The sequence below is a fragment of the Mirounga angustirostris genome, unplaced genomic scaffold, assembly GCF_029215605.1.
Source record: "Mirounga angustirostris isolate CCGP_5_RB_7025 unplaced genomic scaffold, mMirAng1.0.hap1 SCAF_2, whole genome shotgun sequence".
Classification (NCBI taxonomy): Eukaryota; Metazoa; Chordata; class Mammalia; order Carnivora; family Phocidae; genus Mirounga; species Mirounga angustirostris.
In genome coordinates this window covers 150,329,775-150,390,722 of record NW_026991710.1, presented here as the reverse complement: position 1 = coordinate 150,390,722, position 60,948 = coordinate 150,329,775, and the positions used below count along the sequence as shown (strand labels likewise).

The 60,948-nt window shown below is 50.6% G+C and overlaps 1 protein-coding gene across 3 annotated transcripts; it reads right to left on the bottom strand.

Moving 5' to 3' along the window:
• Nucleotides 1–691: 691 nt before the first annotated feature.
• FAM167A (family with sequence similarity 167 member A) lies at nucleotides 692–43,667 on the bottom strand. 3 transcript variants are annotated; one of them, XM_045880108.3, is made up of 4 exons: nucleotides 42,874–43,667; nucleotides 36,726–36,827; nucleotides 23,506–24,291; nucleotides 692–3,918 (listed from the first exon to the last, which is right to left on the bottom strand). In XM_045880108.3, exons 3-4 carry the CDS (start codon nucleotides 23,872–23,874, stop codon nucleotides 3,655–3,657), a joined length of 633 nt encoding a protein of 210 aa, XP_045736064.1. In that variant the 5' UTR covers nucleotides 23,875–24,291; nucleotides 36,726–36,827; nucleotides 42,874–43,667; the 3' UTR covers nucleotides 692–3,654. The 3 variants fall into 3 exon arrangements, with proteins under 3 accessions (XP_045736064.1, XP_054364657.1, XP_045736065.1); XM_054508682.2 differs by lacking the exon at nucleotides 36,726–36,827; XM_045880109.3 differs by lacking the exons at nucleotides 36,726–36,827; nucleotides 42,874–43,667 and adding an exon at nucleotides 29,857–30,051.
• Nucleotides 43,668–60,948: the final 17,281 nt, after the last annotated feature.

Genomic DNA, 60,948 nt, shown 5'->3' with positions numbered 1-60,948 from the left:
ATACCCTTGGCTAGGGCCACCGGGCAGCTAGCGTAGCGTCAGCCTGTGTCCCTGAACGGAGAAGCTGCACCAACCTTGAAAGGTCACTTCTGCTCCCCCCAAAGTCTGCTCATCACCTTCCATTCGGTCTCCAGACCTCTAGAAGTCAGAGTCTCAGGACGTGGTACTTAGCGCCTTTCTCTTATGTCCTCTCTCTCTTCCTTGAGGACTTTATATAGGCATGGTGCTTTTACTATAATCCAAATACCCAAATCCAGAATCCCAAATTTATGTCTCCAACACTGGCCTTTTCCTGAAGTCCAGGTCCCTATAGCCAACCACTTACTCATTCCCCTCTGGGATGTCTAATAGACATTTAAACGTATCATGCTGGAGATAGCTACTGGTCTTGCCCCTCTGCCCCAATCATGCTCCCCTCAAAGCATCTTCATCCCAGTAAGTGGCACCCCCTCCATCCAGCTGCCGGCCAGAGGGTGGTTCTTCATTCCTGCATTTCCTTCACACTCCACATCCAAGCTGTTGGTGTATCTTGTTGGCTTTACCTCCAAAGTCTGTCCCAAAGCATGTCCCAAAGTAAATCCCAAACCCATCTTTCCTCCCTTCCTCCCTCTTTTCTCCCTCTGTCTTTCTCTTTCTTTCTCTGTGTGCTATAATAGGAATGAGGTAAAAGAAAACAAATTTCTCCCCCTTATATAGTATCTTCTTTTGAAATATTTTTATTTCACTTCTTCTAACAGCAATATAGAAACAAAGAGTCATAAAAAATAAGATTATAAATTGTCCATCGATTATGTAATAGCACTTGATATTGCTACAGGGAGGAGGCCCCGGGGCCGGCCCAGGTCCTCACAAGCCTCCCCAGGCTCCCCGGGCCTCTGTGATCTCTGCTGAGTCCATGAAGGCACCACACACTGCCGTGCGTGGCGAGTCAACGGCGACCTCGTGGTTTACACCCGCGGTCCTTGGGGGTGACACAGAGATGGGCAGATGATGAGTTAAACTACAAACAGTATTGTGTACAAGTGGTGGGCCAGAAGGTGGCCCCAGGATGCTGGCAACACAGGTTAGGTGGCAGGGGACCCATAGACATCGCTTGAGCCCCCATAGCAGGGACTTTACAACAGGGAGCTGACGTGCGGAGTTATTTGTGTTCCCTGTGGGAATAAGAGAGCTAACAGACACTGGATAATGAGTAAGGAGACGCACCCAGGCTCCTCCACTCTCATCTCTGGTCCCTTCCCCTTCCTCCTCCATCCTCATCCCCAAATTAAATTCTCTTGGGGGTGAACTAAGCAAAAGAGCTGAGATGTCTAACCTGTTCCAAAAAGTGTGCCCCGATCTCGGTTTGCTCTCAGAGAACAAAGAAAGGAAGGGGACATTACGTGAGCTGGACAACTAAATTGCCAAGGTTGACACCAATTCAATTGGATTGACAAAATCAACTAAAGCCACTTCAGTTGAATCCAATTTTTTCAATTCCTGTAATGACTGATTTCTAGAAAGAAAAAAAAAAAGGCAATTTGGCATTATTTTCAGAAGATGGAATGGGCTTTCCCGTGTGGGTGTATGTGTACCTGTGTGCCTCTCCAGAGCAGGTGGCGTGTGGAGGCCACCCTGACCCCTGCCATCTCAAGGACGTATCTCAGAGAAGACTGGCGAGAATACCTCAGTAGGACTTGGCAGTCCTCATACAGAATCCCTGAGGAGAGACAGCTCGGGGTCGAGAAAATCCCCCTCCCTTCCTGCCTCAGGGGGAGCAGGTCTAAAAGGTCTGGCATCCCACCCAGGTCTCTTCTGTGGACCAGTCCGCTGGTCCTCAGTCACTGCTCAGAGTCAGGCAGAAAACACCTCTTATCGACGTTGTTACACCTTTTGCGAAGGAAGCATAAAGCCTCTGGCTCTTTGAAATCACAAGGAAGACACAAAGTTCTTTTCTAACTAGGGACCATTCATTCACGTCCTCGCACTGCCAGCCCATTAAAGAAAAACAACCTTCCCAGTGTAGGTCAGGGTGTGTGTGTGTGTGTGTGTGTGTGAAGTGTGCACGGGCCCCAGCGAGACTATACGAGAGGATGAAACATGAAAGAACATCAGGACACCTTACTCTGACCATGGAAGTGTGATTGGTAATACGTGTTCTGTGGGTCCACTTTCCAGGCATTGCTCTGAGTTGGACCCAAATATTCTGAATTGCAAAGTGAGAGGTACGTGTAGGGGCTGCGTGAGGTGGAGAGTAGAGGGCTTGGCAGTTTGTGGGTTTGGCAAAACATTAGGACCGTCTTTGGGGTTCAAGTTCATTGACACGTGATCTGTCTAGGCATTCTTAATAATGATTTAACCTGTTGATAGTAGCCACTAAGGAGCCGTGTAATCTGAGGGAAGTCATCCTCTTTCCCTGGTTTCACTTTACTCCTTTATGAACAAGAAGGCTTGAACTAGATGACGTCAAAAGGTACCCCCAGCTGGGGGGAGAACCTGCGCCACGTGGCATTCCGCGAGGCTAACTTTCCTTGCTGTTGAGATCTCAGTCCTCATGCTTGCTGGGCCTCATGCTTGTCAGTAGGGAGAACCTTTTCAAATCAAATCCTAAACTACTGAACTTGACCTACCCAACTGGCATCACCATGTGGACAAAAATCAAACAGTTGTGAACAAGTTAGCAACAGAGTAGTAACAGTCTGATTCAATTAAAATTAGTGATTTAAATCAGGCACAGAATGTCAGAGGAGGCTCAGGGTGAGCTTCCGAGCTCCCTCGAGTCTTTCTGGGGGGGCGGGGTGGGGCAAGAAGGGGACAAAGGTGATGCCACCAGGAGAATTCGGTGATGGGAAATCCATGGACAGATTTGCCTAGTCACTCGGGCACTCCCCTGGAGGTGCAGGGTGGCGGCAAAGGGGCTCTTTGGAGACGGGGATTGGGGTGTGCGGCCAGGGCAGGCAACAGAGAGGGTACCTGTGTTTGCCCCGCCCCCGCTGCCCGGGTGTGTCCTGGCACGCGCTGAAAACAATCGACGTAACACCAGTAGTGCCAAGGTCTAAGAGTGACCACAGCCAGCGCCCAGCAGGGGCGCTCCCGGCGGCTGTAGGGCCTGCGGTCCCGAGCTCCACTTTGTCGTTGCTCCTGGTTTTCCTTTCCTGGTGGGTCCCTGACAGGGCTGCTGAGTCACCTGTCTACGAGCCCGTACTTAGAAGACGGCAACAGCAGATGGGCTCACTTGACATACCTAATCATCTGCTCCCTGGATGCTCAGTGCCCTTGGGGAAGCTTTCTGCAAGAATCACAGTGTTTGGGGGCCCCCCTTTGGGATCCCAGATCATAGCACCAGTGATTCCGGGAAACAGGAATGGGGGGGCAGGGAGGGGAGGATGGAGACGTGTCATACTGGGAGCCAGGTCTCATTGAAGATTTGGATGGAGCGGCCCTTCTGCAGAACACTTTGGGTCACGGACAGTCAGAGGGTTGTGGGGCTCCACAGTTGGGGTCCCCTGAGAGAGCACCTGCCGTGGGTCTGAGGGCCCACGGTTCACCAGCCACAGGGAAACCCTGCCTCGGGGGAGACCCACTCAGGGTAACGCAGCCTCAACGCCCTTCCCACGCCCCCTCCCCGCCTCCCAGACACTCTGCTCTGGTCCCTCCGCCCCCTTCTAGGGCTTCTCAGCACAGAGAGAACCTCCGGGAGTTGATGTTCATCTTGGTGACTCCAATGAGCTTGAGTGGGGTGGAGAGACTGAAGGAGGAGGCGAGCGGGGAGTCGCAGAAGAGATCAGACAGCTCGTCCCGTTCCTCCAGCTCGTAGGTGGCATCGTTGAGCATCCTCCTGTGGAGGTCACAGGTCTGCTCGATCTTTAGCTTGTTGATGTCACTGCGCAGGCGCATGAGCTGTCTGGCCAGCTGCTGGTCCTGCAGCCTCATCTCCATCTGGAAGGGAGGAGGGGGAGGCATCAGCAAAGAGCTGGGCTGGGGGTTGTAGTTCCATAGTCTCTGACAAACACAGACCCGCTGATAGGAGACCTAATTAATGGCTTGCATCATCAGTTGGTCCACCTGGAGATATTGGCACATTCCCTGCTCAGGAAGGTGAAAAGACACACACAGCAAGATGATGAATGGGGACAGATGGGTTTCCCAAACAACTTTGTGCTAGGCTAGATACTATGCCTAAATCCTTTTGGAAGAGGCACATGCCAGTCCTGGCTTAAAGATTCAGTCTCATTGTTTACAGATACATACAGGTGGAGTAAGAGTATAAAGGAACGCACGGGAGTGGTAAGTGCCAAATTCAGGAGCATGATTACCGCTGGGTGGGAAGGAAAGAAGGTGGTTGGGGAAGGTTTACGGGGGCTTCAGCTGTATGGGTAATGTTTTATACCTTATGTTGGGTGGTGGGTATACTGTTAGATCATTCTTTAAGCCTTTAAACATTTTAGAATGCCTGCAATATATTTTTTAAAGATTTTATATATTTGAGAGAGAGAGAGCAAGCAGGAGTAGGGGCGGAGGGAGAGGGAGAGAGAGAATCGTCAAGCCGACTCCCTGCTAAGCCCTACTTGGAGCTCATGACCATGAGATCATGACTTGAGCCGAAGCCAAGAGTTGGACCCTGAACACGCTGAGCCACCCAGGCGCCCCTGCCTGTAATATTTCTTAATAAAGTTTCAAAAAAGCCAAATAAATATGTAAATATATGCTAATATTTACTGAATGTTTTACTATGAACCAGGCACTGTTCTAAGCTCTTCAGGTATGTATTAGTCTTCTCAGGCTGCCGTATAAAACCGCAGACTGGGAAGCTTAACCAATAGACATTTATTTTTCATAGTTCTTGTGGTCAAGAAGTTCAAGATCAAGGGGTGGGCTGATTCTATTCTTACTGAGGACCTTCTCCTGGCTTGCAAATGGCCATCTTCTTGCTGTATCCCCACATGCTGGAGAGAGAAAGCTTAGCTTTCTTTTCTTTTCATAGGAACATTAATCTCATGACGGGGGCCCCACTCTTATGACCTCAAAATCTAATTACTTCCTAAAGGCCCACCTCCAAATACCATCACACTGGGGGTAAGGGCTTCAGCATATGAATTTGGAGGGTGGGGCACAAAGATTCGGTCTATAATGGGTATATCAACATGCTACAGTTACTCTTCACTGCAACTCTGTTAAGTAATATCACCATCATCATCCACAAGTTAGAGATGAAGAGGCAGAAGTTTGCGAAATCAGTCACTGTGTCAAATCACAAAGGGTATAAATGGCAGAGTTGAGATGAGAAACCCAGACAATCAGACTCCAGAGCCCAAGCCACCGACAAGGAAGTCCTGCCTCTTCAGGTATTGTTGAGTAGGGGGGATATGGAGTTAGTCCCTGCTCAGTGGACTAACAAAAGGCTCATGATCTTTTCAGTGCCTCAGTGTTTTTTTTCTATTGAGGAAGGGAAGTGATAATAACCCCACACCTGGTCTAACATCTTTACAGTTTCCAAAATTCATCTGTGTGCTAACTTTGTTAGTACTGTACAGCCAGTCCCGAAGGATTAGCAGGGCAGCTTGGCTGAGTAGTTTACAAGCCTGGAAGAGTGTCAGTGCGTTCTCGGTTTCACAGTTGTGCCATGACAGAGATGGGGACTGGAGCTCACAGGATCTCAGTCTCCCAGCACAGAGCCCTTTCCAGTAACAACACTTTGTCACTAAGACAGGTCCTCAGCTCCTCCTACTTGACACGATATTTGATTCCTTCTCACTGTTTACTCTTTCTGTCACTGCAAAGGGTTATTGTTTTCACAGTTTTGTGTCTTCAAGCTCAGCCATGTCTTTCACCTGGTGCTTGGAACCGAACTGACGTGGAGAAATTAACCATGAGATCCCAGAGGGACTCTTTCCATTGTTATGCAACTGAACACAAACGGTCTCGGTCTCACTTTTCCCCTGTTAAGGTTTGGAATTCAGTGCATTGCCTGGTAGAAAAATAAGCGACTTCACAACATAGAGCTTAAAATTAGACCTGGAAGCCACTGCCAGCTATATTTGGTCAATGGGTTTTAATGTAAAATAAGGATAGGTTTTTGCTGACAGGTATTATTTACAAATCTGTAGTGTTCTTCTACCTTTGTTTATAAACCTTATAAGAAAAAGTGACAAAGGGGAGTGTTCACAAGGAGTATATTTACATATACATATGTAGCATATGTAGTACATAAATACACACACACAAAAATAAAATAAAACACCAAAAAAGTGTAAAAAAAAAAAATAAGCGACTTCACCGGTAAGCATTTTATTGTTCTTTTTTTTCTCTTTCATTTTTTAATGTATTTCTACAAGTCCCTTTTCTTTCCATTTTTGCAGATGAGAAAAATCATGATAAAAAATCTTGCATGGAGATCAGCAAAGTATTTAATGGCAAAATTGGGGTTAAAGTTCATAGCCCCCAGTTTTTTAGTTTCTTCTCAATCCTTGGGCATAAAAACCCAAATTTATTGCCAATCAGAAATTCTATTGGGGCGCCTGGGTGGCGTAGTCGGTTAAGCATCTAACTTTGATTTTGGCTACAGTCATGGTCTCGGGGTCCTGGAATCCACGCTCAATGGGGAGTCTGCTTGAGATTCTCTCCCTCTCCCTCTGCCCCCACCCCTGCTCTCTCTCTCTCTCTCAAATAAATAAATAAATCTTTAAGAATATTCTATTGATTTAGAATAGCACCAAATTAATGATGGCAGGCTCATCCCAGGGCAGTTGGTCATTCATTCATTTGTTATGGAGCCCTTGTCATGCCTGGAAGTGAGCTAGGTGTTGTCTAAAACCCTTGTGAAGGAGATGGTGGTCAAATTTGTCTGAAAGACAATGCCAGCTTATACCCATTGCTTTATCTAATAGGGTCTTTGAGGAGTTTTGATTGAACCACTTCTCTGGGGGTATTTTATAATTTGAAGATAGAGCTCTTTGAAAAGATAGGAACTTCATGGTTTAGGTTTGAATTTTGGTCCCAAGAATTGGATCTTAGGTCTGAAAAGATCCTTTAAAGTTGGAGAATTTCAGGTTTGAGCAGGTGTCTGGGAGCATCTGTGAGATATGGCCTGCAGGGGTGCCTGGTGGGGGAAGAGGTCTATTTTTCTATGGCCAACAGATCCAGTCAGAGGTCAGAGAACAATTTAGGGTTGAAATTCCATCAGAGTTAGCTGGAAAGAGGGGTTAGTGTAAGGCACGTGTCCAGTTCTCTTTGACTGGACAAAGGCCACCTTGGTAGGGCCACTTCACACTCATTCAGCTTGGATTCATTCAACTCTGCATGAGGGAAAGAAGAGAAATAAGACCACACTTCCAACGGGGCTGAGGATTCTGGCCATTCTGCTTGTTGGTGCCCCAAAGCACCAGGAGGGAGACTGGGAACCTGCTGTTTTCCCAGCAGACCCTGGTTCTGAGGGTGCCTCAGTGTGAATAGCTGCCCTAGGAGTCACTCAGAGCATATCTTTTGTTATGATCCCTGAATGTAAATCCGCCGCTGCATCTGATGCTCAGAGAAACAGTGTTCCAACACCACAGGGAAAACCTGCCATGTTGGCCCTATTCTCACTCACTAAGGGATTTTCCAAGGGTGATTCTGTGCCTTAAACATTAATTTGAGCCCCCCACCTCTTAAAATGTAACTCTGCTGTAATCAGACCAAATCCATACAGAAATGAGCTCCCACAGCTAAAAAAAAAACCTAAGCAAAATGTGCAGGTGCCCCCCCCCGAATTTTTTTTGTTGTTGTGGTAAAATACACAGAACATAAAATTTTTACCATCTTCATTACTGTTAAGTGTGCAGTTCAGTGACATTAAGCACATTCTCATTGATATGCAACCATCCCCACCATCCACCTGCAGACCTCTTCACCTTGTCAAACTGAAACTCTGTCCCCATTAAACTCCCCCTCCCCCTCCCCCCAAAACCACCACCATTTCACTCTGAATTTTACTGCTCTATGTGCCTTATATAAGTGGAATCATACAGAATCTGTCCTTTTGTGACTGGCTTATTGCACTTAGCATCATGTCCACAAAGTTCATAGAGCTAAGAGGCTTTTTAGATTTTAACCTTTTCAGAAATGTTCCGTGAACTTAAGTCTTTGCTGCTCCTGTTTGCCGTGAGTTGGAAGAATGGCAGCTCCCGAGGAAGGTGGGAGAACTGGGACGGGGCCTGGGCTGGGGATGGAGGCCCTCCTGCCTTTTTCTTTCTTCTCTGCCAAGGAGGCACTCAGGCAGCGATGACCTCACACCCCATCTTCTGCCACCTACCGTCAGGTGCATTTGACACGTATTACTTCACCGCATCTGCTCACAGCTCTAGATGAGAGGTATTTCGATCTGTGTTCCAGATGAGGAAACCAACTTAGAGAAGTTTAAGGGACTGTCCAGGATTGGCCAGCCCGGGTGTGGTGCCCTCGGAACATATCAGAGCCCAGAGCTGGGGGCCTCTCCATGGCTTCCTCTGATCTGGAGGTGGGCTGGGTCCCAGAAGCAGTAAAAGTGGGAAACCCATTGCTCTGGGGTTAGACCCTGGGTTCCAGTGGAGCCCCCTCCTCACTAGCTGTGTGGCTTTGGCTGAGTTACTAACACTGCCTAAACTTGTGTCTTCATCTAGAGAGAAGAGATGCTGTCTACTCCAAGGACTATGAGAAGCATAGTAGATAATAAGTGGTAGCCACATGAGCTGATCGCTGCCAGTCAAACAGAGGTAAGAGGTTCATCCCTCAAGCTCTTTCTCTCTGTGCCAAGGTGCAGACCACAGAAACTGGCCAGAACCTTCCACTTTCAAGACTTTATTAAAGCAACTGAGATGCTGGCCCTAAAGCCTGGTCCTGGTGACTCAACTATCAGTGTGGGTTAATGCTCTCCCTGGCAGACTCCACTGTAGGACGTGCTGATTTCTAGTTCCCCTTCCTAGGGTGGCCTGTTGTTCCTGCAGAATAAAGGCGCCTGCTGGATCCTTGGAAGAGTGCCTACAATTGCACTAATCCTGTAATTAGGGCAGAGTACTTGGTGAAAGGGGGAGAAATGTCAGTGTGTGGTGGTGACAGGGCGTGTTCCTACTGGGTGAGGAAGCACATGAAGGAGAAGGTGGCCGATCGGTGGCCTCGTAGCAACAGGGGTGCTTGGCTGGAGCCAACGCAGGTGGGATAGCCAGCCGAGGAAATTCATGGAAGGACCTCATGGGAGAGCGCTCTGCTGGGAGGTCTCTGCTGTGGCCAAGTCTCAGGGGGAGTTCGAAGACAGGCTGACTCCTACCTCTGGGTGGGGTGGGGTCAAAGCCAACGTTGCAGTAAACTGATGTGGAGGCAGTTCCTCCAAAAATGAAACATAGGAGGGCGCCTGGGTGGCTCAGTTGGTTAAGCGACTGCCTTCGGCTCAGGTCATGATCCTGGAGTCCCGGGATCAAGTCCCGCATCCGGCTCCCTGCTCGGCAGGGAGTCTGCTTCTCCCTCTGACCCTCCCCCCTCTCATGTGCTCTCTGGCTCTCTCATTCTCTCTGTCTCAAATAAATAAATAAAATCTTAAAAAAAAAAATGAAACATAGGATTGCCACATGATCCAGCAATGCCTCTTCTGGGTATATCCCTGCAAGAATTGAAAGCTGGGGCTTGAATATTGACTTGTATACTCGTGTCCATGGCAGCATTAGTCACAAGAGACGAAAGGTGAGAGCAACCCGTGTGTCCATCGATGGAAGTACAGATAGATAAAATATGGTCTGTCCGTACAGTGGCGTATCATTCCGCCATCTTGACATATGGGGGGCCTTGAGGATGATATATTAGTGAGAGAAGCCTTCCACAAAAGGCACAAGGACTTTACAATTCCACTTACATGACGTACCTAAGTAGTCAAACTCACAGAGACAGAAAACCAAATGGGGGTTGCCAGGGGCTGGGGGGATAGGAGAATGGGCAGTGAGTATTTACTGGGGACAAAGTTGCAGTTGGGGAAGAAGAAAGCCCTTCTGAAGATGGACGGTAACGGCTGTGAATGTACCTAATGAATTGTACACTTAAAAATGGTTAAAATGGTAATTTTATATAATATACATATATTTTACCACCATTAAAGAAACAACAAAAGCTACACATTTGGGGTGTTCACTCTGACCTGGTTTGCCCAGGACCTTCCCAGTTTTAGCCCCCCGAGTCCCATGTCCTAGAAGCCTCCCCGGTCGCAGGCAAACCCCCTCCCTGTGGCACGTGTGGACGCTGCAGGCATTGGTGAGAAGGACCCCTCTTGGCCAGAGGCCTGTCTGTCTGTGGGACACATTCTTTAACTCAGGTGGCACTGGGGACCCACCAGACCCTGAAGGAGGCGGAGTGGTCTGGGAGGTTGAGGGCTTCTCTGAGGTAGGTTGGAGGAGGAGGGACCACAGAAGGAGGGGCTCAGACCAACCCGCAAGGGGAAGAGAGTGTTTCGTTCTTTGGCAACGGCCCCTGCGGCATTTGGAGAAGTGGCATTTTTGTGGCAATCTGGATCATTTGCTTCCTTCCCCAGCACCCCTTGCCCACTTGCCCTGTGTTCACTTGCTCAGTCTAAAACCCTGAATGATGTCTTGGTGTTCCAGGGAAGCTCGTATGTCCGTTTCTTGAATAAAGTCTTAAAAGCACGAGGTTCTGGCTAATACCTTTATTCCTAGTTGCCTGTGGGATGTGCTAGAACACTTTCTTGGGTCTGCTCTCTGCAGGTCTAAAATGCCCTGAAGATTTAAGGAGTTTGGAAAAAATACAAAAGACCGGTGACTAGCAGACCTTCAGGAGCACAAGAAGCAATTCTTCTGAACATGCCGCCTTTGCCCGCCCCAAACCTATCTCTAAAGCTCACCCCAGAGAATGCCCTATGCCCAGGGCAAACCAGAGGGGCTATGAATGAACTGGATTGAGGCACATTGGAATTAGCACAGATCTGGGAAGACAGAAAGAATCCCGAGCTGTTCAAGTGCATTTAGTTTAATCCCTATTTCTGAGGCTCGGATCTAAGCCACCCCAGTCCCACAGTCACGATCAGGCTCTGACTGATGTTGAAGGGAGACGGAGTAGAAAAATCCAGGCCATTTTCTCAAGCCGCCCGTGAAAGGGCAGAATGCACTGTATTCTCTACGAGACGTCATTCTTGAACCTTAGAAATAGTTTTTGTAAGCTGTCTGGTGATTTATATAACTTAACCGAAAGGTCCAGCTTATTGTTTTCATCAGTGCTGTGTAGGAACACACTTAGAAGCCCAGAGAAAATATTATTCATTATTTGATCTTGGGTTTGGCTTCTGAGAGAGAGTCAAAATAAGGCTGTTAGGAAAGCAAGCAAGTGGTGTCACTGAAATGTGCTGCTGGAGGCGACTTTAGGGTCTGGGAAAAAATTAAAAACATTTTTTTCAAACACCCCTAGAAACCAAACTGCTTGGGGGCTGATTTTCCAGCAAAACTGTTGACTCGAGGGAAGGCTGGAACATGCTTCTCAAAGGGCTCTCCGCCGGTGGCAGCAGAAAACTCTTCCTGGAGCAGCTCATGGCTGCCACTCTGATGCTGCTGGCCTTGGGCGGGCGCCACGCTGTCCCCGGCCCAGGGCGTGGGTGGGCCGAAGGGCAGCACGGCTCCCATTACCGGGCAGAAGATGACTCGTCTGTCTCCGCTCCTCCGAGGGGCTCTTGCGCTCCCCCTGGAGCCATGGTCCGCTGGGAGGGAAATTTTGAGCAGAGCCCAGAGCCAGGGAAGAGAGCAGGACCCTGCCAGGAACTGTCCGTCCTCTGTGGCAAGAGTCAAGCTCTGCGTGTATGGCCAGGTCTTTGATTTTCAAACTTGGAAGGTCCGAGGCCAAACTGCATCTTCACCCACGAGGCTGGCCTCTCAGAAGGACAGAGCGATGCATCCTGAAGAGCCCCCAGATCCATCCCCAGAGGCTCTGGGTTCCAGTTTGCTTTGGTCTGAATGTTTGTGTGACCCCAAAATTCACAGGTTGAAACCCTAATGCCCCATGTGATGGTATTTGGTGGTGGGGCCTTTGGGATGCGCTTAAGTCATGAATGGGATTAATGCTCTTCTAAGAAACTCCAGAGAGATCCCTCCACCTCTTCTTCCACCATGTGAGGACTCAGCGAGAAGTCTGTGACCTGGAGGTGGGCCCTCTCCTGACCGTGCTGGTCCCCTGATCCTGCCTTGCAGCCTGTGCAAGGCTGTGAGAATTCGATAATCTGTGGTTGAGAAGCTACCCAGGCCGGGGGATTTTGTTGCAGTGCCATCAAGAGACTAAGACACGGTCCTAGATCAGCCCCTAGTGAGATGAGTGGCTCTGGGCTGTCATGTGACCCCTTTATGGAAAGGGGATGCTGATCGTCTTCCCCACCTGATAAGACTGCATTCCGGACATGAGGTGGATCCTGGAGGCTGCACACCCAGGAAAGGAATCCTGTGTCCTCTGAGTGAGAGCAGAAGAGATGGGCGCTGTGGCCGGGCTGGGAAGGACAAGCCCAGACTGGCATGTCCACAGTCACCCCTCACCCCACACTCCACACTGTGGGTTCCTTCCTGCTCCCCCCGCTCACTGTCTGCACTGAGCCCTACGCTCAAGAGGCTGATGGACAGGTCTCCCCCTTCTTCAAACTTTTCAAAGGTACCACCAGCCCTCCTGGCTCTCTTGCTCTCTCCAGCCTCAGCTCTCCCATTCTGAGCCTCTTACCCTTCATGGCAGTGACAATGGGTCCTTATTCCCTCCCCTAGAACCACTCCTTCCCATCCTATCATCCTTCAGGCCCAGCTCTAGCCCCCAAGCTCTGCAGGTTTTTCTGCAGGATGACTTTCTCGCCCAGGCTACCCTCCAGGCCTCCAGAGAGGCAGTGAGTAGAGTGAACAGAGCACTGGCTTGTGGATTCAAAGTCCTCCATTTACCACTCACTGGTGGTGCAACTCTGGACAAGTTGCCAAGCTGTCTGAGCCTCAGTTCCCTTATCTGCGTAATGGGCATAATCATAACATCTGCTCTCGAGAACGACATGAATAACACATATATAAGACATGAGGTTCCATAAGTATTAGTCCCACTTTATCCCCCAGAACTGCAGAGCTAAACATTTAGTTATTTCCTGTATGCCACTTATCTCTCCTACCAAGTTACAGGAGTACTTGAGTGCCGAGGCCTCGTATGATTCTTCTTTGCTCACCAACAGGGCCCGGAGCAGAGCTGGTTGCCAAATCATGCTTCCCACACACTTTGCAGATGATTACTTACACCTGACACCTGTGTCGCTCCTCACACTTAAGCACAGCCCCGTGGGGTTGGCAGGGTGGCGTTAGCATCCCCTTTATCACGTGGCTATCTGGGTTCACGGAGCTGGTAATGCTAAAGCACTTCAGGATTTGAAATGGAGGCAGGGGACCCTCCCAGGCAGGGTGTCCTTCGTTTGGCCGGTGTGGGGCCTTCCCCAACTTCCCGGCCACTGCCCTGGATAGCCAGCGGGGGGTCTCGTGGGACCGACAGCCAGTCTTAGGGCTGTGCCACTCAAGGCAGGCTGCTGGAGCGAGGCTTCCAGCCAGACTGCAGGGGGGACTGGCTCGGGGACTGTGTTCCTGCTCCCCCATGAGCTCCTCGCACTGCCTTCACATTGTACCTACAGGGAGCGCTACCAGTCCCGGGCGGGGATTGCGCTTCCTTAAGACATTGTCTGGAGATCTCCCCTCTTGTGTTCCCTCTCTCATTCTCTCTCTCTCGCTCTCAAATAAATAAATAAAATCTTAAAAAAAAAAAAAAGACATTGTCTGGAGATCAATCAGCTGTGGCCAGGGCAGCTGTCAACTGAATGAAGGATGCTGAGGCGCCCTGACTTCCATAGAGAGCCCCGAGAAGACCTCTTGAGCACCTGCGTTGGGACTTCTAGACTTCTCCTGGGTTCTGGGCTTCCAAGCTTGGACACGGACGGAGTGGGAGTTTCACACTGGATGCTGAGCCAGCCCACGAACCAGCCAGAAACACTGACTGACCACGAGTGAGGATTGCTGCTTGTGGGACGAGAGTTCTCTGGAGCTGGGGCTTGTATGAGTAATCAAGGCTCCCGTGCACCTGTAGTTTCTATATATAGATTCTCACGGTGCCTTCAAGAGGAAGTGAGGCGAATCTATTCTCTGCCCCACCTTCCAGGCATGATGGAGGCCATTTCGCTCTCCAAAGTCATTTCACACTCCATTAACCTGGAGCCTGCCTCCTTGGAAAGAACAGATGGTTTGGGCCTCATCTGCCTGAGGGAACTCGCAGCAACTTAGGGCACCAGGGTGAACACAAAACCCACCTCGGGAGAGTATTTGCTTGCCTGGGAAGCGGCTGTGACCCAGCGCCACCCCCCCCTCCCCCATAGTCCAGAGTTAGGGCATGAGTCAGGGCTGCCCCCTCCCCCACACGCCCCGGGTGCTTAGTAAGGTCACCAACTGGTGAGTGCTGTGGAATGTGGCCAGCAGTGGCCCTGGGGGCTGTTGGCACAGTGTGAGCTGGGGGTGGAGGGGGTGGGGTGGAGGGCAGGGCCCGAGCGTGTGGCAGTTGACTGATGGGCACCCATGGAATCTCTCCGCATATCTCCTGCCCTCATTGGAAAACCAGGGTGATCAGCCCTTTCGCTCCTCCCTGCTCTAGCATGTGGGGGCTCTGTGCCTCCTTCTAGCCAGCACTGTTAGAACTAGCTCTATCAGAGGGGTCCTCCTCAGACGCTGGTGCTGGTGGGCACGCCTGCCCTGCAGGGGTGCCGTATGGGAGGCCAGGACTTCCCACTGGCTTGGGACTCTCCTTCTCCCCGGGTTGCTGTGGCTCCTGAGGGCCAGGCACTCAGGTGCAGACCTGGAAACCGTTTCCCCTGCTGAGGGCTCAGCTGCCTTGAGTAAGCCTCCCTGGCTCTTGCCCACTCACTGACTGTGTCTGGCTCAGGCCTGTGCCCAGGGACATGACCAACAACAGCCTCTGGGCAGTGCTCAGATTTTTTTTGGCGGGGTGGGGCTGGTGGCAGCTTGGGAACAGGGGTGGGTCCTGAAGCTTATAAAATAATACATCCCTCCGAAAGGGGAAGTTCAGCCCAGGGGGATGTCTCAGGCTTGAACAGTCCCTTCTGCACCTCTGTGTGACCAGACCCGGCCTTTGTATTACAATAATGAAGATTTCTCAGAGGGAGAGGGGAATTCTTGGAAAAAGTTCAAAATCAAGCGAATTTTGGAGAATAACAGCCTAGAGTTCCAGGGGTTGAGAGGATGTGTTGAATGAGCCTAAAACGTCATGAAATATAAAGTGGCTTCATGCTCATTCGATTCCAAGAGCAATTGATTGTATAGCAGCCTTTCAAAGCAGGGGTTCTGAGTTCGGGCAGCTCTGGGTTCAAACCCCCACTCTGCTGGTTGATCTTGGCCAAGTTACTTTACCTTAGTTTTCCCATCTGCAAAATGGGGATGGAACCTACCTTAAAAGAGCACTGTATTAAATGATGTGATGAATATAAATGTGCACAGGACATTTAGTACAGAGTCCCTGACTATCTCGGTAGGTATTTATTATATACACTCTGCCAGGTAGGTATTTATTAGATCCATTTTACAATAACAAAACCTGGGGCTAGGTTAATCGGTTTTCCTAAAGTCACACAGCTAGGGTATAGTAAAACCTGACCGGAAGTCTAGTTTAGTTACAAATTCTATGCTTTTCCCACTCCATCTGTGACTGGTTAGTGATCCAGTTGCATTAGAATCACCCACAGGCACTTGTTAAGTTCCAGACACCGCCCCAGATGTATGGAATCTGAATTTCCACAGAGGGTTGAGAGGGATCTGTATTTTTTTTAGAGATTTTATTTATTTGTCAGAGAGAGAGAGAGAGCACAAGCAGGGGGAGCGGCAGGCAGAGGAAGAAGCAGGCTCCCCGCTGAGCAAGGAGCCCGATGGGGACTAGATCCCAGGACACTGGGATCATGACCTGAGCCGAAGGCAGAGGCTTAACCGAATGAGCCACCCAGGTGTCCCTGGATCTGTATTTTTAACAAATGCCCTGGGTACCTCTTCCAGCAGTTACTACACACTAACATATTGTGTAGTAGTTATAACCTAGAGGGTGCCCATCAGAGGAACTGGGCTTTCCTTATTATTGGAAAAATGTGATGGGAAATAAGGAGTAGCCTAATGTCAACCACACTTAAAGACATGGATCTGGTTGCTGAAGAAGGCAGGGATTTGTGTATTTCCCTTTGGTTAATTTCATTGTCTGCTGTGCCTGGCACACAGTGACCACTCGGCGTGCACCTCAGCTCCCCAAAGCAGTTTGGAACTGTACTTATCATACCTCTAGCATGGCTCTTGTCACATCATGTCATTGTGTTTTGTGTCTGTCTCCTCCACAAAAGGGAGAACCCCATAAAGACAGGAACCCTGTCCCATTCACCCTGGCCCCCACCTGCACCCAGCTCCTAAACTCAGGCACTCGGTGAACTCTGGCTATACTGATTGAACGGAGGATTGGATCAAAGGTCTCCCCCGCCTGTCTCTTACAGCTCCAGGGCTGCCTTCTCTAGCTATTCTCGGTGGGTACCCTGTCAGGCCTCTGTCTCCCACCTCCATCTCCTTTCAACTTGAAGACAGTCAAGGGAAGGAAAGAGGCAGGACCAGATTCTTGGAGTCGGCTTCATCTCCCTGGCCAACAGTCCCCACCTCGTCAGCTCTCACTGTGAGGGAGGAATTTCTGGGGATCCAGGCCTCAATTTTCTTACCTTAGTCTAGGAGAGTCTACGCCTTTTTTAAAACCTGTAGATTACAAGGTAAGGAATGTGTACCAATTACACTGGCAAGACAGAGAGGAGCTTGGAACTCTTTTTTTTTGCTTTTCATTTTTAAATCTTTCCCCTTCCTAAGGATATATAATGTATTCCTATTTTAGAAACCTCAGAAGCTACAGAGAAGTCCAAAGAATAACACTGGCACTCAGAAATAAAGGTCACTGATGTTTTGTCCTATTGCCTTTGCTTATAAATACTTTAGTAACGACTGAAGGGTTACTAAAGTGTGTAGCCAGGAGCCTTCCTCCTGCAGGTTGCTCATGCCGGGCAGGCTGAAAGCTCCCAGCTACATGGAGAAGACTCAGAGTCGGGCAAAGGAACAGCTGGACTAGGAACTGGGGACTCGAATCCCAGCTCAGCCAGTACCTCCCTGGATGGCTCTGAGCATATCCTAATCATAAAATGGCCACAGCTGTCCCAGGCCCTGCTACAGGGTGGTTATGAGGCATCGCTCACCCTTTACCCGTGTCCTGATCTGTAATTAGCAGGGTTTTATTTATTTATTTCCTTTAAAGATGTTGTTTATTTATTTGATAGAGAAAGAGAGGGCAAGCGAACACAAGTGGCGGTAGGGGCAGAGGGAGAGGGAGAAGCAATTCTTCCCTCCGCAGGGAGCCCGATGCCGGACCCGATCCCAAGATCCTGGGATCATGACCTGAGCCCAAGGCAGATGCCCAACCAACTGACCACCCAGGAGCCCAGCAGGGTTTTAAATATAGGCTTTTTGACAACTCCTGGCCGCACTGACCAGAACACTGAGTGTAAGGACCTATACCTAGTACAAAAGGTAAGCGATCTGGATCCAGAGCTAGGAGATGTGGGTCTATGTCCTGATTTGGCCATATCCTTGCATATGGCCTTGGGCAAGTCACTTAACCTCTCTGCTCTCAGGCTTAGTGTCTTTCTGAGCCTCAGTCTTCTCTTCTGTAAAATGGGAGTAGCAAGTACCTCTAAGCCTTCTCCCAGGATACTGTATGTGAAAGTGCTTTGGGGACCATACCATGCTCCCCAGATGGGAGCATTGTGGCTGTCATCCGACGATGCTCGGTACGTTTGAACTGCCGCTTGGCTGTATCATTCAGTGGAGATACGGAACATTGGCCTTGTTGGCTGTGCCTGGGACACACCAGTCATGTGCTTGCCACCCAGGCAGCACAGGCAAGAGAGGCTTAATCAGGAGAGGCTGAAATCAAGCTGTGACCACAGAAGGGCCAGCTGAGTTCAGGCCCATGACCTCCTGCCACGGCAGGCCCTAGAATTATTAAAACTTGTCAGGTTCCTCTTCCCTTTTTCTAACAACCATAAACACCTTTTGGGGGGCTTTCTGTGGGTATTAAACACCTGCACGAAACTAAAAGAAACGTATCTGCTCACTCCCGAGGATTCTTGCCCCAAAGACAACCCCTTAGGAAGCTGGACTGTTCTGTTTTTAGTTTTGGCACCATGCAGGCCAAGTGGAAGATTTTCCCCCTTTATCTTCTGGATTGGCAAGGGGAACATTTTAGCAGGGCTGAAGAGAGGAGACAAGGGAGCATCCCTTTCCCCCTTGTGCTGCAAGCTCTGGGACCAAGCACAGAGGTTTGCGAAATGTTCTGAATTCCAGACTCAGCTAGAGAACTGAGTCCCACAGTATCTGGGGTGCGCCCTTTCTAGCTCACTCTTTCCTGAAGGACTGCCCCCGCCCCTTGGCCACCTAGTAAGGCCGCCCCAAACGCAAGTTGCTGGAGGCTGGGACTTTCTGCCACCATAAGCAGTCTGGAACAAGCAGAGATGCACCATGGCCACTGGACTGAGCTCCGGGTCCGTCCCCTGCACACAGAGGCCGTAGCCCCGCCTGCCATAGCCAGATGGAGACAGGGGCCCGGGATACTTGGGGAAGCCAAAGGTCAGGCCTTCCTAGCTTGGAGGAGTAATGCCAACAGGGTTTGAGGATCTCCACCTTCCTCGTATCCTCCAACACATGAGACTGGAGGAAGTGTCTGCCCTACTTATAAGTCCCTGGAGCATGTCAGGAGTGACTTGTCATTTTCCCTGTGGTGAGAGCAGAGAGGGAGAGTGAACCCCCAAGGGAGCTCTTAGGATCCTTTCTTGCCTTGGAAATAAGATTCAGGCAGTCACTCTCTGCCTTTGAGCTGGCCTCGTAGGAGACAGGGGGTGGACTAGCCTGTCTGTCCAGACCCAGCCTGGCCTGCCTCTGAAAGGGTCAACAATGATAACCAAGGCCTCACTGGTTTTATCAACAGCTCCTGGGACAGCCCTGTGGTAATCACAGAGCTGTCCGGGGCCTGCCCTCTACTGGGTACAACCTACTCCGGAGCCAAAACTTCCAACAAACTGAGGGTTTGGCCTCCTGGAGGGAAAGCAGCCACCCCATTGTCTGAATTACAGATTTTTAATCTGCTACCTTAGCCACATGGGGAGAAAAGACAAATTTGCCTATGAGCCTACCCAGCTACAGAGACAACTTAACTCTGGGCTTAAAATAAAACAAAGGTTATCTGAAACTACTTTCACTGGGTTCTTTAAACAGGTTAATTTTTTTTTTTTTAAAGATTTATTTATTTGAGAGAGAGAGAGAGAGGGAGCAGTAGACACCCCGCTGGGCAGGGAGCCCAAAGCAGGGCCCCATCCCAGGACCCCGGGATCATGACCTGAGCCGAAGGCAGACACTTAATGACTGAGCCACCCAGGCCCCCCAAAACAGGTTAATTTTTAATGACACCTGCAGTGAGTTGACAGATGACAAATTAGGAAAACAAATGACATGAAGTTAAGTGTTTTGACTGAAATTCTAAAAATGTGAGAATGCGTTTGCTGTGCAGATGTCGAACTCCGTGTTTTCCATCCAGTCCAAGGATTTTACGAGTTGCCTTTGTTACTGTTTAATCTGGAAGCGAAGTGGGCAGAACTGCATGTTCAAGTTGGCCAGCCTGCCAGTCTGCATTTGAGCTGCTTTGAGCTCAGACATACAATCTCTGATGATCTTGTTCTTGGACAACTCGGTGTGGGATGCTGGGACTTCCTTCCCACAGGCCCATGTACTGACTGAGCCCTGAGCCAAAAGGGCAGCTATGGCAGCAGCTCAGCTCAGGGTGCAGGCGTGGGGATCCCTGGGGCTTCCCTCTGAGGTCCCTTGTTGGTTCCCTGGACCCAGTCCTGCCTGCCTTTCAGTCCTTGCTTCTCAAAGTGTGGTCCGTGGACCAGCAGTATAGCATTACCTTGGAACTTGTTGGAAATTTGGAATCATGGACCCCGTCCCAGACCAACAGGATCAGAATCTTCATTTTACCAGGAGAGCCAGGTGATCTGTATGCACATTAGTTTGGGAGTCACTGCTCTAAGAAGTGCTCCAGAGGGATTTCTGGAGGACAAATCCACCCCTGTCGTTGCTCGTTCAGCATGCCCAACTGGGCCCTTTGTGGGAGGGCCAGCTCTCCTGCTTCTCTCCCCATAGCTCTCCACTCTCAATGGTGAAGGCTGAGTTCAAGCTCTGGCTCTGGCACTTCCTAGTCATACAACCCTACACAGGGCATCTGACTTCTATGAGCCTCACTTTACTCATCTGTAAAATGGAGACAGTGACAGCAATCATATAGGTCTGACGTAAGACAAAGAAATAATGGTGTGAGGACTGGGACTCTCGTTCAGTCTTATTTCTTCCTTGGCCCCCACTCCCATGCATTCTCTTCACTGCTGGCATCTTTGTGAATGTACATTTTTAGGAATCACCCAGCAAGATCCATTGCCTTTGGAAGATACTACATAGCATGGTGGCTAAGAAGAGCATGGGCAACGCAACCAGATGGGCCAGAGTTCAAATTTTGACTCTCTCTCTGAGCCTCGCTTTTCTCCTCTGTAAAATGGGGTTGACAGGAAAGTGATGTGACAATCAAAAGAGGTAAGTAATGCATGTGAAGTGTGTGGCAAACAACACACTCAATTAGTGACAAATCTCGGTATTATTATTATTATTATTATTACTATTATTACCCATCCCCGGTAGCACAGAGAAATGGTGGGAAGGGTGGTAAATACCATGCAAATAAACTGGCACAGCCCCCACTCCGGAAAACAGTATGGAGTTTCCTCAAAAAGTTAAAAATAGAGGGGCTCCTGAGTGGCTCAGTTGGGTAAAGCCTCTGACTCTTGGTTTCAGCTCAGGTCATGATCTCAGGGTCGGGAGATTGAGCCCCACATTGGGCTCCATGCTCAATGAGGAGTCTGCTTGTCCCTCTCCCCCTACTCACCTCCATCCCCTGCTCTCCCTCTCTTACATAAATAAATACAATCTTAAAAAAAAAGTTAAAAATAGAACTACCCTACGATGCAGCAATTGCACTAAGGTATTTGCCCAAAGACTACAAAAACACTAATTTGAAGGGATACATGCACCCCGATGTTTACGGCAGCACTGTGTACAATAGCCACATTATGGAAACAGCCCAAGTGTCCACTGACTGGTGAATGTATGTATACAATGGAATATTATTCAGCCATAAAAAGAATGTAATCTTGCCATTTGTAATGACATGAATGGAACTAGAGAGTATGCTCCTAAGTGAAATAAGTCAGCCAGAGAAAGATAAATACTATATGATTTCACTCATATGTGGAATTTAAGAAACAAAACAAACCAGCTAAGGGAAAAAAGGAGAGAGAGAGGCAAACCAAGAAACAGACTCTCAACTATAGAGAACACACTGATGGTTACCAGACGGGAGGGGTTAGGGGGATGGGCGAAATAGGTGATGGGGATTAAGGAGGGCACTTGTGATGGGCACCAGCTGATGCATGGAAGTACTGAATCACTATATTATACACCTGAAACTAATATTACACTGTATGTTAACTGGAATTTAAATAAAAACTTAGGGGAAAAACCTACTACACCGTATATGAAAAAAAAAAGAAAATATCATGCAAATATAAAGCATTATTAATGCTGACATTCCCTGTACTTACTTCAGACAGCCTTTGGCAGCCGAGTTAAGTCCTGACAATTAGCGCTTCTCTCTCTGCCTACAGAACATTGCTCTCTACATTACCCATGGTTGTCCTTGACCTGGCCCACCTGCTTTCTCTCAGCATGTAGTCCGGCCCGGGCACTCATGCGGCTTAGCTTGCAATGGCTGGTCAAGGCAAAGGGGCACAGCCTGCAGATCTATAGCAATGCTTTTCAACCTAGGCTGTGTTTGGAAGCGCCAGGGGTAGAGAGGGGGTGGGGGGGGGACTTTAAAATCTACTGATGCCTGGGGCCCACCCATTGACATTCATTTGATTGATCTGAGGTGCGTCTAGGTTCTGGGACCCTTTAAGTCTTCCCAGGTGACTCTAATATGCAGCGGGGGTTAAGAGACACCTCCCTCATCTAGAGGATGAGGAGGACAAGCTCTAGAGAACTCCCTCCTGGTTCACACGCAAGGAATACCTTCTCTACGCTCTACCCCAAAAGGGGGCCCATGAGGAATGCTAATTTATTTCGAAAGCAAAGGCCTCCCCTCCCAGAAGCAATAAAACTTCAAATGGACCCAGAGCCTAGTAATTGAATCCTTGGTTGATGGGGATATTTTTGCTCTCTTTGTGAAAACCAACTAAAGCAGTTCAGCCTCAGGAGTTTAAGGAGCAGCTTTAAAGAGCCAGGCCCACCGCGTGTCCCTTTCAACTCACCTCTTAAACCCCCCAAGAGCACCCCGTGGCAGTGGAGTGTCCAGAGACCCAGCCTGAATCCACAGATGCCCCATTTGCTATGCAAGCCAACTGACACTCCAGTTACTAAAGACAGACGTCGTGGAGTGGTGTGTTTTGGGAAGTAGTTTCAACATTAAACCTCAAACATGAAAACCGAAAAAGATTTCCAATGCATCAGAACACCTGAGTCCCTGAGCCTCCCCTTCCCCCTGCCCCAATGATTTATTTCAACCCATGAGGAATTCTAGGCCCCAAATGGGATCTGTTTTTCGGGCTTTTGCAGAACAAACCGGGGAGGCCTCTGCCTAACCTGTTGACACAGGAGTTATGAGTGGCTCTCGAAGGCGGTTGGCCGTTGGTTGCTGGCTCACCTGTGGCTAGAGTGGCCTGGCTGGGCAGGTGTGACCTGGGCCACAGGTGATGAGGAGGGGCAGGAGTTGAGATCACGGGGAGCATTAGCATTGTGCCCAACTTTGCCGAGGAGCCCTATGCCTGGGACCAGTGATTCTCCCCTGGGCTATGGGCACAAAGCTCTGAACACCCATTCCCTTTCCCACATGCTAGAGATGTCCCTGCTGGGAGCCTGCTGGGAGCCTGCTGGGCCCCTGGGCAGAGAAAAGGTCAAGCTGCTGCCCCCCCAGCCCCAAGCGTACCTATTGCTCATGCTCATTCCCTCGGATGCCCCCCCAGCTCCTGACTTCTGGACAGACTACCACTCAGCCTCCGAGACCTAGCCCAAAGCTTTTAGGCCCCATCAACCACACCAACCTATGGGCAGCTCCTTAAACACAGTTCCTCCATAAGTACCTGTGACTAGGGGCTAACTGGCATGTGGATCTCCTGTAACTACATAGTAATGAGGTCCACCCTTGATTTAATAGGACAATGACAGACGTGCAGTTGGGAAGGACAGAGATGGGGGAGAGAGAGAGAGATAAAGAGAGACAAAGACAGAGGAGACAGGGAGAGACAGAGAGATAGAGATAGAGAGAGAGAATGGCATCTTTTCTGGGGGTTCTTACCAGTTCCTTCCTGAGCCAGGCTATAGCTTCGTCGATACTTTCAAAGCCTTCCAACTTGCCGGTGGGCTGGGGCCCAGTGTCCTGGCTGGCACTCCCGTTAGGTGGGGGATGCTGCCTGGGCTCTCTCCCCGGGGATGAGGGCTCCTCCTCCCCATGCTCCCCCTGCTCAGCAGCTGGCCTCGGAAAGGGCCATGTTGGCTCCTCCAGCCTGGCCTGCCATTCCAAGTAGGAGGGCCTTCGGGTCTCCAGCCTCAGTTTCTCAGTGAGAGCCTTCAGGCTCCGGAGGTGGTCGTCGGGAGGCAGGGCTTCTCCTGCAGTCTCTTCTTGCCCACCTGCCACTTCTTCTACTTGGATCTGAGGCATAGACATTCTAGAGTCTGCTGGGGCAGCCGGGCGTGGGAGGTGGTGGGGGGCGGTGTGGGAATCTTGGTAGGTGGCAAGGTTGGGTCCCACTCAGGAATGGTCTCATCCAGCTGGGGTCGGGGCTCCTGAGGGCATTGTTGGGATGTGAGCAGCTCCCGGAGCTGACAGGGACGGTGGATGAGCCACACGGAATGCCCTCCAGAGCCGCTGTGGAGGCTCAGGATTTAAGATTCTTCCCGGAGTCCTGTGGGTGCCATGTTCACAAAAGGGCAGGAACAGACAAGCGTCAGCAGGAATCTTTGGGGGCAGATTTGCCAAGAAGTACTGGAGGTGCGGGCGGATCAGCGGGGGAAACAGGACTCAGCTCCCTTCCTCACGGGCAAGGGCAGGCGGTGAGAGGCTGCCGGCTGGTTGGAGGAGGCCCTGCGGAAGGATGCAAATGATGTCAGTCCTAATCCCTCCCCTGGCAGGAGGCCTGCAACGTTCCTGAGCTCCTCAGGAGGGGAAACTGAGGCTCAGAGAGGTTAGGTGACCCGGCTGCCGATTGCTCACTCAGGACGAGAAGTGAGGCGATTTCAAGCCTTAACTCAACGCAGAGAAGTTAATAATAAATCAATGCTCTGTACAGTGTTTCACCGTCTAATGAAATGATTCCACCTCCATTATCACATTCAGTCCCCAAGGCAAGTCTATAAGTTACTTCTTTCTGTCCCCATTTTACATGCAAGGAACCTGAGGCTCTGTGAGGTTGAATGACTCACCAGAGAGCTCCTGGCGAGGAGCTCCTTAGCGAGGACAAGGCTGGGTTGTCTGATTCTGAAGGGTCAGGTCTCTCCTCTGAGGGACAGCAACCTGTGGGTCCCCAGGCCGACACAGCTGGCCCCGCCCTGCCCCGCCCCCCACAGCCCCTGTCCTCAGGCGCTGGCTCTTCCAGGTCTTACTGCACACTCTAAGCTTCTTCCTCTAAGAACAACACCTTACCTCACTTCTTCCAAGGAGGAAGCAAATAAACCTGTAATGGCTGAGGGAAGAGCCGACCTCCCTCAAGGAGGACTGTTAAACCGAGCGAGGATTGCGACTCACCGTTCTAGAAAGATGGTTCCCACATTTACCTAAAATGCCCGCACTGCAGCGCCTCATGGACAAGGGCATGGCTCTCATTGGATTTGGCCTTCCCATCTCTGGGGAGGTGGTCTGAGCACAGGGTAGAGAAGGAACTCTGAGTCTGAGTGAGAGACCCCAGCCTCCCAGCCTCATCCCTGCGCCCACGGGGTCCAGGACATTTGACTTGAACCAAGGAGAGAAGTCCTTGGTTCTCAGGGTGATCTTTTAAAAACATGTGCTGAGGGCATGCAGAAAAAGAATGAATTCATGTGGAATAATGTCCAAGATAAAGCTAACACGAAAAAAACAAACAAGACATTCATAGTCTGGAGAGTACACTGTTGGTGTGGAAAAGGAGAAGGGACAGATTTTTATTGACTTCTATGAGCCTGAAAAGATCTCTGCAAGGAGAAAAACTAAAACTAAGAGTTCTGATTACTTGTTTGGGTGATGGGAACTGGGCACAGGGTGTTGGTGGATAGACATAGGAAGAGGCAGAGAGTTGGGCAGGGGCAAAGTAAAAACATAGACTCAGCCCCCCAGGGAAGCTCTGGGGCTTTTCTCCCACCCAGCAATGGAGATGTTCAAGAAGAACAGACTGGGTGGCTCAGTCGGTTAAGCGTCTGCCTTCGGTTCAGGTCATGACCCCAGGGTCCTGGGATTGAGTCCTGCATCAGGCTCCCTGCTCAGTGGGGAGTCTACTCCTCTTTTTCTCCCTCTGCCCCTGCTCATGCTCTCTTCCTCTCCTTTCTCTGTCTTTCAAATAAATAAAATTTGGGGGCACCTGGGTGGCTCCGTCATTTAGGTGTCTGCCTTCAGGTCAGGGTGTCCTGGGATCGAGCCCCATGTTGGGCTCCCTACTCAGCAGGGAGTCTGCTTCTCCCTCTGCCCCTCACCCCATTTGTGCTCTCTCTCAAATAAATAAAATCTTAAAAAAGAAGAAGAAGAACAGAGCTTGCTGTTTTTTTGGACTGTTTCTATAATCCCCGCCTGCAACTCAATCTGACCAAAGGAAGTCTGGCTGTCCTCCCCATGCTCTGAGCCTTGCCCATTTGGGGGCATCCCTGAGGAATGAGGAGGAATATTCTATCCCAACTAATGGCAGAGAAACCTAGTTCTCACCTCTAGCCACCCAGATGGGAATCCTCAGAGGAACTTCCACAAAAATGAATTTTCAGGCTCCACTCCCAGGGGTTCTGATTCAATTAATCTGGGGCGGCACTCGGCCATCAGCATGTTTTTAAAGCTCCCCAGGGGATGTGAGTGAGCGGCCAGGGCTGGGAACCACTGGTCTTGAGCTAGAAACACTAGACTAGGGATCAGATGGCCGAACTGTAGGTGCTGTCAGGCTTGGTGAGCCTCAGTTTCCTTGCCTATAAAATGGGGGTGATAATACCAATCTCCTAGGTTTGGGGGATTGGCAGAACTAAGGTTCGTACACACTTTCTGCAGGTGTAGCATGCTTGCAAATGCTGGGTGTTCTCAGGAGGGGCTTCCTGTGCAGTTTCAAGGTCACACAGGCTTCTTTAGAATCTCTCAGAATCTAAAGACCTATTAGCAGCCCCTCCCAGGCACCGGAGGCCTCTTTGCTGAGGTGCCAGAATGTTTTGAATGTGCCTCGGGTGGCTCTACCTTACAGGATTCTTTCCCCCCCCAGGCAGGGGAGCTCTGATGGTTTCCAGTGAAGCTTTGTGGAGAGGATCTCATTGCAGACAAACTGTAAGTAGTGCTCCCTCCACACCGCAGCTGTGTGAGCAGATGACACGGACTGTTCTCTCCCTGAGCTGCACACTTCACTGCAGAAGGCAGGGGCAGCTGTGGCTGGAGGGAGAACCTGTTAGGGAAGGGTCTTCCCTTTGGAGTGGGAAAGAGCTATGACTCCATGACTTTATGAGGCTGCCTCCAAGCGTAGGGGGAGTTATTTTAATCGGCGGTTTCTAAAGCAATCCAGAGAAGGCCTGTGAAGACGGTGTCAGAAAGACGTGGAGGCATTAACAGGAGCGCCAATGCACTGTGAGTCAGCTAATGAGGATCCTTTGATCTGCTGAGCTTAGGGAGTGTGTGAAAGAACCCGTGTATGCATCCTCTCTCTCAAGCCTCCCAGTGGCCCCGAGGAGCAGGTGGGATCGCCCCGTTTCACAAATGAGAAAATCGAGGTGGGGAGGGGTGAAGTGAGTCACCCCTGACCACAGACAGGTGCTGGCAGCCGGATTTGGGTACAGTCTTTGGACTCTGGCTGGCCTCTGTCTACTCCAGAGGTTAGACAGCCCCCCGCAAGGGCACCCCGTTCTGTGATCTTGGACATGTCCCTTCTCAACCACTCTGTGCCTCTGTGTCCTCTTCTAAGAAGAGGGGATAACCAGGATCGTCTACATAATTTGCTGGGCTCGGCGCAAAATGAAAATGCAGAGCTCCTTGTGGAAAAGTATTAAGAATTTCAAGATGGCAACTGCAGAGCATTTATGCAGGCATGGGGCCCAGTGGGGCTGCCCAGGTCCCTTGCTCATGAAGCTGGCCCTGATGGTAATAATATCAGCTTCATGAACCATTTCAAGGATTGAAGTAACAAATATCGAGCCCTTCCCATGGTGCCTGCTCTACGGTAAGCCCTAGACAAAGTTATACTTTAAAACTATTATTCTTAAGATGGTGAAACCTATCAGTGCTACATCAGTCATGTGACCAGATAAACTACTCTGCGCTGCACTGACCAGTCACCCCGTTCGTCCCAGACCTGCTTGGTGGCCTGAGCCACTCCCTGCACCCTGCATCCTTCCCTCGAAGCTGACTGAGATGACGTCGATCGGCCCCACCTCCCCCCAGATGTTCAGGTCTCCCCCTCAGAGTCTCATCATGCAGCGGTGACTAGCAGGTCTGCCACAAGAAGGAGAAGAAAAGCCCAGCTTAGGAAAACACCATTCTCCATAGCCCCACTCACTTCCCTCCCTGCTCCTATTCTAAACACCCCTGTCCACAGCTCAGGGCCCCGGGAGTCACCAGCTTTGACAGTGTGTTATCCACATGGTAAGAGCAAAGGCAGGGGGGCTGAATGCCTCAGCTCTGGCCCCAGATGTGCTCCCCAGAAACCCAGTGCTGGGGCTCAGCTCTCTCCTCTTGGCCTCCGTTTCCTCCTCTGTACAAGGGGGCTTCCTACCTCAACCCGCCTCATGAGGATGCTGGGAGGATCAGCTGGAATCTGGTGCATGAAAGCTCTCCACAACCTTTGAAGATCTGTACCCACCTGAGGATTATTATTAGCATCAAGGCATGTGTGGGGTGTGGAGCACCCTGAGTCAGGGACTTGCCACTTGAGGTGCGTGGTCACCTGTAGCAGGCAGGGACGGAGCCCTAGACTGCTTCCCACGGCCCCCAGCACATTCAGGTGGTGCGGATTTGCTGAAACAGGATCCGTTCTCCATTCTCCTGGTCCTTAGGTGGTGTCCCAGGGATCACTGGCCCTCTGGATGCCCTGGTGCCCGAGAGCCCCTGTGGAGTTGCTTCCCCTGCCCTCCAGCTAGGCTGCTAGGAGCTGAGCTGGAATGTCACGACTCAGGTCACCACAGGGATGTGGGCACTTAGTGGGCACTCAGCTGGGTGCAGGGAGCAGAAGCCAGCCCTGGACGGCTCTCTGGTCTGAAAGGGCAGTAGGGACTTCCCTTTCCTCTGCACAAACCAGGGATTTGGGAGCACAGGCACTGGGAGGAAGAGCCCTCCAACACCTGGGCGAAGGGGCTTGCTTTATATCTAACCTAAGTCCTTCCTGCTGCTGGGGAACACATTTTCTCTCCCTCTGAGCCTTGCAAAGGCAGACAGCCTGGGGAGGAAAGCCAAAGGATGCTGGCAGAACCAGGCGCCCAGAAAAACAAGGTCAGACCCTAATCCCACCAGGCCCGGGCGTGCTCTGCCAGGCAGGCCACCCAGCTGCTGGGGGACACGAAATTTCCCGCAACAGAAGACAAGCCTCAGGGGCACATCCACCTTATTGTGGTAGAGACAAGCCAGCGCCCGGGGACCTGCGCTGCCTGGGAGGACTGCTGCCCGAACACGCTCCTGGCTCACTCCAGCCCAGGGTGGCTTCGGCGAAGGAGGCTGTGCCAGCCATGAGCTAACTCCCGGGCTGCTGGAGGAGCCAGTGGGTGCAGCTCAGTCATCCGGCCAATTATGCCCTGTGTCATCACGACCTAGTCTGTTCACTTGGACCACTTTCAAACCCACTTCCTAGATGGGCTCCACGGGCAGGGGAGCGTGCAGGGGCTGCTAACCCATTCTGTCTGTCTCTCCCTGTCTCTGTCTCTCTCAGGGTGAAGGTAGCATGAAGATGAGCCCGTTCCCTGACTGCACTCACTCCCTATTGCTCTATGTTCTAAGACACTCAAAAGCCACCCTTGCCCTGTTTGGATCCCCAGGCTCGTGCCTGCTCCCCCCACCGTCTGGGGTGCCTCGCTAGAACTGTTTCATTTCTTCTCCACAGTATGCAATTTCCCCACCACTCCTGTCCCATGGAGCAGCACCCTCTCTCAGCGCCTCGGGGCTTTGCACAAGCTGTTCCCTCCACCTGGAACACCCTTTCCTCCCTCTACCCCTCATTTCCCAGTGGTTTCTTTTTCAGGAAGTGTTCCTTGACTCGCCCCAGCTGCGTGTGCCTGGGATGCAAGGAGAGCACGTCAGAGAAACAATTATCTCATCACAACAATATTAGCTAATGTTTACTCAGAGCAGACCACACCAGGCATTGTTCGAGCAGCGTTACATGTACCAACACATGAGTCCTCCCAACAACCCTACAAGGCAAGTAGCGCTGTTATCCATTACACAGATCAGGAGACTGAGAGGCACAGAGAGGCTGAGTAGCAGAACTAATGAATGGGAAAGCGGGGATCTCACCTCTGCAGTCCAGCTCCGGGCTGGCTCGTCAACCCCTGGGCTTACCGGCCCTCTCAAGCCATAGCACTGCTACAAGGAACTTTCCTGATGCTTCCTTTACCAGACTCTGAGCTTCACGAGGGTGAGAACACGCAGCACTTAGCACCGTGCTGCTCTCTCTAAACGTCTGTAGAATGAACGAGCAAATAGAACAGATTCCCCCCTGGGCCCCCACCCCATGCACCGTGGACTGTGCTCGCTCCAGTCTGAGCCGGTCTGGACAGGCTCACAGAAGCAGAGCGGACCTGGTCCCCTCACCACCTGTCCTCATGAGACCTGCCCTGACCTCAGAGTCCCAGACACAGGCTGTCAGGCCCTAGGAAGACAGGAATAGCCTTGTCCTGTTTCAAGTGCCAGGACGGGGAGCTGGCACGCCGGGCCATCCAGCATCACAGGTACAGCTGGAGGACCTCCTCTGTGTCCAGCGTCATGAGGTACTTTCCACCCCGTGTCCTTTCTCTCTTCCGGAAAGAGCATTTGTCTGTGTGCTTCCTGTTGAGTAAGGGACAGGTGGGGCTAGGTAGAGAGAGATAGGTAGGGGGCTAGGTGATCAGGCTCACCAAAAATCCCAGAAATGCTGAGGAGTAACAGAACCAGAGATAAGGGAACAGAACCACACCACCTCGTTTGTCTTAAACAGCAGAGCCGAGATAGTCAAAGGAGAAGTAATCACGGCGCTATCAGGGGTGACATCAAGAAGATTCAAGTCCCTGGCCAGTGTTCTATAAGAGACAGACCGTAAAGCCTTCAGGGGTCCCTATTCAGGTCCCCTCTCACTCTAGGGAGCCTTTTTTCTTTCCTCTCTGTTCTCACCTTCACTGAATAAACTTTCACTTCACTTCACCCTTTTGTGTCTGCGAGACTCATTCTTCGACTCAGTGAGACAAGAACCCTGAAACCCTTTCAAGACGGGCATGCCTTCTCCGTCCTGAGTAGATGGTCACATGACCCCAGCTGGGCCAATCAGAGTCCTCCTAGGTTTCTGTACCAGAATTATCCAGAAACCAGCCATGTTCCATGCTGACCTGGGGCTCCTGGGGGCCATCTTGGTCACCACAGGGAGAAACTGTGTTTCTGACGTTTATAACCAACATAAGCCTGTGTTGGACAGAGAATATAAATAACACAGTGGATATTTGTTGGCATTTGTCTTGTTTGTTTACCATACACTGCTTTCAGGGGGCTCTTCATCTAGTGCTGGACAGCGGGATGGGTGCCTCTCCTCTGAGCAGAGAGGATCAGATCCTCCCTCCTTCCTGTCCCACGCCCTGACACCCAGGTGAGAGCATGCAACTTGAGCTTGACCAGTCAGATGCTCAGGCCCAGGCCTCAGAATGTGGGGTGTGAGGCGCCAGGGTGGCTCAGTTGTTTAAGCGTCTGCCTCCGGCTCAGGTCATGATCCCGGGGTCCTGGGATCGAGCCCCTGTTTTTCCCTCTCCCTCTGCCTGCCGCTCCCCCTGCTTGTGATCTCTCTGTCAAATAAATAAATAAAATCTTAAAAAAAAAAAAAAAAAGAATGTGGTGTGCATGAGGCCCAGAAGCAGAAATGGTTAGGATTCATTTGTGGCCCACATGAGCCTTGGAGGCAGATGTGAAGTGCAGGGGAGGCGGCATTATCTTAGCCAGATCATCCCTGTTAAAGGGCTGTTGGAGGACGTGATATGTAATAAGAAATATAGATTTGGTTTCCATCCCCAGTTTCTGAGACAGAGCTCCTGTAACCCTTGGAATGTCCTAAGTGATGAGAGCAGTAAGAATATTTCTTGATGCAATGTCTGGGTTTTGTCCCTAGTTCTTGAAATAGCTCTAGAGCCAGAGAGGTGAAAGGAGTGCCTTACTATTCATAACAAGCCCCTTTCAACCACACCTGAGTTTATGTTAATGAGGGGACTCACGGAAAGCCCACTCTGTGATGAGAAGGTTGGAACTTGCAGCCCCGCCCCTGCCCTGGGAGGTGGGGGGAGAGGGGCTGGAGATTGAGTCGATCGCAAATAGCTAATGATTTAATCAATCGCACCTATGTAATGAGCCTCCACAAAAACCCTGCCCGAAGGGGTTCAGAGAGCTTCTGGGTTGGTGCACGCATAGAAATTCTGGGAGGGTGGAGCACCTGGAGAGGGCATGTGAGTTCTGCACCCCTTCCTCCTACCTTGCCCTATGTACCCCTTCATTGGCAGGTGAATGAAAGTAAATGCTTCCTGAGTTTTGTGAGCCATTCTAGCAAACTAGTGAATCAGAGGAGGGGGTTGGGGTCAATTCCCAATGTATAGCCAGTAGATCAGAGGTACCAGCGACAATCCGGGACCTGTAGTTGGCGTGGGAAGCGGGGACAGTCTGCGGGACTGACCCCTTCACTTGCGGGGTCTGACACTGACTTTAGCTCGATGGTGTCAAAACTGAGGGAGATCATATGACACGCACTTGGCGTCTGCAGAGAACCAGAGGGCTGTTTGGTGTGGAAAAATCACACATCTGTTGTCAGAGTGTTTTGGGGGGTATTGTGTGAGTAAAAACCTAGCACCCCACGTAGTCGGTCTCAGACAAACCATTTAATTCACAGGGCCTTGCCTCTCACTCTTTGTTTTCTGGAGCTGCCTTGGTTCTGCCTGTTTTCTCCTTTAGGTCTCTACCTCCTGCCAATTCTGTGAACTCCTTACAGCAACACTGTTTTCTGGTGCTTAGACCAAGAGCCCCAACTGAAAGGAGAGGGGGATGTATAATTCATCTGGGGAGACAGAATCCATCCCTGAGGGTTCCGCAGTATCCTAAAACAGCATGCCATCCAAAACACTCTCCCCTCCCCACATTTCCACATGCCCCTGATAGGCGGGTGGGGCCCCCTCCAGCTGAGAATCACAGGGCCCCCCCGTTTTGAAAGTGGGGTTGTTGCAGTGTCCACCCTGAAGAGATAGAGCAAGGATGAGAAGAGAGAGTGAGGGGAAAGGGCTTGGAGGACTATCATGCTTCTTATAAACTTAAATTCAGGGCAGCTCAAGCCACAACTCACACCTGAATTTTTTTCTTTCCTTTTCTAAAGCAACTAATTTTTTTTTCCCCCAGGTGGGTGAGGGGTCAATAGGTCTGGGGCGTGGAGGCGGAGCTTTGACAAGGCGGCTTTTCCAGCCAGGTTTAATCATAAACCCACAATGCTTAACTTAAATGGAGAGCCGGGGTGGGTTGGGGGGGGGTGACTCAGGCCTGACCTCCGGTGGTGGCCCATGCAGGCTGTGAATTTCTAGTGCAGGCGGGGGGACACAGCCCTGCGCCCTACAGGGCTGCCCAAAGGAGCCAGGGAGCTTCGAGGAGCTGCCAGAAAGTGGGTTTTCTCTCCTGTCAGAGGTTGCTATGGTGACCGAAGCAGGAGGGGACACCCGCTGGTCTGGCCCTACATAGCTCATCTTTATTCCATGTCTTGGTCTGAGCCGGTGTTGGGAGGGAGCTCCTGAGATGGGGGAATGACATCTTGCAGAGACTGGACCCTGGTGTGGGTGAACTGCGCTGGGACAGTGTGTGTGTGTGTGTGTGTGTGTGTGTGTGGTGGGTTACACTGTTGCATGTGTGCTCTTGGTGTGTGGTGGGGGACGATAGTAAGGGAAGGGGGACGATACCAGGGTTGTGCATGTCGGTGGGATCTTCCTCAAATGCCCCCCCCAAGATCTACAGACCTCAGGGGACAGCCCACCTGCAGGGGCTGCATGCTGCCCCCCAGAAGAACCCTTCATTTCCCACTTCCTGGAAGTCCTCTCTGCTGCCTGGATGACTCCTCCTGGCAGCAAGTCACTGTGAGAATCCAGCCATTTCGTCTAAGAGTCCAAGGCGCCACTGCCTGCCCTTAAGCCTCGGCCCAGTCGGCTGACCTCTGCCTGATTGCAGGCACCCACTTCCCGCATGTCTGCTCAGATGTCCCCTCCACACGGAGACCATCGTACCGAGACACCCTCCTTCATTTTACTCCATAGCTGCTATCACTCACCATACAACTATGATGTTATATGTTATTTGTTTACTTGTTTATGGTGTGTTTCACCCCCTAGAATGTAAGCTCCGCGAGGGCAGTGATGTTCTCTTGCTCATTCCTGTGACCCTAGTACTCAGAACACAGTAGGTGGTCAGTAACCTTGTTGAATGGATGAATGGCCTGTCTGGGACCTCCATGCTCCTCACAAAGACTAAAGCTCTGCTTTCAAGCTCAGCTAAGGGGTTGTTTCCACTCAAAAGTCCTCAAGGATGCCTTGCCCACCAGGTCAGTCTTTGAATTCCCCAGGGACTGGCCTCCATCATGCTCACCGCACATTTGCCTGTTCGACACTCCTCAGGGAGTGTCCTGCCTCCCTGACCAGACGTCTAGCTCCTCAATAGGAAGAGCATTGCTTTCTCTTGCGTCCTGAACGCAAGGCTCTACAAATAGTAGATGCTCAATAAATGCTGAGCATGGTGATGCTGTGAATTATGTGTGAACACATTCCAGCTGGAGTAGTTCTACCTCCAAATCTGCCCAGCAGAAGACCTCCTGCAAGTTCACAGGTAAGACTTTCAAGGTCAGAATGAGTCTGAGCTGGGAAGTGGGGCGGCTTGGGGGGGCTGGCCTCACTTGATGTTTTATCTTTCCTCCATAACCTCATGTCTGAATATGACCAAATCTTGGAGCATACTTCAAACACCACCTCATTCTACAGCCTTCTATGTTCTTTCCAAATGGAACCGATTGCTTCTTCCCCTAACAAATTTTTTTTAGGGCTTTTCTGCACCAACTAGTCTAGGTATTGGCCATTTCTCTCAGCTTGGATCGCATTAGTTAGTTACATTTCTGATGTACCTGTTAGCTGGACAGATGTCTTCAGCATCCCTTCTGTGAGGCCTATCCCAGTGTCATTTCAGTGTTCGGAAGGGACTGTGAATCCGAGCTCCCTGCCCATCACCCCCACCCCCAGGGATGCTCACGTGACCCAGACTTAAACATTTGTTTTCGCCCTTACTCTGGCAAGAGTAACTGGTCCAATGGATGTGTGCACAGCCAGGCAAGTCCAGTCTGAATATTTTCATGGGATTTAAATATAGGCATCTGAAGAAACAAGGTGGCTTTTCAGCCTGGAATTCCAGGATGCATCTTTCTCAGCCTCATGGAGAAAACTCATTTACATTGAGAAGGAATAAGCCTTTAGGAAGGAGAACCAAAAGAGAGGCAGAGATAGAGACAGTCAACATCTTCAGAGCCATTGGATCCAACAGTGCCCAAAGACAGAAACTCCCCACTTCTATGCACTAATACATTCTCTCCTTTGCTTGGGCTAATTTAAGCTGGACTTCTGTCCCCTGTCATCAAGAGGGGCCCAAGCCACTTCTCTGTACTAATTGTGGGATCTGTCTAGGAACAGTCTGATTCCAATTCTTCCCCATACTTCTTATAGCTACTTGTTTGGTATCACCAGTTCAATTTTAACACATATTTTCGGTATAAATAAAGGAATATATAAATGGCCATTTCCTCTCTGAGTACATCACCAGTTCAATTTCAACATACATTTTCGGTAAAAATAAAAGAAATATATAAATGACCGTTTCCTCTTTGACTGAATACATCACCAGTTCAATTTTAACACATATTTTCGGTAAAAATAAAAGAAATATATAAATGGCCATTTCCTCTCTGACTGAATACAGAAATAAAAATACAAAATCCTAGAATCAAGAGGAAGAGGGGAAGAGAAACATTTTCTAGTGGCTACAATGGGCCAAGCACTGTGCAAACATCTAGTTGAACCCTTGAACTGGCCCTGAGATAGGAATAGTATTCTCCCTGCCTGACAGGTCATATACAGGTGAGTGAAGAAACCACCATTTGAGCCCAAGTTTTCCCAACTCCTCCATTGTGGCCACGCCCCCAAATGGCTTCATTTGTAGAAATTAACAGGATACGCGCTTTAGAGTGTTTCAGTGTTTTAAAGCCCAGGTTCTTAGGAATCCCAGGGGCAAATAATGCCATTTAAATAGTCTTATGGCAATGCTTCATTTTCCTATAAAACTGATCTGGGCAGTTGAGGAGGATGAGACCCAAGCAGCTAGACTGAAGTGTCCCCCCCCCGCCCCGCCCAGTTGACACTGGGAAGCCAAACTGCTGCAGCATGAGGGTCTCTCTCCTGGGCTAGAGCCTGCCTTCCAGGGCAGGGTCTGGCAAGTAAGGGAACCCAAGCCTCAGGACAGTTCTGCCGTTCATGACAGCGAAACCCTCCTGGACAAGTCACATGACTTCCTGGAATGTGAGTGACGGGCCTGGCATGGGAGACAGAGCTCATTTCTTTTGACCATGGTGTTGCTGTTGGGGGCCTGGTGGCTCCCAGGCCGGTCCCAGGGGCAGCTGGGATGCCCAGACCTGAGGCTGCCAGCGTGGGAAGATGAGCTGATGGGGGTGAGGCCCAGTCTGGGATCCCAGGAGGTGCAGGGAGGCTCACTGGGCTGGGTTCCTCATTCCCCTGGGCTTTCCTGCTCCAGGCACCCCCAGGCAGCCTCCCAGCCAGGGTCCAAGCCCTGCTGCTGGTAGATGGGAATGAGACAGTCATTTCTGATAGACCCAGCCCAGAGTGGGCAACAAAAGAGCCCCTGGCCTGAGAGTCAGCTCCAGGGACCCTGTCCCATCCTGAGCGACCGAGGTGACTCACTTCCCCTCTCAGGGCTTCTGCTTCTCCCCTGCAAAATGTGCAATGTGGGTGCAGTGGTCTCTGCACTTCCTTCCACCTTAACATGCGCAGAGTCTAGACCACAGCAGCTGGTGGGTGGTCACAATGTCCCCGAGCTGCACCCATGAGAGTAGGGGGGCAGAGGAACCCACTTACCCACACTCCCCCCGGGGGTGTCTCCCGGTGAAGCTCAGTTTCCAGCGTCCAGTGCTAATGGTTGTTACCTTCACTTATCATTCAGAGCTTCTGTTTCCATACCTGGAATAGCAAGAACAATCACAATGATTTTGAAATCACCCTGCACACAAAAGTTCACGAGTTTTTCCCCACACACTATGGTCTGGGCTGGAGAGGCCTTCCTGAGATTTCAACCACAGACAAACCGCAAACCAAAGACGTCTCGAGACTCGCCTGGGGTCACACAACTTCATTAGTGGGGTTGTCTGGGCTCAGATTCCTCTTCTGACTCCAAGCTGAGCTTTTACTGTCTAGAATACCTGGAAACCTTGCTTCATCCCACTGGGATATTGTGAGGCAAGATTCTATTAAAAACCCTTGTTCAGACCTTTGCACATTCAAAGTGCTCGGCCCGTGCTGAATAATTGATGGGCTCTGCTCCGGGCCGCTCAGAGCAGATGCACAGGCCTCCTGCCACACACAGGGCTGGGAACGTGGAAACCTTTCCTATCATTTTGTCCAGTGAAAGCAGTTGTCCAGAAAATCACCAAGAAAGAGTTGTGCTCCCTGTTGCTGCCGGGAGAGGCCCCGGCTCCTCAGCTCCTCAGACCTGCAGATCTAATTTACTGCCTCACTGAAAGGAGAGGAGAAAGCGCAGGGCTGCTGCAGGGAGGGGGCTGCTGGGCCGCCAAGGGTCGAGGCCACAGTGTCCCCTCCAAGGCTGCGAGGCCCTGGGAAAGGGCTGCTCTGCTCTGACAGGCACGGAAAAAGGTGCCTGAGAATCCTCAAGTCCCATGAGGGGGAGGAGTGCGGGGGGAAAGGGGGAAGGGGCCATGGGAAATGCAGAGTTTGAAGCAGGGGCCCTCCTCCAGGGAGAGCCCGAGGAGGCAGAGACGCCTGGGAGGGGGCTGAGGCAGCCCGTTGCCACCCCAGTCCTCCGCTGCATGTGACCACAGCACTTTTCTGGCCAAAGGCCATGGCACTGGGGATTAGGGGGTAGAAAGCGGATACAGAGTGGCCTTTAACGCAATTTGCAGACATCAAAGTAGAATGCAGTTCAGGAGGTTGTTCTGGCTATAAAAGCAGGGAATATTTCACAGCTGACTGAAACTCAGGGTGCCACTTCACAGCTAGGGGCGCTGGGGTGTACATTGTCCCCCTGTGGGGTTCGGCCCACCAAAGCGTCTCCCGACGAGGATGTGTCTCAGCCCCTACACAAGGCAGATTTAGAACTATCCAAATCCACAGGATAATTGGCTTCAACTTCAAATAAGCAGAATCAACAAAGTCCAGCTCAAATGGGAATTTGTTTTGATGATGGGCTTTCTATTTTGCTCTGCATTACAAGTTCCAAAGCCTAATGGTTTAGCAAGGACTTCCTAAGAAGTTTCATGGTGTGCTCTGTGCTTAGGCAAGTCACTTCACCTTCGTACTCTGTCTGGGTGTGCTGACCTCTCCAGGGATTGAAGGGCCCTTAGAGTTTCCCTGTGTCTGGGCAGGGCCTGTCCGTCCTCAGGAGCTGGGCATGGAGGGCGGGGGTGGTTCTAGCCTGAACTCAGCCTGCCTAGCAATGTCCAGCGATGCCTGCAGCTAACCCAAGGGGCAGGACTGTGCCCACACTGGGGTTTGGAGGGAACAGTTGGCTCAGGCAGAACAGAAAGTGGGATGTGTGACCTTTCTCCCCACTCATGTCAACCTGAGCTGCGCGTAGCTGAGGGTAGGAATCGGTAGCGGGAGAAAGAGATAGAGCAGGTTAGGGATGGGGCAGGCCTGAGTGTTGGGGGACAGGGGTTGACAGCCCAGTCCCACCACTTACTAATTCTACCACCTTGGGTAATTGATTTACTCCTCTCGGCCTCAAGTTCCTCATCCATGAAATGGGGTTCATACTACCTCAAAGCTTTGGAAGGTCCCAATGAGACAGAGTGTACGTGAATTCTTAGTCACACCTCTAGTAGGACTGTCCCCTCCCGTCCATGACAACACTTGGCTGCGCCTCTCCTTGGCCTATCAAAGGGAGGGCGGAACGGCTGCCAAACCATTCAAGTTAGCTCATGTACATCCGCGTGCTCCAGAATGCTCGGAATATCACTTTCCGGTCAGCTCAGTACTCTGGGTTGCTCCAATTGTCTTTTCTTTTCTTTTCTTTTTCCAATTGTCTTTTCTAACCTGCAACCCTGATCCGACTCCACACTCCTTGAGGGCAAGACCATTGTCTTATCTGTGATACAATGTCTATGACTGATCTTAAAACCCTTCTGTGTGGTTTCTTTAGGCCAGCCGCAATAAGGGTGCATTCAAATCGGGACTCCCACTCCTGGCCAGCAGCCTCAGGCAGAGGGTCTGCGCTCCAGAGGGGGCTACGGCAGGTGCTTTGGCTGTCTTTCTCTCTGCTTGACACCAGGCATTTGATAATTAACAGAGTAAGTGTTAGAAATGTATTCTCCTTGGTGAAAACAGAGGTATTCAAGATATGTGGGTTGGCCAGAATTACTTGAGACATTCTTGACCTGGAAAGGCAGGGTGAAAGAATCTAGTGAGCCCTCAGGGCAGGGGTGGTCAGGACACCCAGAGAGACAGATGGCTATGACCTCATTGAGTCCACAGAACAAGCTGTATAAATTCTGCTGGGCCTGCCTGCAAATAGTTGTTCAAAAAATGTCTACATAGGGGCACCTGGGTGGCTCAGTCGGTTAAGCGTCTGCCTTCGGCTCAGGTCATGATCCCAGGGTCCTGGGATGAAGCCCCATGTCAGGCTCTGAGCTCAGTGGGGAGCCTGTTTCTCCCTCTCCCTCTGCCTCTCCCCCTGCTTGTGCTCTCTCTCTCTCTCAAATGAATAAATAAATCTTTAAAAAAAAATGTCTACATATGTGGCAGAATGTAGTCTGAGGCTTGCTTTCATCCAACCTGCTAACGAGGTTCACCTTCACCTTCCTCAAAGTTTGCAGTGGTTGCCGTCCAGCAAATAAACAACAATCAGCCAAACCCTAGAGTAATGACGAAACGGGCTTAACTCAGTGTCCCCAGGGCACAGCATATGTCAATGCTCACAGGACTGAGTTGGTGTCACTTTTCACTTTAGGAGGGTGAGGGGAGGGGGACAGTCAGGGCTCCGAGAGTCCTCCCAGGCAAGGATCCTGACCCAGGACGCATCACCCTGAGAGTTCCCTGGCCTCTGGGCCCCAAGTGCCCGGCTCACGCTCAGAGGCTCTGTTGGCTTCCTGGAATGAGGAAATGCTGCTCGGCCTTCAGTAAGCCCCAAAACTATGGCCACAGTGGAGGCCACTGTCTCGGCCCATTATGTACCCGGCAAACCAGCTCTGAGCTGGGCCTTTCCTTCGAGGTCTCAAGGGACAAGCCCTATGAGGAAGTCTTTTGGGACCCATTACTAGCTCCCACAATTAGATCAGATTCTGGGTGTGTTTATGGGGGGTATTTTCTGGCCATATTGGAGAGACTGTCTTGAAGAAATGGCGCTCAGTCTGTACGCCTGATAAGCTGAACCCTGGCCCCTTCCTGGGGCTCTGCAAAGGCTGCTGGGCAGGGGTCCTGGGTTGAGGAGGCCCCTGATGCTGGAGTGCTCGCTACTCCTCTACCCCTTGAGATGAGAGCCCTTCCTCTAGGAGCGGTGCCCACAGGGAGGTGGGGGCTGCCCTATGCGCTCCCTTCTCTAAGGGCTTTTCCTGGGTGGGCGCTGTTGCAGGATCGGAGAGCATTCAGGGGGAAAGCAGATGGTGTGGGGAGTGTAAGCCTCTAACCTCTCCTCTTGCCCACCTTCTTTCTCCTTTTCTTTCCTTTCTCTCCCACACTTCTCCAGAGAGAAACAGGGGTGGGCGGTAGGGTAGCTCTGGGCTTTCACACACCAGGGCAACTGTGCTGACCATGGAGACGCTGACATTTGCAGCCTTCCCAACTCATGTTGGCAACTCGACCCTCTAGGGCAGCCCAAACTCTGCAGGCTGATTGCCAAGTTCCTGGCTAAACCCCTTTCCCACCTCCTGGCTCATCCTCCCTGCTCCCACCCTCTCTGTAGCCCCTCCCTGTGCCTTCGAGGTGGGCCTGAGCACTGCTTCAGAATTTGCCCTTTCCTTCCTTTCTCCTCACCCCAATCCACATCCCAGGGTAATTTGCATATTGAGAGCCATCCAGGCTAATCCTAGGAGATTTCCAATTAGTAAGAACTCCCTCAACCCTATTCTATAAACCAGGGAGCAAACCGTTCAGCTTATCATTCATCTTTCAGCTTTGCAAGTAGCTCAACATCCCTGTTAAGCAAAGAGCCAGTTAGAGCATAGCTGCCAGAGGGGTCTGAAAATTTCAGATGCTCGTGTGGGGGCACTGGAGTTTTCCACTAGCCAAATTTACCTAGAGAAAACCACCCAAGTGTGTGGGGAGCCTAACGAGCAGTTTCTTCCCCCTTGGCCTGGGGCTCTGTGGGTCTCTCTCAGCAGACAGTTAGACATTGCCTTAATTTACTTCCCTGCCAGAGTCCTTTTTTGGAGGGAGGCCAGGCTGGTAGATACGGAAACGGGACTATTCATCTTGTGGAAATCCATGCGTGTATCTGGGAGGACAAGACGGGAACAAGTGCGTGAAAAGTTGGGGGACTTCAGGTGGGCAGGGAGGAGAAGGGGGTGAGGGAGAACCCCTCTCTCCACTTCAGGCAAGCGCCGATGAAGTGAGCCAGGCCGGACTGCAGAGCATTTCAGGCTCCTGATGCAAGAAATGAATTTCTGGGCTCCACAGGGTCCCTCAGGATGGTAAGGGACGGTCCCCAGACACAGGATGAGCCCTGCCACACAGCTCTCAGTTTCTCCAGGTGCAAATGGTGTCTTCCCCCTCTCTGGCCTCTCCCCTCTGATCTCCTAAAGCAGCCTTCATTTGAGAGCACTTAGGAGTCAGGCACATGAGGCTGATTCTCCTGGCTCTTTTCACTAGCCACCTGCGCCGAACAGAGTTTCTAAGTCTCTTGGAGTCCCATCGGCAAAATGGGGATACAGTGTCCCCTCCGAGGGCCATGGTGAGAATAAAATGACCAGTGGATGCGAAGGGTTCTCAAGCAGTGCCTCCTCGGTAAATGTACTCAGAAAAGAGCTGTCATCTCTATCCACTCTAAGCACAGCTCAGGGCTGCTTTGCCAAACCTCTTAACAACATGCTAGCAGAAACGAGCGGACACGGTTGGGCTAGAGGCGCCCTGGTCGCCTTGCGTCTTCCAGGACTTTGCCCAGCACTCTCCCCTCTCCATCCCTTGCCTGGCTGGCAGCAGGACCATCTCTGGGGCATCGGAAGGGAAGCTGCTTTGGGACCCTGGCTCCCTTGGGCACTTAGGGGATTCCCCTGTTGATGGGGACCCAGGTCCCAGGAATGGCTGGGAGTGGATGGCAACTTAATCTGGGAGAACATGCCTGTGGGTTTAAGAGGAGATTGTGGCCCACTAGCCTAGAATCAGCCTCTCTTCCAGACCTTCTCAGGAGGAACCACCCGCCACAGAGAATGAAAACCAGATACAGACAATAAGGGATTATTTTAAAAGCAGAACATCCAACCTGACTTGGTGGAGGGAGACACCTGTGCTCTAGCCAAGGACCATAGACCTTCCTGCCTTCTCTTAGTGACACCTCCCCCCTCCCCCGGGGGCCAGGGGCAGTCTCAAGGCTGACCTGTTCCTTCCCCTGGGGCCCTTTGGGCTGTGCAGTTCCCTCTGATCACACTGGCCTCAGCCCTTCAGAACACCCAGGGCCCAAGTGTCCTGGGTCACTTCTTCTGAGTTAGGGATTACTTCCTTCGGGCAGGATCTTGGCCGTGGAACGGGCCAGCAAGGAGGTGGGAGATGGAGTCCAGCAGGCTGTCCCACTCCCCATGAGACAAGTGAGCCCCCCCAGGGAAGGTGAGGCAGGACCCTGCTCTCCTGCGGGCGGGTTGCGGGGTGTCCACTCCAGGGTGGGATCGGTGCTCTTCAGCCCCGACCAGGCTGTTCTCTGCCAGCGCCTGCTCTGGGGACCTGCGGCCCCAACCCCCCCCCCCCGCGGGTGCCTCGGGCCACAGCCGCACCACCCCCAGCGGGGCGCCCAGCCCCGACCCCGACCCCAGTCCTGGGAACGTCCCCTCCCCTGTAGCGAACCTACCTTCCGAGGCGCGCCAAGGCCCTTTCCAAGGGTGTCACCGAGCTCCCCGCCTCCTTCTCCGGACGCGGGCTCCCGGCGCCCGCCGCAGCCTCTGGCCCCGGCCTCGCGGGCTGAGCCGGCTTCTGCCTCCCTTTCTCTCTGCTCCCGTGAATTCTCGGCACTATTCTTTTTTTAAGGGACTTTTTTTTTTTTTTTTGCGTTGCGTCAGGGCGGTTGCCTGGCGACGGCGGAGCTATTCGCCGCGAGCGGTTTCCGTCCGATCCCCGCCAGCATCTCATTCAAGCCTCTCCGCCCGCTGCTCCGGGGACCCGGGACCCGCGGGGTCCAGCAGACGCGCAGCCGGGTCCTAAAGCCCCGCTAGTTGCTCCTTCCCGCCAGGACCTGAACCGGAGCCCCCGCCCAGCCGCAAGGAGAAGCAAACCACACGCGTTTGCCAAACCCTGGACGAAGCCAAACCCAAATATCCATATCCATATATATATTTTTTTATTAAACCTGAAACCAAGGCAGTCCTTCCCTCAACCATGGCAACGTGGCTTTGCCGCTGTCAGCAGTTTGCCTGCGAGGAGGGGGCAAAAGAACGACCTTGCAGCTCGCGTGAGCAAGCCCAGAGCCTACACCCCATCCACAGGCGGCTTGAGTTCAAACTCCCGGCAGCACGTCCCACTGCTGAGTGCCTAATATATGCCGCACCATCCCAGCGACTCTGCAGGGCGGGCGTGGGCATTTCCAGCTTACGGATGAGGAAACTGAGGCTCAGAGCGGCTCCGTAGAAACCAGAGGTTAAGTAGAAACAGACGTTCTTCCAGATCGGTCTCCCAGACCAGCTGGGAGTAGTCCAGAGGGGCCTGCCCCAGAGCACGTGTTTTCCCCACAAACCACGGGATGCCTTACGGCATGCACTTCTCTGGGCTGTGTCAGCCACTAGAGATAATTATATTCTAAGGTCCAGTCCCTGCTGCACCAGAGCCTACAGCTCCAGGCACCTACAACGCATACGGGACCCAGCCAGGGCTGCCCCATCCTGGCCTTTAGGGTCAGTCCTGCCTGGAGACCCAGGGCTCTGGTCCAGAGCTCCTGGAACCTCTGACCCCAGGGCTGATTACTGGCAGTTGGCTTCATTCTTAGGGCGGCTTGGGACATGGCCAAGTTCCTTTCTTAAGACACTTGAGGTTGGCAGGATCCTTCAAAATGATCTAATCTGCCATCCTCACAACAACATGGGATGGGGGGTTGCAGGGTAGGCGTTGTTTTCCCCGCTAACAGATGTACACACTGAGGTGTGGGGCTGTAAAGTGACTTGCCCGGGTTCCGTGGGCTGGTCTGGTCCTGGCAACTCAGAGGCTGAGCCCCTTGTGCTGCCCCCTGGTGCCCCGTCCCTCACCGTAACTCCCCGTCTGGGCCCTCTCCCACTTCTTCCTTTCTGCCTTCGCTAGGACGGCTGCCAAGGGACGTTGCCTGAGGAGACATCCTGCTCATGTGAGCACCTCTTCATGCTAGCAGGTTAATGTTTCTAGCTCAAAAGTGTACTTAACGGGGATTTTTTGAAAAGTCACATCATCGACCCCACCTTGATTCTAGAAATACCGATCCAATCCTTCCCCTTCTTGCCATGCCCTTTGCCACCACCCTGGCCCAAGTCACCGTCAGCCTGCCCCAGCTCCAGCACAGCTTCTTACTGACTGTGACGCTCCCACTCTTGCCCCCGCCGCTGAGCCAGGACCCGAACACAGCCAGAGCACACGCTTCAAAATGGAAATCCAACCTTGGCTTCTCCCTGCTTAAAGCCCTCCAACAGCTCCCGTTCCTCCCAAGATTAAGACCCAGCATGGCCCATCAGGCCTGCGTGGTCTGGCTCTGGATTCCCCTTGGGTTCCACCTTGCATTGCTGCTCTGCTTTCCAGACAGACGTTCTTCTGGGTCCTTCTCCACACCTGCTCCTTCCACATGGGGCTGGCCACACTTCTGCCCCCTGAGGGAACCCCAGGTTATATGTCCTCATAGCCCTACCTGTCTCTCCTTCGTGGCCCAGTTGTAATTTTTATCTTTATTTGTGAAGTTATTTGATTAATATCTGTCTCCCTCCGAGGCTGTCGGCTGAACAGGACAGGAGCCACGTTTGCAGGCAGAGGGCTTGGTCTAGACTCAGGGACTCAGCCTTCTCTTGGGCTGGGTGTACCTGGCCACACGGGCCTGTGCTGAATACGGAGCATTTGGCCCACTGCTGTCCAGTATTCTGGCCCCAGCGTGTGGTAAGTGCTCCAGCATCTTCTTGGTGGAGCCATCCCACCGCATCTGGAAACGTTTTCTACCATCTTACCCTCCTAACTCCTCAGTCGGCATGGGACTCCTGCTCTGCTTATGAGTGCACTGTCTTCTGTCTTCACGTAGCCAGGCAGCCTGTCCGGGGCAGCGATGGGGTCTTACCCTGTGCCTCCCATTCAGCCTGGCATATGCCTGGGCAGGAAGGTAGTCAGTGATGAAGACCAGGAGAGTCAGCGAGGGGGGTGGAGAAGAGGAGGAACAGGGTCTCTGTTGGAACAGTCTCAACCCTAATATCTAACCCTACGCAGTGGTCAAATGAGTTATGTTTAGAGCTCTAGCATAGGGTAGTATGTAGCCATACAAATATTTTAAAAAAATATTTGATGATGTAGAAAAATGCTACTGATTTCATGCTAAGTAAACAGGGCAGGGATACCAAACGTCCAAGTAAGTAAGACATTACGAAAGCTTTAATTCTAATATCTAACGTCTAGTTTTTTTATATGTGGAGAAAAAAGATTAGGAGGGTATATGCATATATGAGCTGTGGATATCTCTGGGTGGTAGGCTAACAGGATTTAAAATTTCTTCTCTAGACTTGCATTAATTTTTTCTGTGTTTTCTACAATGAATAGTTTTTGTGAGTAGCAACATCAGGAAATACCGCTACGAACTAAAAACGGCCCTGTGTTTAGGGTAGCTGAAGTCTCCTGCTTTCTACGGCCTTTTATGCCTTTTACGTGGGGCACTGCGAGGCTAGGCTGAAGCCCGGTGATGGGTCGGGGATCCCCAGGGCCCAGAGCGGTGGGGCCATCTGGGGGCTCTTCCCCGCAGTTGGCCATGTGGACCAGGGAACGCTGGGCCAAGCCTGCGAGAATGAGTCAGGACAGCACGCTCGTTCTAGGGCTGCCTTTTGGGGTGGTCTGGTTATCCGATTTGACTTTCCTGGGGCAAGACGTGATGATCTATGAGCTGGCCGGCCCCGGTGTCTGGAGCACTTTCGTGAGCGCATATGCCGGCTGATAGCAGCCTCACTGATATCAGCCCAGTACTTTACGGGTTACGGAGCCGTCTCCTTTCCAGCAGTCCCGAGAGGGGTGGGACAAGAGCTGTGGGAGTTGACACCAGGGAGGTGACGCGGTGGAGGTACTGGGGAAGATCCTGTGGACCTGGACCATGGTAAGGCCTCGCCTTCCTCCCAAGGGGATGCACAGGATGCACAGCTCGGCCCTCCCACATGGCAAAGCTTTATCTAAATTCAGCTCACCTGGGCCTGCTGGCGTATTTAAGCTACTCAAGGGCAAACTCCGTTGTCTAAGGCTCCTGGGGATCCCTCAGGGTGATTCAGATTTGGTCCCCATTCACTGACTGAGAGAAGGAAGGAAGAATTTTCTGTTTGGCCGGATTGTATGGCCACACCCTCTCCTGCTCCAGGCAGCAATGAGGACTTGTGGTCCTGGGCCAGAGTCTACCAGCTCCCACCGTCTGCCTTTAGGAGAGACTTTCCCATCCGGGGGCCCAGGGTGTCAAGAGGATCCAGGAAGTGTCAGTCATTTGGCATCAACACTAGCAATAGTAATGGCTCTTTTCTGCCCTTATCTCTCCGGAGGGGTTAATTCAGACTGAACACAGAAGGGAGATGGGAGGGGGGTGGGCAGTGTCCCCTCTTATGGGGAACTCATTAGTTCAATGAGCGTTTGTGGGCGGCTCACTCTGTGTCACCGGGTGCTTGGCATTGGGCTACGGTGCCGGGAGCTGATGAGTGTAGGAAGATAATTAACAAAGCTTTGACCTTAGAACTGGAGTCAGGGAGGTGATGGATACCGTGTAAGCCCAGATGAGGATGAGTGGGAGCTGGTTAGGAGAGGTTTTGGGGAGACCTGAGGTGCGGTGCAGCAAGAGAGGGAATCATGTGTGCAGGACAGAAATGTACTTGAACAGACTACGAGAGGGCATGATGGGCCCAGAGAAGGCCTCTGGACACGATCCTGACGGCAAGGGGTTAAGAAGGGAGGGTGTCATGGCTTTTGTTTCTCAGAGAGGCCGAGTGGATGTGGGGACCAGATGGGAAGCAAGGCGACCAATAAAGAGATTGTTTCCATTTTACTGGCCCTAAAAGTCTAGACTCACGGCAGGGAGGGGCTCACTGCATCTCCCGGGTGAGGATGGGTGATGGGGAAAGTAGCACGGTGAAGAGGAACTGTCTGGAGGCAGGCAGACTCAGAATCATTATCTAGAAGATGCTGCAGAGAGTATTTCTAGGCCCAGCACCGGCACATCCTAGTGACGACTGGAAGGAGGCCTTCCTGGGCATGTGCAGCATTTGAAGGAAACCCGAAATGATTCCACTAATGTGGCAGTGAAGCAGCCCTGATGGGCAGGGGCGAGCCTTCTAGATTCTTCTAAGCGTTACCTCACCCAAGAAGCCTGGTTCCTTTGAATGATGGAAAGAGCTCTGGATAGGAACCAGGAGATCCAGACTCCAGTTCTGGATCTGTAACCACGTAGACATTTGTCAAATCACTTCACACCCCCCCTCCCCTCCCGCCCCGCATTGGATGGTTTCCTTCTCACCAAAATGAGGGGTTCAAGCTCTGGCATCTTCTGACCCACCATTCCGTGATACTCCCCACCCATCTGTCATGCTGGGCAGTGGCAGGGGGCAGGGCCAGAAACTGCAAAGTGGGAGGGTCTGGCACATACCGCATGTCTGGGCCAGCAAGGGGTCCAAGCCAGTTAGACAGAGGCTGGGATGACAGCTCGCAGGTGAGGCACTCATGAACATATCCTGAAGGAGAGCCTACTTGTTCTCTGCCCTGCTTTTAAACTGGTTGGGGGGCTGGGTGGGTGATGAGGTGGTCACAGAGCCACAGGTGGAATGAAGATGTCTAGGGCCTGCCCAAGAGCTCTGCCCCTTCAGGAAGAGAGCAGAAGGATGCCCAGCTGCTTCACAAACTGAACGTTGCGCCCAGCAGCCAAGCCAACAGCTTTTGCTGATGAGTTCATTCTTTTCATTTCCACCAGCCAATGTCTGATGGTACCAGAGGCCAGGGGTGGGTGTCAGGAGGAGACATTGTCGCACACAGACATGAAGTTGGACTTAATCATTCTGTCACCAAGAAAACCTAGACCATATGCATGGGTTCTCCAGGCAGATCCAGACCTGCTCACGGAAGGTAACAGAGTTCTGGTCATCGGTCACAGAGCACGGGGGAGGGATTCTAGGGGAAACTGGTCCGTGGGTCTTCATATTCAGCCCCTTTCCAGGAATTCTAGCCGGAGGACAGAACTCCCTACCTGGGACCAGAAACCCCCTTATACTTAACTGCTTTCCAAACATCAGCTCAAACGGACTGCCCCCATAGGTGTGAAAGCAAGCCGGATACACACTTCCTCTCCCGCCCCATCCTGACCGGTGAGGTTGGAAGGAAGTATATTGTGGTGCACGGTTCAGGCTTCGGGAACCCTGGGTCTTTTCCTGGCTCTGTCACTTGCAGTTGGGCTGCTTGGGGCCAATATATAACCCTTCGGAGCCTCAGTTTCTCATCTACACTTTGGGGGTACCAGTATCTTCCACCGTGGGTTATCGCGAAGATTAGAATTAATACCTATAAAATGCCTGACATAATGTTAGGCACAGAGTACGCACCCAGGAAATGATGTTTCTTCTGTTGTCTGTGTGCCAACGGATACTTCGATGGTGTACCATCTGAAGTGAGGCGTGCCTGTAGCTCTTTCTAGTCTAATGCACAGCGTGAGCAAATGTTAAACAATCAAGCCGGCCGTCCTCCTGAATATCTTAGCTGCCTTGTTTGTCTTCTTTGGACATGAGGTAGCTCTGTTTGGAATCTGACATCAGGAAAACAGGACGGAGCTCGGGGCAGACAAACATGCCCCATGGCTGGGCCACAGTTTTCAGGCACAGACTCAGAGCACTTTCTGGTGGGGGATGTAGCAAGCCACCTCAGCAGGGTCGGCTGCCATTCTAGTGACTGGCGTGTCATGACGAGGACTGTTCCTGGTTCACAGAGAGAAGCGGGTGGGAGAGAGAGAGAGAGAGAATAGAGGCAGGCACACAGAGAGGGGCTTGCTTACTGTCCTCCAGGATGGGAGAACCCAAGGTGCAAATGACAGATTGATGAACACAGAGAAATCACTTCTGCAGGGTCCCCCTGATAAATCATTTTCAGGCTCATGTTTCATGATCGGCTCAAAATGTTCAGCAAACCGAATCAGCCGTCCTTGAAAATGGTTGTTTGTGGTGATGTCATAAGCCTCTAAGAAGGAAGAGGAGAGTAAGAGAGAGACAGAGAAACAAAGGTGGAGAGAGGGGGATGGAGGGAGGGAGGGGAGAGGGGGAGAAAAAGAGGGAGAGGGAGAAAGGGAGGGAAAGGGGGGGAGAAGAAGAAGAAGGAGAAAGGAAGAAAAGGAAGGTGTTCAGAATGGTGCTATGGTCTGCATGTGTCCCCGCAAAATTGAAACCTGCTCCACAATGTGGTGGTATTCAGAGGTGGGGCCTTGGGAGGGAATTAGGTCATAAGAGTGGAGCCCTCATGAATGGGATTAGAGCCCTTATAAAGAGACCCTCGAGAGCTCACTCCCCCCTCCTCCCATGTGAGGACACAACGGGAAGACAGTCAGCCATGACCCCGGAAGTGGGCTCCCACCAGACACTCAATCTACTGCTGCCTTGATCTTGGACTCCCAGCCTTCAAAACCGTGAGAAATGCATTTCTGTCGTTTACCAGCCACCCACCTTGTGGTATTTTGTTAGAGCAGCCCAAAAAACTAAGACAGTAGGGTACATTCTTCCTCAGTGGCCTGGTCTCCCGGAGTCAGGAGCCTCTGTAAGTGAACACGACACAGCCAGAATGGGCTAATAACCTCCTCCTGATTCTTCCCACTGCCCCTCTGATGAAGGCCTTGGTCTACGTAGGCCCGGGTGGTCTAACTGTTGTAGGAAGGGCTGAGTCAGCCCGGGGCTAAGGGTTGTGCCGCTAAGCCTTAGCCACAGTATACACCCACCTCAAGACAGCCTCACCATGCCTTCTCTCTGTAGGACCCACTCTGTTCTCCTTGAATCTGACCTCCATTTCAAGAGCCAATTCCCCACATGGGCCATTTCTGCATCCTTGCAAGTTGGGGCTCATGGGGCTGAAGAGGTTGGGTCCTCTTAGAATTTTACCAATGGGATGGGGAGGACTTGTTGGCAGTAGGGATAGAAGAGCTGCTTAGAGCGACTATACAAAATCCTCTCAAACCACCCCCATCCCCCCGCCCTCCCCCACTGGCCCTTCTTACCCTGAAGTCCAGCTGTGCAAAAGACCGAGACCTGTGCAATCTCAGTGGCTAAAAGAAATCAGATGGAGCCCAAAAGGAAGTAGTCAGAGACCAAGTTTAAAATAAGACCCAAACTTTAAACATCATCGTCCTTCTGAACAATGTCTTTACAAAAGACTTCTTGCCATCAGAAGAACAATGAGATTTTTAAAACCCGCTCATGCAAATATGTCTTGTACCTGCAAAATACGAGGTTCTAGGCTATCTATACTTGCGTGACCTACCTTAAGTGTTAGAAGGGAATAGAGATGTTTGTTTAATAAATCTGGTCAGTGCACCTATTTGCAGATCCCAGAATACATAGATTCTCCAGTCTCTCTCTAAATGTATTAATTCTGCTTCTCTCTTCCCCCAAGATCCGCCCCTCTAACTGGAATTGGTGCCCCTCATCTATGCTTCCCTGTCATCCAAGGCAAACAGCTACCCTAAGACTTCATCCTGAGGACATGGGTCTCTTGTGCATAACTCCTATAGATCCCAAGCCCTGTGAGGTGAAGGATGGTGTCTTACTTCTGTTCCCAGTGCCTGGGACTGGGCTGGCACTTGGTGGGCCCCTAATCAGTGATGCTTGTGTAAGTGAACAAATGAATGAATGAATGAATGAATGAGCGTGTGTTCTTATAAGGCCTTGTGCTTAGTCTCCTCTACAAAGAAGGAATGGGAGGGAAATGAGCTAAGTCATGGATGCCAGGAATGTTCTAGATGGGCAGCTGGCTATGGGATGGGTGGTTGGAGGGCTAGGCCATTTGTCCTCTCCCACCTAGGAATGAGCTTTCTGGGACTCCCTTAGTTCATCTCAGATGTGGTCTGGCCACCACCGGCCTCACCCACTCTGACTCAGGGAAAGACAGGGAGGGGTCTCTTCCCTGTTATTAATGGACCTGTGTGATTGCTTCTCTTCCTAAGGAGCTACAAGGAGGTAGTAGATTACTTCATTTCCTTTTCCAGGAAATCAGCAAGAGGCAAACTCTGCCATGTCCCTTCTGCAGATGGAGAGGCTGAGGCTAGAGAGAGGTCACTTCCCAAAGTGAAGGGAAGCTGGCCCTTCCCTAGTCCTGCCGCTGGTCCGGGACTTACTTCCCCTCCAGCCTTGAGTTCGAGTAAGACCCGACCCCGGCAATGTTTTCCATTCAGGAGTCACCACCTGGGAAAATTCCACAGCTTGCCCCACCTTCCCCCCAGGCCCAGGCAGCTGAGGTATTTGCACCTGGGCATCTGAATGTTCCTGAGCCAAACAGGGGGCTGGGCAAGGGAAAGCGGCCCCAGTGTGTTTTGGGCCTCGAATTTATTCCTGTGATGGTTGTCCCGCCTGATGGCTTGAGCCAGGCAGTGGGAATTTAGGCCCCCTCAGGCTTTAGGCCCTTGTAGGCCGGAAACTCTCCTGTGTGTTTGGGTCACTGTTTGGGGCAGGAGTGTGGGGCCCGGGACTGAGGCCAGGCCAGAGTTGGTGGGAAAGAAACAGGCTAGCTTGGACGGTGCAGTGAGCGCAAAACAGTGGCGATCCGCTTCTTGAGAGGCCCGAGGGGAGAAGAAGTGAGGTCCAAAGGCCAAGGCAGCCTGGGTCTTCCTGCTGCTCACTCTGGGCCCAGTCCTACCAGACCCCGACCTGCTGGGGTCACCACAGAGACACCCCCGTCCCTGGGGTAGTCCAGGGACAGAGGTGTTGGGGGCTTCGGTTTTAGTTTTGGCCCCATTTCTTTGCAGATGTGGGAAATTTTAGAAATAAGGAAATCAAAAGGTTCAAAAAGAAAAGAACAATCGTATGTATTTCCACTACTCATAATTATTATCACTATTTCAGCATGTTTGCTTCTACATTTCTTCCATAGTATATATTATCTTAACAAGTATACTAGTTGTAAGTAGGTCGATTCTTTCTTTTAAAAAATTAGAACATTACAGGTAAGGCTAAGTCCCTTTTGACCAGCTTCTGCCACGTGCCTCTCCCCAGGACTATTTCTCTCCCCTCCTCCCCGAAATAACCACTGCCATAAGTTTGGGGTACATTTTCCTTATTCATGGTTTTACTTTTGTACACATATGTATACAAAGCACACACACACGGTTTCATTTTGTTTGTTTTTTCCCCAATGGCATAATCCTGTAGGTATTGCTCTGCAATTTGCCTTCCGCCTCCCCGGTAGGGTTTGGTGATAATACACATGGATCTGAGCCACTTGGATCCACTCCCTTCCTGATGGATATTTCCATTGTTCCCCATCACAAGAGCGCAGTGTCATCCTCATCTACCTGTGCTACTCCAAAATAGGTCCCTAGGGGTAACATTGTGGGTGACTAGGCCTTTTCCTTTTTGCTCGTCTACGCACAGATTCTCCTCCATATAGGGATGTAACCATTTACATCCCAACCAGTAGGACCCATTTACCCATTAACTAAGCCAACCCCTGGTATGGTCTGACATTTTTGTGTGTGATGTGAGAAAATGGTAACCTGCTGTCAGTTTTTGTTTCTCTGGTTACCGCTGAGGTTGAACATATAGTTTTTTTTTTTTCCCCTACCTGGATGCCCAAATACTCTTAACACCCTTTATTGAATCATTTATCCTTTTCCCACTGGTTTAAAAGACCAACATTTTAGTATAGTTTATGTTCATATATACACAGATCATTCTAGTCAGTTCTACGGATCAGGTAGTCTAATCCCAAATCAATCATTGTCACACGGTTTTAATTATAGCTTTATTATATTCCGGTATCTGTCTCAGTCACTCCAGGCTGCTGTAACAGAACACCATAGATTGGATGGTTTAACAATAAACATTTACTTCTCACAGGTCTAGAGGCTGGGAAGTCCAAGGACAAAGTGCAGTAGATCTGGTGGTGTCTGTTGGGAGTCCTCTGCCTGGTTTGCAGATGACCACCTTCTCGTGGTGTCCATACATGATGGAGAGAGAAGTAATCTCATGTTTCTTCTTATAAGGGCACAAAACCCATTCATGAGGGCTCCACTCATAACTAAGCCCCTCCTCCCAAAGGCCGCATCTCCTAATACCGTCACATTGTCGGTTAGGATTTCAACATATGAATTTGGGGGGGGATGCAAACATTTAGTCCATAACAGTGCCAACATTAGTTTGCTAATCCTCACAGAAATTCTGTGAGGGTCATTATTTTTCTCTTTTTATAGATGAGGAATTGAAGCCCAGAGAGTTAACATGATTTGTCCATGGTCTGTCTCATGGCTGACATGGGCTTCAGATGGGTTTCTGTTGATTCCTTGGCCTGTTTTGTTTTCCTCAGGCTTTACCACCCTTTGGTGTGACCTGAACTGACCACAGTGCACAACAGAAAACAGCCTCATCCCTGAGCTTTTGTGAGGAGCACTGAGGAGTTATGTCCTACATTATATAGTGTTCTGCACCCCACTCAGACAACTCAGACAACTCTGGAGCATTGGGTGGACTTTTTTGTGACCTCAGCCTCAGAAGAACTGAGCTTCTTCGAGCCGTTGGTTTGGCTTTCTCTTTTGGACATTCTGATTCTTGAGTTGTGGTGCTGTGTTCTTCACTCTGGGTTCTAGAAGACTCAGAACCAAGTGTGTGGCCCTCCTCAGCAAGTGGGGAGGACTTCATAGTAGGCTTTGGGCCTACTGTCCTCATTCCTGGCTCCATCTTACTTTTCTACTCATTCACTCCTTTGACTCATTCTTCCCCCATCTACTTTTAAAACGTTTTATTTTAGTGTATTGTTGATGTGTATCTTTTTAGTTAGATGGCAGTCCGTTCTGGAACAAAGTATTAAGGTGACCTATAAATGAAAAGTTAAAGTAATTCAGATAGAAGTGGGAGCTATTTGGGACCTGATCCCAGTGAGTCAGAAGTTTCCAAAGTTGTGTCGGGCCTCTTCCACCTCAATGGGGAAAATTTTCCAGATTCCAACCCCTGCAGCCACTGAATCTCCCCAGCCTCGGCCCCAGAGCTGGCCTGTCCAAGGCTTGGTCTGTGTTCCACTGAGTTGTCCGTCTCTGTTTCAGCTTCTGCTTACTGCCCTGTGAGAGGCCAGGGCCATCTTGGGCACTCATCCCTGAAACAGCTTCCACTGACTCAGCCATGACTCACTAGCAGCAGGACCCCAGCAGGCCTGGGGGCCCCTGGGGGGTGGTTTGGGAGGGCCAAGAGTTGCCAAGCTGCAGACGTTGCTGACCTCTCTTTAAACTACTGAGAAAGTCTGATTTGTGGAAGCTCAGCCTTCGGGGTTTGAAGCCCCTGGAACATCTGCTCTCAACTCAAACCAGTCATTAGTGGGATTGTGGAATGGAAGTCTGGGAAGAGTTTTCTAAGCAACCAAGTGTTTGACAGAAAAGAGGACTGGACTGTGGGTCAAGAGACCTGGAGTCCAGTCCTGGTGTTACTGCTTGCCAGCTTGCAGCCTCGAGCAGTATCTTTCCTTCTCTTAACCCTGTAAAATTGGGATGATAAGACCCTGCTGAGGATTCCTTCAATTATTCAATAACCATGACCAAGCACCTTCAGTGTGCTAAGGACTGTTCAAAGGGCTATAGATACAGCAATGGATGAGAAGGTAAGACCCCTTCTTGTGGGGCTTACCTATACCCTAGTAAGTGAAGACATGCAGTAGCAATCAAATAAACAAATAAACAAGGCAACTTGGGCTATTGCTAAGTACCATCAAGAAAATAAAGTGGTGGCTCAAAGGAGAATCCTGGGGAGAGGGGAGTTTAAAGTGCCAGAGAAGGCCACTGATGCTTTGTACTGGAGTGATAGCCATGGGGGTGAAGATAAATGGGCAGATTCTAGATCACATTGGAGGTAGTGCCCATAGGATTTGCTGATTGGGATCAAGAGGATGACTAATAGACATTTTAGATTGAGTAGCAGAGTCAGTGATGGTATTGATTCATCGAATGGGAGAAGTGGGTCTGGAAGGGAAGATCGAGAGATTGGTCATGGACATGTTAAGTTGACACCCAAGTGGGGATAAGATGAAGGTAGTCGAGCACCCTATTTCAGAGTGTGGTATAGAGATGCAGCAGATTCAAAAGGCTCACACATGGTGAAGGGCTAGCAGAAGTGTGGGTACGTCTAGGGCTCTTTACATATGTCCCACCCATTCCATCCCCTTTCAAATGTCCTCTCCCAGTGCCTCAGGCATTCCAGTGCTGGCCCCAAACTTCTTCCATAGGTGGCTCAGGGGCTGTTCTCACTTCTAAGCACAAAATCCACACCTGTTACATCCTGGGCCCATAGGCCCAGTTAGCTGACAAGTAGGAAAGCAGCTACAGACTACCTTTTGCTGAAGATCAGTGATATTGGGCATCTTTTTCTCTGGTAGGATATTTTTTCCCTCTCTTTTTAGGGGGGTCGGGGGAGGGTTCATGTAGGGGCAAAAGAACAACGCCCCAATCCAAAGGTATTATTGATGAAGTTGTTGGGATGTTTTAGGTCGGGGCCTGGCTTTGAGCAGTTCAGTACCCTCTGAGACCTTAGGATCTCCATATGAGGAGCTTTCTGGGGCAGGGGAAGGCTCTTTTCCCTGAGAGAACTTTAGAAAACAAAAAGGCTGCTGGCTCCTCGTAAAGGGGTGTCCCAAAGACCCCACATGGCAGCTCTCATCCTTGCATCAGGCATGGAAATTATAGGTCTGGTTTCTGGCGATACAGTTAATTTGGTGAACTCTGGGATAAAGAAACATCTTAGCAACTCTACAGCTAATAAGCTCCATTGTTTCCAGGTTATACTAAAGTGATAGGGGTGCCCAATGAGCATCTGCTCCTTGCCCAATATGAGATCCTCTTCCCTGTCAGTTCTTTTTAAACCCTATAATCAGTCTGTTCAGTAGATATTGGCATCTCTATTTACAGCTGAGGGGCAGGATGGCTGATTAGGAAGAGACCTGGGGCTGTTGACTAGTTGGAATCTTTACCTCATCCACAGGGCAAGGCCTGGGATCTTTGCAACAGGGCAGGTGAGCTTTGACCTGCCCAAGGGCCCAGTAGAGAACAGTTCATGCTCGGGGACTGAGATGGGACTCGGGGGCCAGCCCCATCTCAGTGCTGCCAAAGGAGGCCAATGGAGAGTAGAGGATGCCAGTGTTATTCCATGGAGGGTGATTTTCAAGTACAGTGCATCTGCTGCCTCATCCTTTGGGCACTATCACGCTGAATGACCCAGCTTCTTTGTCCTCTGCCTGGTGGGGCAAACACCCACCCAGCGTCCCTAGCTAAGTGTCCTCTGCAGACAGCATGGGTGTTAGAGCCAGACTCTCTGGGTATCTATTTAGCTCAGCCTTTTGCTAATCTTGTGACTTTGGGTAAGTCACTTAACCTCTCAGGGAATAGTGAAAGAAACCATCCTATAGAGTTATTTGAGAACTAAAAGAGATAATATCCATATAGGGCTTAAAACAAGAGGTGGACATAGTAAGGTGCAATCAAAGTTAGCTGTCATTACTGTTATCTCTACAGCAATCAAGGGGCTCTTGTTGGCCATGTTGGCATCTAAGACCAATCCTTGTTATCAGAGAGGTAGGGTATTAGGGCTGGTCAGGCCCTGGGTCGTTGCCCTCCTCTGTGACTAAGGAGCATGTCTCCTACCAGAAGTAGAGGGATGGGAAATTTTGAGAGGCAGATAGAAAAAGCCAACAGAACAAAACAAAAACCAAAGCAAAACAGAAAACAACAACTTCTACAATCTTCCACAGATTGCCCCAAACTGTTTTGTCTGCTGTCTTAGAGAACAGTAGTCAACTTAAATGGACTCTTCAGCAGCACTTAGCCTGTGGCTGTCGGTCCAGAGTTAAGTGCCATGGAACTCTGTATTGGTTGTCTAGGGCTGCCATAACAAAATACCACAAACTAGATTGTTTATACAACAGACATTTATCTCAGTTCTGGAGGCTGGAAGTCCAAGATTAAGGTGTTAGCAGGTTTTGGTTCCAAGGCCTCTCTCTTTGGCTTGCAGATGGCCACTTTCACATGACCTTTCCTTTGTTCATTTGCATGTCCTGTGTCTCTTTTGTGTGTTCAAATTTCTTTCTTTTTAAAAATATTTATTTATTTATTTTAGAGACAGAGAGAGAGCATGAGCATGTGCAAGCAGGGAGAGGGGCAGAGGGAGAGGGAGAGAGAGAATCTCCAGCAGACTCCCAGTTGAACATGGAGCCCAATGGGGGCTTGATCCCAGGACCCTGATATCATGACCTGAGCCAAATGGATACCCAACCAGTTGAGCCACCCAGCTGTCCCTGTGTGTTCCAATTTCCATTTCTTATAAGGATACCAGTCAGATTAGGATTAGGGCCCACCTCAGTGGCATCATCTTAACTTAATCACCTCTTTAAAGGCCCTGTCTCCAAATACAGTCACATTCTGAAATGCTGGATATTTGGGTTTCAACATATGAATTTAGAGAGGGGCACAATTCAGCCCAGAACTAACTCCATCCACAGAATTCTGAGATGTACAGAATACACAAACTTTAGGAAGTTTTCAGAAATCACCAACAGGAACTCAGGAACAGCCAGATGGAAGAGATGCATAGGACAAAGTATGGTGAAAGGGGTTGGAGCTTCCATGCCTCTCCTGACGCGATACTCTCCCCAAATCTCCATGTGTTCATTTACAGAGAAAGACTCAGAAGTATGTCTTTTTGTTTTTTAAAAGAGATTTCCTTACATAGACATGAATGATTAAATCATTGGCCACTGGTGATTGAACTCAATCTTCAGCCCCTCTCCACACCACAGAGTTTGGATGGTGGGACTGGAAGTTCCAACCCTGTAATCACGTGGTTGGTTTCCCCAGCAACCAGCTCCCATCCTTTGGCTATCTAGGGCTTTCCAAAAGCCACCTTATTAACATAACTAAAGACACCTTTGTCATCGCACCACTTAAGAAATTCTAAGGATTTTAGGAGCCCCATGCCAGAAACTGGGATGAAGACCAAATATATATTTCACAATATCACATGAAGTCTTGAACACTTGCCAGCCATCTTTATCCTGTGTCCACCCCCAACCCCCCACCACCCCTGGTTTGTTTTGTTTTTCAGTCAAGACTTTCTGCTGCAAATAACTGAAAACTCAACTGGAGGAAATTTACAATCTCACAAAACTGGAAAGTCTAGAAGTAGGACAGACTTCAGGCTTGGTTTAATCCAGCAAGCCAAGAACATTGCAAAGGACTGGTTCCTTTACACTTTTCTGCTCTTCCAGCTGCAGTGTTGGCTTTGCCCTAATCTTGCTCCTCTGTGATCTGAGGGTAGCTACCAGTAGCTCCCTAACCACATCACAGAGAGAGAGGGATTATTAGAGAAAGTAGGAAGTTCAAATCAAGCTCTCCTATCTTATAATTCCAGACGAGAGCTCTCTTATTTACCCTGGTTGGAACCACTTAGAACAACTTCTGCCATTTAACCAATGGCTATGGTCTCAGGGATGCGATATACTGATCAGTACTTGGGTAGTTTGGGGCCAGATTTCTTCAAATCACTTGGACTTGAAAAAGAGAGGAGACGATCCCTGAAAATCTGAGTTTTATGAAAAGGGGGAAGCAGAGTGGATATTAGCTAGGCAACCACAGATCTTATGACATTTTCCAACTCTCTCAGCTGCTCACTCCTGGTAGTCTGGCAATGATGGGAGTCCTCACCCCTGTCTTTTGGGTGTGAGAAACGTACAAGTGCAAAATTTGCTCCAAACCCTTCTTGGTTCTCCCTAGCAGACATCTTTGATGAATGTCTTGTATCTACACCTGCCACTCATTTCTTGCCTGGTTCTATGCTTGAGTGGGCCAACTGCCCAAATCCATACTGTAGTTCGGATCCTAGGACATTCTGAGTGCTCCGAAAATCCTAAACAACCACATCAAGGCTCTGCCCAGCCTTGTTTTTGCATATTACTCCAAGTTGGGTTCTACCTCACGTTCAGCTCTCACCTCTGTAGCAGGGAGGGCCAGTATGAGGGTGTTAAGAGGTCATTCTGAGCGAATAGGTACAAGTACAGTGCTTTTAAAAGATTTAACACCAACAAGTCAATATAGAGTTTGGCTGCAAACCTTCAGTGCAGCTGTGCCGACATGGATGTGCCAAACGTTTAGTGCTCCCTGCCCTCCCTGGGGAAACTTGGATCCACCCTCAGTGTCACTTATTTCATGAGTCCAGCCAACACTATTACAGTGATTATGGTCAGCTTCTACACAACCTTCAAGTGTTGTTACCATGGTGATGATAAATGTCTACACAGTATTCATGTATCATTACATGATGGTAATGTCTATATGGCATCCATATGTCAGGAGTCATTCTAAGTACTCTACTATCAGCTCCTTGAATCCTCACAAAACCCTCAGAGACCCTAAGGCATTCTAAGGCAAAGAAACTAATCCCCACTAGGTTAGACACTTGCCCAAGTTCTCAGGGCTGTTAAGTATCTATGGCAGGGTTTGACCCAGGTAGTCTTGCTCCAGACTCCAAGGTCTTAACCACTAAGCTATTTTAGGGATCTATGAGACTCACTTGTAAGGGCCCACATTCTTGGGGCATTGTGCCTTCCATTAAAAGAAAAGATAATGAATGTTTTCTAAGTGCTTTTTGAGGGCTAGGTACTTTGCATATCTGCACCTCAAGAACCCTCAGGGTTGGGTTTTGTTAGTTTAGTATTTGAGATGGCAAAGTTGATGCTGGGCGCAGTTAGGTGACACGATAGATTCTCACAGCCAGTGAGTTTATAAAACTGGGATTTCACCTCCAAGCTGTGCAGTGGTGAAGCTTGTGCTCTTCACTCTGGATCCAGTTGCTTCCTAGGCTCCCAAAAGTCCCTTCGAGGTGCTTTATGCCAGTGTTTTGGCTCTGTGGGGCTTGATGACTAACTGGTAGTGAAAATCAATTTAGTACGTCAAAACCAGCATTTAAAAAACTGAAATAGGGGTGTCTGGGTGGATCAGTTGGTTAAGCGTCTGCCTTCAGCTTAGGTCATGATCCCAGGGTCCTGGGATTGAGACCTGCGTTGGGCTCCCTGCTCAGTGGGGCCCCTGCTTGAGGATTTCTCTTCTTTTCCCTCTGTTCCTCCCCCGATTCATGTGAGCACACGCTCACGTACTCTATCTCAAATAAAGAAATCTTACAACAAACAAACAAACAAATAAACCACCTTTACTTGCTGCCGCTCCCATCCAGCACTCTGAGATTTTTCTCAGAGCCACAGTCCCAGAATCTCCTTCGTATCTGGGCTCTATTCCACCTGTGGGCAGAGAATGTTTCCTCCCCATATCCTGGGTCATCCCGTTCTCTCTCTCAATTCTTCTTTTAAAAAGATCTAGTTTTAGGGTCTATCAAGGTCATACATGTATGTGGTTTAAAGACTCAGAGACGCTTGCTAGGAAAACAAAGGGCTTTCTTTGCCTCTGCCAACTGCCTGCCCTTTTCTGCTTCCCAGGGCCTTAACATTTCTAACTGATACCTGTGACATTTACCTCCATTTCACCAAATAACAC

Coding starts and splice junctions, on each gene's coding strand:
- FAM167A (XM_045880108.3), bottom strand. CDS start 23,874: ATGTCTATGCCTCAGATCCAAGTAGAAGAAGTGGCAGGTGGGCAAGAA. Junction 3,919..23,505: donor CCTGGCTCAGGAAGGAACTG/GTAAGAACCCCC, acceptor CCTCCCTTCCAG/ATGGAGATGAGGCTGCAGGA.